At 39.0% G+C, this 72,089-nt stretch overlaps 1 long non-coding RNA gene across 1 annotated transcript; it reads left to right on the plus strand.

Annotated features, from left to right (window-relative positions):
* Positions 1-10,934: 10,934 nt before the first annotated feature.
* LOC140519260 (uncharacterized) lies at positions 10,935-39,283 on the plus strand. Its single transcript, XR_011972148.1, has 4 exons — positions 10,935-11,049; positions 11,153-11,297; positions 17,974-18,126; positions 39,120-39,283. It is a non-coding gene; the product is annotated as an uncharacterized lncRNA (long non-coding RNA).
* The last annotated feature ends 32,806 nt before the right edge of the window (positions 39,284-72,089 follow it).

Genomic DNA, 72,089 nt, shown 5'->3' on the forward strand with positions numbered 1-72,089 from the left:
GTTTTTATATAGAAAGCACAGTACATGCTTTTCACTTCATTCATTCATTCATCTTGATCTTCCCCTAAAGCCTTCTTTCTAGAGGTTTCTATTTCTCTGTTTTGTTCAGTCATTTTTCAATTGTATCCAGCACTTCATGACCCCATTTGAGGTTTTCTTGGCAAAGATATTGGTGTGATTTTGCCATTTCTTTCTCCAGCTCATTTTACAGATGAGGGAATGGAGGCAAATAGGGTTAAGTGACTTGCCCAAGGGTCACACAGCTAGTGAGTGTCTGAGACCAGATTTGAACTCAGAAAGATGAGTCTTCCTGACTCCAGGTATGGCACTTTATCCATTGCACCACCTAGCTCTCTTTCTCTCTATCTAGTCCAATCCTGTAAAAAGCACGTTATCAGTTCAGATTTCAGTTTCTTCAGCCTACAAGAAAATTTGAAGTCCATTAGATAAAACATTCATTTTCACCAATAATTGTTGTTTCCAGAGAATAATTAGGAATGAAATGAATCTAGGAGATTCCTCCTAGGAGTTGTGAGGTTACTATATAGTCTTTGGCAAACCATATGCCACAGTTCCCTCTTCTTGAGGCACACAAACTCCACTGGAAAAAGGCATCCTTCTCTGTGCCATATCTGAAAACTTCAAAAGCAATGTGAAAACCTTCCTTATAGGTGCAGGATGGTCCAGGACTAAATCGGTACCCTTTCCTAAATTGCTGGTAGAGATGCAGACCGTGGAGAACATGGAAGAATATGCCATTTGGGTCCTTCCTAATTCCAGTGACTAGGCTGAAATAATAGTCATAGCTTCTAAAGACCAAGGATCATTAAAAAGAATGTATTATTTACCTATTTCTTTTAGATGTTTTACTAGGATGATCCTGAAAACTGAGGATATGGATTCACCTTGAAACATAGTTTTGCTGTTTGATGAGCATTCCGTAAGACCAATGGAGACTGAGAGAAGATAGTTCCAACCAGATTGGCTCCATGATGGAGTACTCCATTATGATCTCCGTTGAATAGACATTTTCAGGAAGCTCCTTCCCCATATACAAATCACAGAACACTTAAGAGATAGAACAAGCTTCAGAAATAATCTGGTTCTTGTTAGTCATAAAAAGAAAAACATAACAGGCTTAGAGTCTAAGCATCTGAGTTCAGCTCCCAGCTCTATCTATCACTATTGGCATCATTGGTTATTCCATCTCTAAGTCATACAGTCCTAAATCTTAGCTCTATATGTTAAGCAAATTTAGGGTTAGGGTTAAATATAATTGTCAACAATTTTTCTGGCTATAAAGATTCTTCTAGATAAATATCTCCTAATTGGCTTTTTAAAAATGAGAAAGAACAAGGATGGAAGGATATTTTGCTTGCTGTTGTTCATGGGGGATTTTAAACCTGAAAGCAGTGTTAAGCAATAGAGACCTATCTAATACTTTGAGCATCTTTTTGACATTGGACAGCTTATTTAAAAAGCAAGCCTACATGCCAAAATTCCAGGAAAATTTATGGTCTTCTGTCTCCTCAACCATGATCTCATTCTTCTTTCTAGATCACACAAGGAACCATGTCGATTCTAAGTGTAGGTATATGAAAATCTCACTGCAGGTGGGCCCCAAGTTAAATAATAGCTGCATTTCAGTCAAAGGGTAGGAATTGAGTTGTGTTGTTTTTGTGTTTTCCCCCCAAACGAGGTGCCCTTGGTACACTGCAAATCAAGGATCCCTGCAGAGACATTTTCTGTTATGTAAATTCATTTTTGTGTAGTGAGTTTTCTCAGCTGGAATTTCCTGTATGGGGAGGGTCCAGTAATTTTGATTATGGTACAGTAATTACAATAACAATAATGATAATTCAGATTTATTACAGCTGTGAATGTATGTGTGTGCTCATAAGACAGAAAACTCAGTTTAAGGTTTATGAGATTCTATCTTCCCAACCATCCTGTGAGGTAGCTAATAGAATGGGGCACATGATGTAGTAGAAAGAACTCTGGATTCAGAATCAGAGGACCAGGTTCAAATCCTGGTTCTGCCATTTTATTATCTGTGCGACCCCGGGTAAGTCATTTATATTCTCAGGCCTCTAGTTTTCTCATGTCCCTGTTGACTTTTTACCTGACAATTTTATAAACATTATTATCTTCATTTTAGAGATGAGAAAAATGAGGTTCACTGAAAGATTTGAACTCAAAAGACTTGGGTTCAAATCCCAGTTGAAACACTTGTTATTACTTTTGTGAACTGGGGGAATTCACTTAAGTTCTCTGGAGTTCAATTTCTTCATTGACTTGAACTAGATGCTCACATAGGTCCCTTCTATCTCTAAATCTATGATCTGATGATCTTAGGAAATGAAGAGACTTACTGATGTTCATCAGTGTAAGTAAGGGTCAGAGATGGGCCTTGAACCCAATGTTCTTTTTTTTTTTTATTTTTTTTAAATTTTTTTTTTTATTATTTTTTAATGTTTAACAATCACTGCCATACAATTGAGATTTTATCCCCCCCACACCTACCCCCCACGACCCCCCTCCCTCCCCATGACTGCATATAGTTCTATATAGGTTCTACATATACTTTCCTATTGAGTATATTTTCACTATAGTCATGCTATGTAGTCAGACTAAAATAAATGAAAGAAATCATATAACAAATCAAAACATGATACACAAACACATACACATACACAAACATGATCTGCTACATTTTGTGAATGACTTCCATATTTCTCTCTCTGAGTGTGGAAGGCATTTTGCCTTGAGAACCACCATTGGGATTTTTTTTTTTTATAAGAAGTTTTTGCGTTATTACAAAATTCCAAGTCTACCAGAAAAAACTCTCGCACACTGTGGTCGTTGCTGTGCACAAAGTTCTCCTGGTTCTGCTCCTTTCACTCAGCATCAGGTTATATAAGTCCTTCCAGGCCTCTCTGAAGTCTTCTTGTTCATCATTTCTTATGGCACAATAGTACTCCATTACATTCATATACCATAATTTATTCAGCCATTCCCCAATTGATGGACATCCCCTTGACTTCCAGTTTTTGGCAACTACATAGAGTGCTGCTATAAATATTTTTGTACATGTGGGACCCTTTCCCATTTTTATGATCTCTTGGGGATACAGTCCTAGTAGCGATATTGCTGGGTCAAAGGGTATGCACATTTTTGTAGCCCTTTGGGCATAGTTCCAAATTGCTCTCCAGAATGGTTGGATGCGCTCGCAGCTCCACCAACAATGAATTAGTGTTCCAACTCTCCCACATCCTCTCCAGCATTTATCATTTTCTTGTTCTGTCATGTTTGCCAATCTTAGAGGTGTGATGTGGTACCTCAGAGTTGTTTTGATTTGCTTCTCTCTAATCAATAGTGATTTAGAGCATTTTTTCATATGATTATAGATATCTTTAATTTCTTCCTCTGAAAATTGCCTGTTCATATCCTTTGACCATTTATCAATTGGGGAATGACTTGTATGATTATACATATGAGTCAGTTCTCTATATATTCTAGAAATGAGGCCTTTATCCCCGAGCTTAGCTGTAAAAATTCTTTCCCAATTTACTACATCCCTCCGAATTTTGGTTGCATTGGAACCCAATGTTCTTAACTCTAAATTCAGTAGGCAGAGGGGTTTGTGAGACATTCATTTATTTGTCTGTGGGAAATCTCTTCTATAAGTTGGCAGAGGTAATTGAAGCTTCTCAAAGAAAAGAGCCTTACCCTGAAGGCAAGGGTAACTTACAAGGGTAACAATACTTCATGACCCCACTTGGGGTTTTCTTGACAATGATACTGGAGTGGTTTTCCATTTCCATCTCTGGGTCCATTTAGAGATGAGGAAACTGAAGCAAACAGGCTTAAGTGACTTGCCCAAGGTTCCATAGCTAGAAAGTGTCTGAGGTCAGATTTGAACTTAAGTCCACCTGACTCCAGGGCCAGCACTCTATCCACTGTGCCATGATTACTTGGACCAAAACCAGCTAGTGCTTTCCAATTCACTTCAATTCAACAAATATTTTTTGATTGTGGAGTATTTTCTGTGTGCCATGTATTTTCCCCCTCCTGATTTCTTACCTCCACCTTGTTTTCCTGTTGTGGCTTGGGGAAGCTCTCCTCTCTTTCTTTGAAGACTGAGAATGGGAGAAAATTATAGTCATTAAGGCTCACTATTATATGACAGCAAACACTGAGAATAAGAATCCCTGGTGAATTCCAAATGGTATTGGTTAGGAGGAAAACCTGGTCTGGATTTAAGGTCTAAGTCATCATATCAGGAAACCCTAGGAAATATGGAATAGGCTAGAGGGAGAATTTGGGGGATCATTAGTAGAATAGGAAATGTCATCTTTATGAGTGTATATTAAGCAAAGTACTATGAAAAGAGTACTGAGATGAATCAGAAGACTTGAGCCCCAATTTTATCACTCATCTGCCATGAGAAGTTGGCCAAATCACTTATTCTCACTGAGGCTCAGTTTCCCCCTCTGAAAGACCAAATATTCAAGAGGCCAAATGGCATGAGTGGTTGAAAAGCCACCGTTACAGTCCAGAAGAATCCCAAATTATATTCATGGACAAGTTGCATTGTTGGAAGGAGTTTTCATACTGGGAATTGAGTAATGAAATTACAACTCTAGATACTCATACACCCACATACCCACACAAAGATGAGAAGGTTGGAGGAGGTATTTTCTCAAATACCGTACAATTAGACGTTCCATGATTCCATAAGCACTAACTCTACATGTCAACTACAGAATAGGAAAAAGAATATCACAATTAGTCAGTAATGCCCTATAAAGATAGGCAGCAGTTTTAGCAAAAATGTTGAAGCATGCTGAAAATCTTATTTTTCTTTTGTATTCATTTATGTCTCTATGTGATTATGTAAGGTCAATAGCATCACTCTCATTTTACAGATAAGGTCCAGAAGGAGTCAAGGTCATATAACAAAGACATGGCACAGCAAAAAAAAAAAAAAAGGTAAACCATGACAGCATGGAAATCAATCAGTGATTAACCAACAAACATTTATTAAGGCACTGTACAGTTGCTGGATATATAAGTACAAGGAACGAAATAATCCCTATTCATAAGTGGCTTATATTCTAGCAGAGACACAACATGTTATATGTATATATTCATGTACCATGCATATATACGTATGTCCATACATATATGTGTATAGACATGCACATGCACATGCACATGCATGCATATACATACAGGGGTATATTATGTGTATATATATATTGCACACATACAAAACAAATATGAAGAGAATAAATATGAGTTGATTTGAAAGGGAGGCATTAGTGAGTAAAGGTTTCAAAAAAGGATTCATTTTGAAGGTGGAAGGCTGTTGTGGAAAGAACACAGGATTGGGCATCACAAAATCTGCATTTTAGTCTTTTAAGGAAAAAAAGACTCATAATCTTACAATCTGTTTTCTTAGAGCAGATGACTATACTTTGGGATATAATTATAAAATGAAAAGCAAGAGCACTTTCTGGCTTTGTGCTCTGTGTCCAGAGCAAAGCCCTTCTCCTGTCTTGTCAAAACTCTGGCAAGAACTCTCAGGAGTCTTGGATAAATCCTATATGCACGGCCTTCCTGTATCCTCTCAGTCAATCATTCAACCAGTGAACACTTTTTAAGAGCCTACTGAATGTCAGATACTGGGCTAGTCAGTACCTGACATGAAGACAAAAATGAAATAGTCTCTGCCTTCAAAGTGTTTCCATTCTAATGAGGAAGACAACATTTACACATATAAGTACCTACGGAATGCACACCCCATATAGGATACCTTATTGTTATTGTTGTGTTCATCCTTCATTTTTGAAGAAGACCATGACATCATGGTCTTGCACTTGACATGACATGACTTGCACTTGACTTTGTTTTGAGTGAGGGAGGGCATATTGGCTATCAGGTAGTTTTCAGAGGGAGGATCCCTTCAGGGATCAGGAGAAGTTTTACATAGAAGTTGATCTGAGGGGGAAACTAGAAATCCCAAGAATGTAAACAAAAAGGAAGTGGACTTCAGATACCAAGGTATAGAGGCAGGGAATGGAGTGTCCTGTTTGAGAAACGGCAGGGAAGCCAGTATAGCAGGGCCACAGAATCAGTGGAGTGGTGTCATGTGTAAGAATGGAAAGGGAGGAAAGGGCCAGGTTATAAAGAACTTGACAAAGAGACAAGTTTATATTTGATCTTAGAGGTAATAAAGAGCCTGTGGAATATATTGAAGGGGGAGGGCAAAATGGTCAGACTTTAGGGAAAACACTTTGGCAGCTTAGTGGAAGATAAATTGGAGTGGGAAAGACTTGAGACAGGGAAGGAAGTTAGAAGGCTATCTTAACAGTGTAAGAGAGAGGTGATAAGGATTGGAACAAAGGTAGTGTCTGTGTGAGTCGAGAGAAGAGGAAACTTTTAAGGGACATCATGAAGACATGAAAGTAACAAGATTTGGCAACTGATTGGATATTTGGGATGAAGGAGGATGCTGACACCGCAAGTCTGGGTGACTGCGAGGATGGTGGGGCCTTTGAAAATAATAGAACAAGGAGAAATAGATATTGGAAAATACATATGTACATGCATACATATTTTATGTATTTCCAAGTCTATGTCTATGTGTATGTGTGTGTGCATGCATATGTGTATACATATACATGTGTGGGTATATATAACATTAAATATATATACTTACACACATACATAGACACACATATATCTAAGTTCTGTTTTAGATATGGCTGAATTTGATATGGCTTCAGGGAATTTACTGTAAAATGTCTAATGGGCAATTCATGATGTAAGACTAGAATTCAGGTGAGGTACTAGGGTTGGATATACCGATCTGGTAATTATCTGATGCAGATGATAAATAAACCCATGGAAGCTAATGAAATCACCAAACATGAGAGTGTAGAGAGAAAAGAGGGCTGAGGACAGAGTCATGGGGTACACCCATAGTTAGTGAGTGTGATATGAATGAAGGTCTGAGAAAGGAGACTGAGAAAGGGTTGGAAAATAGGAAGGAAGAAAACCAGAAGAGGGCAGTATCACAAAAACCCAGAGAGTACATTTTCCAGGAGGAGAGAGTGATCGACAATGGCAAGTTACAAAAAACGAAAGAAAAGTAAGGAATGAAACAAGGTCACTAGATTTGACAATTAAGAGATCACTGATAACTTTGAGATGAGTTTCAGTTGAGTGATGAATTTAGAAACCATATTACAGAGAGTTCAGATGAAACTCAGGAAAAGTAGAGCCAGGAGGTGTGGACTGCATTTCCAAGTTTGGTTTAGACAAGGAGAGATATATACATATAGGACAACTACTTCCAGGAATAGTTGACTCTTGTGAGGATTAAGAATGAGGGAGATTTGGTCATGCTCATAGGCATCTGGGAAGTACCTAAAAATAGGAGGACAGTAAAGACAATTTGACATATAAGATAGGAGGGGATGGGATCAAGGACACTTGAAGTGTTGTCACTGGGGAAATTAAGAGTCAGCCATCTCTTCATCAGAGGATAGAATTAGGAGATTGTAGGTGATGATGTCAGAGGACTGAAATATGAGAAGAAAGGATTCTGAAATGAAGAGAAGAGGAGAAAGAAGGAAAGGAAGGGAATAAGAATTTATATAGCACCTGCTATGGGCTAGGAACTGTGCTAAGCACTTAATAAATATTATTTCATTTCAGAAGAAAGTGATCACTTCAAGAGGTCTTTGTTTTCTTGTTAAAGTATGTATCAAGTTCCTCAGTTTAAAGAATATGGTTATGGGATATTGTAGAAGGCTGAAAGAAAGAAGTTTAGAGCAGTCATTGGGGTAAATAGTATAGAAAAGCATTTATGGAGGAGTGGAAAGGTGACTTTGCTGCAAGAGAAGGCTGAGGTTGATATTAGATAACGTAAATTGGCAGTGGACTTGGTTAGCATGATATGACTTCTCCACTATCGTTCAGCAGCACAGAAGCAGGAGAAGTGGCAACTGGGGACAACCATGAATGAAGATATGGAGATAGGAGATGGACTATCCTGCCCAAGTAACAGTAATAAAGTCCATTTGGCAGGATCACAGGGAACGTGAAGGAAAATAATGTATAATAACCCAGGAATGCTAGATTGGAGCCAGGTTGCCAAACAGAGGAGTCTGTATTTGATCACACAGAAACTCACTTGGACCTCACATAGCTGATCCAGACCCTGTCCTAAGGCATGATGTGTCTGGGGACGAGGTGTGTGTGTGTGTGTGGGGGGGGGGGATGGGATAGGGAAGAAACCCCCTTCATAGCCTGGGGAGGAACAAACTTTCTGCTCTGAATCTGGAAGGCATAAAGGCAATGTTAAGCCTAATTATCCCCACATGGATAGCTCTCAAACTTTCCAGCTGACAGCCCCCTGTATAATCATAAAGCAATAAACTCTTTTCTTCCCTTTTGGCTCTAGTTGTTGATGGGAGTATTTAGCTCAGGGGCCGTTATACAAGTTTAATCAAAGGCCTTATTGATAATGTGTTGGACCACTGCAGATTCAGTTCTCCTGCTGTGATAAAGAGTTGATCAATGTTCCATTATCCTTTTCTTTATTGGCCATTCTCCTGCTCCTCTCCTGTGCACATCATCTAAAGTACCATAGACTTGGGGCTGGGTGAGCACTTGTCTTTCTACTGTTTGCAAGAGGTTGTTTCATGGGTCTTAACCTTTGATGGTATTGTCTGGAAATGGTATGCCAGATTTCTCCTAGTACCCCAATTCCTCTCCTACAAAGTATTCAGAAGGACAGAGTCCAGTTTAGGGGACTAATTCTTCCAATTTACTAAAGGGGGGGGTTAAATGAAAATGAAGAAACAGTAGCTGTAATATTGGCTTTTGGAGAGAGGAAGGGGTGAGGTCCTCATGGTTCAGGAGAAATTGACTGGAAACTAGAGTTAGAAGGCCTGCACTCAAATCCTAAATCTGTCATTTGTTAGTTTGGTGTTCTTTACCTGTCAAAGCCTCAGTTTCTTGGCCAGTCAAACTGAACTTCCTGTTCCCCATATACAATCTCTACTTCTCACTGGAGAGAACTATCCTAGTTCCAGCCTTCTCCCCTGGGCTATTATCTAATGTTTCCCCTGCCCCATCTTTCCTACGTTAGTCTACTCTCTACTTAGCTGCCGAAATGGTTTCCCTAAAGTAGAGAGCTGATCATTACATCACCCTGTTGAATACATTCTCGTGACTTTTTGTACAAACTCCCCCTTGTGCTTGAAATGTACTTCCTCCTTGCCTCCACCCTCATTTATCAAAATTCAACTCAGGTGCCATCTTAAACATGGAGCCTTTCCTGATGCAGTGAGTTCTTAGTCATATCTCACCCACCTCTACCTACCTTGGATTATTCTGTAGTTATTTTGTGTATAGCTATTAGATATGCATATGTTGCTGCCCTTCCCAACTCCTCTTCCCCCCATATACATACTCTCTAATACTCATACATAAAGAAAATGTAAGCTTTATGAGAATACAGTTGTATCCCTAGTACTTTGTTCAGTCATTTTGGTCATGTCCAACTGTCCATGACCCGATTTGGGGTTTTCTTGGCAAAGATACTGGACTGGAATGGTTTGCCATTTCCTTCTCCATCTCATTTTACAGATGAGGAAACTGAGGCAAAAAAGGTTAAGTAACTTGCCCAAGCTCACACAGTTAGTATGTGTCTGAAGCCAGATTTGAACTCAGGAAGATGAGTCTTCCTGACTCCAGGCCCAGCACTCTATCTAGTTCACCTCATTGCCCTTTCCTCAGTACTTAGCACTTAATAAATGCTTGTTGCTTTGTTGATAAATAATTAAACAGTGATATAGTGTACTAAGGTTTATTAAATATTTTCCTCATTATACACAGTAACAGCCACAATATGTGAGGATTGTTTCTGGTAGACTTAGTCCTTCACAGCAATGCAAGGACTGAAAACATTCCCAAGGACTATTAAGGCAAAATGCCATCTACACCCAAAGAAACAACTATGAAATTAGAATACAGAATGAAGCAGACTTTTTCTCTTGTGTTATGTTTTGGTTTGGTTTGGTCTTTCTCATGGTTTCTCCCATTCATTTTAATTCTTCTATGCAACATGACTAATGTGAAAATGTATTTAATAAGAATGTATGCGTAGAACCCATACAAGATTGTATGCCATCTCAGGGAAGGAGGGGGTGGAAGTAAATGTTGAAAACTGAAAACAAATAAATTAATTAAAAAATAAAATAATTTCCTTATAACTCTGAATAGAATATTATTATATTAATATGTTATAGATTATCAACTACATTCTATAAAAGGGGGAAAAAAATTCAAGCTAGGGTCATTAGAAATGAATGGGTGGGTCAAAGCCCATGCCTGGCAGAGATAGACCAGAAAGAAGTTACTAGATGTACAGAATTGAATGCATAAAAGTCATAAAGTCATAAACCAGACTCTGTGCTGTAATGAAAAGAGTTCTGTTCTTAGAGTTAGCAGTTCTGGATTTGCTTTCTAACTTGAACTACTATTTGTGTGAAACTATTCAAGTAACTTCAACTATCTGTGTATTTCTTCCTCTAGAGAATGGGAATTTATATACACTAACTACCTCACAGGTTGGATCTTAGGAAGGCACTTGGTCAATCAATTAATTAATCAATAAACATTTATTAATCAACTATTATGTGCCAGACACTGTGCTGAGTTCTGGGAACACAAAAAAGAGGTAAAACACAGTCCCGACCATCAAGGAGCTTATAATTTATTGGGGAAGACAACATAGAAACAGCCATTTACAAAGCAAGCTCTATACAAGATAAACAGGAAGTAATTAATAAAAGGAAGATTCTAGAACTAAGAAAGCGTTCCATAGAAGGTAAGATGTGAGTTGAGACTTAAAGGAAGTCAGGGAGGTCAGTAGTCAGAGTGGAGGAGGGAGAGCGTTCCAAGCAAGGGGGACAGTCAGAGAGAATGCCTGGAGCCGGAGATGGAGGAGTGTCTTGTTCATGGAATCAAAGAGTATGTGTCGGGGAGTAAGGTATAAGAAAACTGGAAAGGTAGGAGGGGACTGGTGTGTAAATGTCTTTGAATGCCAAACAGCATTTTGTATTTGATCCTGTAGATGATGGGGAACCAGTAGAGTTTGTTGAGCAGAAGAATGACACTGATGGATCTGCACGTTAGGAAAATGACCATAGAGGCTAAATGGAGGCTGGATTGGAGTGGAGTGACATCTGAGGCAGCAGCAGGCTACTGCAATAATCCAGGTCGTTTTTTTACCGTTTGTTAAAACTGGAAGGAACCTTTGAGATAATTGAGATTATTTTACAGATGAGGACTCTGAGCCTTAAAGTGGTTATAAGCCCTTCTCTGGTGTCCCATAACTACATTGTGGCAAAGCCAGGACTTGAACCCATGTCTCCTGATTTCTGTTCTAGGACTTTTCCCACTACTGCCATGGGGCTTTTGGGCTACATACCAGCATCTTACACTAGGGGCAGCTGAGAAATAGGTTTTAGGGAAGAGCAAAAAAGAAAATACTTAAGGAAGGGAAATGCTGTTTGGGTACCTTATGTCTGAGCATGAGCGGTCCCTGAGTGTTATATATATATACTCATGCATTTACACACATATACATATACATGTGAACATGCATGCAAACATGAACACCAGAGCATATATGCATGTCTTAGAGAGAACAACACAGATAATTCATCTCTGTGCTTTTGCATCTACATCTATACTTCAGCCTATGTAAGCACATCTGTATTTGCATATATTCATGTACATGAATATATGCATATGTCTACGTGTATATAAGCTCATACCCATACTTTTCCAAACAATTTGGAAATTATATCAGGAAAAAAAATAATAACATCCAAGCCTCAGAACAACAGGAACATTGGCTTTCCGTATCCATAATGAAGGCCTAGAGCTTAAATTAGACAAAATAAACCCCACCTTAGACTGTATTAAGGGACTGAAGATTTAATTCACCAATTCAGTGTATTTATTAAATATCCACTATGTATGTCTAGCACTGAACACAGCACTTTGCATTATTTTCCCCAAAAAGTTTAGGAGCAGAGACTAACTTTTTTACTATTTTTATTTTTTTCTCCAATAGTCACCTACCAAGGCTTCAGATTAATCTTTCTAGAGTTGACTGAGCTAAGAGAGTTTTGCAAGCAGAAGTTGAGCTGGCAGTTCTGTTCTCTGCTGAGACAGTTCCCCAAATCACAGGCAACATCATCAGAGCTCCTGCCTGTTTCCCTTACTGTCCCTAGATCAATGAATGAGGTGAAATGAGGACCTGGGGAGATTTCCTCGAGAAAGCAGTGGTGGCCTCAAGACAGTTACTAGTTGTGTGGCTCTGGGCAAGTCACTTAACTCCATTTGCCTCAGCTTCCTCATCTACAAAATGAGCTGGAGAAGGAAATGGCAAACTACTCCAGGATCTTTGCCAAGAAAACCCCAAATGGGGTCATGGAGAGTTGGGCAGGACTGAGCAACAGAGCACAACAATAAAAAGGAGGAACCAAACAATTGAATAGATGCTAGATACATAGGTTTTAGAGATGAAAAAGAACTTAGAGATCACCTTGTATGACCCTTTTACAGATTAAGAAGCTGAGATCCATAGAGGAGCAGTGACTTTCCCAAGGTCATACATCAAGTTAGTAACATAGTTAGAATTCAAATTCAGGTCCTCTGACCTGAAATCCAAACTTCCTTCCTCATACTATGCTCCATCTTTGATCCCATTCACTTCCACAAATTGTGCTTCTACTACATCCAGCAGATGGGTCAAATATTTCATGGTACTTTGGCTAAGGGACTGATGGTGTCTTATTAGCTTCCACCAGCCCACACAGAGCCATTCTTATTGCTAAAAGATGAGCACTCCACTTAAGCTGACTCAAAGCACCACTCAGTTTTTCAGAGTAGAGGACAGTAGAGGAAGTGCTGGAGCCAACAGTATCTCTTAGGAGTCTCATGCTCTAGACCAATGTTTGGCTTTCAGATGACAATGGCATTGTCTATTCCCAGGGTCTTTCTAAGAAACAATGAACCTAGGTGAGGGAGAGGAGGGGGGGATCAGATGGGAATCCAGACTCAGTTAAGCATGTTTATGTATTTTCTGATTGTATGAGAAATGATTTAGCAGAAAGGTCACTGGATCAGCAGGCCTGAGACTGAATATGGTATATAAACCCCTTGAGGGCAGGGACTATTTCTCCCGGGCCTAATATAAATAATGTCTGGCACATAGTAGGTCCTTAATAAATTCTTGTTGAATGCAGGATTCTGCTTGCTAAATTACAACTTGGACAACTCATTGAACCATGTTGAACCTCATTTTATTCCTTTATAAAATGAAGGGATTGGGGTAGGTGACCTCAAAGGTCTCTTCCTGGTTCAACTTTCTCCTAATCCTATGAGAAATGGAATTATGTCCTTCCATTAAGACTCTGGTGAAATAAACTAGAAATAGGCAACTGTTTGGGGGAAGGAGGAAACAGTGACTCCTGGATGGGAGAGGCTACATTTGCTTGTACAGATGTGGGTAAAGCAGATGGCAATATTTGCTGTTCTGGATAATTTGAATGCTGTCCAGGTGCTGGGCTATACTGCAGGGGACTGGGTTTGTCTCCTGGGGACAGATGAGAGGTTAAGCTGATTCTCTCTGCTGGATTATGAACTCAAGGGTTCTCAGAACCGAAATGTTTCAAACCTAACATTTCGTCCACCAGATTTCTCTTCCAGCTACTCTGTAATTTTCCACAGTCAGATATGGAGTTGCAATCATTTTCCCTCCGCCTTCTACCCTCTCACTGGTATTCAATATAGACATTCTAAATCAAAAGCTGAATAGTGTGGTTAGGGATGTGGATAGATAACATAAAAGTCTAAGCTTGTTGCCTGCACCCTTCCTAGAGTTAAGCCCCTTTCTCCATGGATTCATACCAGTCAACTCTTCCCTGAAAGAGAAAGGGGAAAGTGAGGTGCATTAATATTTATAGATACAGTTTGTATTAGGATATAGATTACTGAATTTTAGAGCTGTTAGGAACATTACAGATCATCTTGTCCTAACACCTTATCTCATAGATGGGAAAATTGAGGTCCAGAGAATTCTGTGATATAGTGGAAAGAAACCTGGACTTGTAGTTACAGATTGTGGGTTCAAATCCTAGCTGTCAATTATTATCTAAATGGCATTGAACAAGCAACTTGCCAACCTGGTCCTCAGTTTCCTCATCTGTGAGGAGGATTGGATTATCTAGTCATTATCATCTAATAATATCAAAAAACCTCTTCAAGTTCCAGTTCAATGACCTTCTGGTCCTGACTTGGCTAAGGTCACACAGCTAATTAGAAGGCCCAGAGGTGTTCTTTCCCTGGTTCTTAGTTCAGCATTCATTCCGCTATGCTACAATGAGAGTGCTCAGTTTTCCTGTCTATGAAATAGGTAGTTTAGAGTAGGAAAGGACCCTTGAGTCCATCTAGTGCAGTGGTCTATAATTCTATGACATGGTACCACGGGATCAGATATTCCAAAGGACTTCTTTAATAAAACCTTGCTGAAGAGAGAATAAATGAAAAATCATTGAACAAACACTCATTCTGTGTCAAGCATCACGATATGTATTGGGGATACAAGAAATAAAGTCAAGACAATCACTTCCTTCAAGGAGTTTACATTCAAATGTGGGAGACAGCACCATAGGGGAAGGTAACCAGGGAAAAGTACTTTGGTCCAGAAATGTGACAGGCAGGTGAAGTGACAGCTATGATCAACAGAGTGAATTGGCATACCCCTTCCAGCGACAGCATCAGGGCTGACAGATCATGGTTTGAGAACTCTAATGGAAGGGCAAGGTATCTGGGCAACTACACAGCTACTGGCATGGCTGTTAGGAAAATGGCCAAGGGATGGGTAGTTGGTTGTCCTTTCTTATAGATCTTCCATCATCACCATCATCTCCACCACCTCCTTCCCTCCACAAGTCAACCAGGCTCTAAGGTATCTTTGCTATTCTGAACATCATGAAGAATATATAGCCTTTTCCCTCAAGAGCTCATGGTCTACTCAGAGGAAACAATTTTTCTTTGTTTCTTTTTTGTATGTGTGTATGAGTCCTACATAGTAAAACAATATCAGTAATTATAAGAGTATATGTGGGTTTTTTATGTTTCATTAGCAGTTTTTTTTTTAATACCAGTCATTTCTGGGTTGCTCCTTCATTCCCTCCATTGGCTTCCATCTTTCTTTCTGTCTTTCCTTGAAATTAATAACAGTTAAATAAAATGAAAGTCTGAAAGTAGATACAAATATTCTGCTCCCATAGTCCCTGAAAAGGGAGTATATAATGCATTATCCACTCTCAGAGACCATGATAGGTCTTTGCCTTTAATCTGAGGTCAGCTACCTTTCAGTGTTGTTTTCATTTATATTTTTGTAGTCATGAAAGATAGATAGACAGATAGATAGATAGATGATTGATGGATAGAAGGAAAGGAAAAAAGGGAGATAGTTGGATGGATGGATAAATGGATGGATGGATAGATGAAAAGACAGAAAAAAGAAATAAAGATGAAAGAGAGAAAGAGAGAAAGAGAAAAAGAAAGGAAGAAAGAAAAAAGATAGATAGATAGATGATAGATAGATAGATAGATAGATAGATAGATAGATAGATAGATAGATACATAGATACATAGATAGATAGATAGATAGATAGATAGATAGATAGATAGATGGTTAGATAGATGGATAGATATGTAGATCTCTTTGTAGTGGATCTGCTTACTACAATCTGCATCAACTCATATAATTTTCCCCATGTATCTAAATTTTTTCTCATTCATGGTTCTTTTTAGTATTTTGTATTGTATTCCATTCACATACCAGAATTTGTCTAACTATTCTCAATTTATCGGCACTCATTTGGTTTCCAGATTTTTTGCTCCCACAAAAGTTCTGTGATGAATATTTTGATACTTATAAGGGCTTATGAGTCACTGTAGAATGAGAATCAACCTCAGAGTCAGCAAGAAGTAGGTTAAGCCTCTGACACATACTGACTTTGTGACTCTGGGAAAGTCACTTAACTCTTAACTGCACCAGGCAACTTTCTAAGACTACAATCTGGAGAATACTTCTAGTTCTTAATACAGAGAGTCTCCTTAGCAAGATTTCTCTAAATCAATGAAATTATAGATCTGGACCAAAAAAAAATGTGGGGAGGAGGAAGGGAAGGGAAGGGGATGTGAAGAAAAAAGGAAGAAAAGAAAGAAAAGGGGGGAAAAAAGAAAAAAGGAAAGAAAAGAAAGGGAAAAAGGAAAAAAAGGAAAAAGAAAAAGAAGGCAAAGAAAAGAAGAAAGAGGGAAAAGAAAAGAAAGAAAAAGGAGAAAGGAAGGAAAAGAAAGAAGGGAAAGAAAAGAAAAAAGGGAAGATCTCATATATCTTATATAAGAAAAAAGGAGGTAACCACTGTTGAGCATCAGGGACTTTGCTCTAGGGTACCAACGTTAGAAGATTCTGTGAGCTTCAACCATACTCAGGTAGCATAGAAATAACAAAGCTCAGTACCAAGTTAGTAAGAATAATTAATTAAAATAGGAAACTGAATGATATTGGTCTGGAGAGACCTTTTCCTTTTCCTCCTCTCTTCTGTCACTTAGAATTCTCAGTTTCAAAACTCAATTTAAGCTCCATGTTCCGCATTAGAGTTTCCCCCATTCCACCCTTCCCAATGCTAGTGCCTTCCTCAAAAAATTCTACATGCACACACACACACACACACACACACACACACACACACACACACACATATATATTTACATTTGTAAATATTGACTCCACAGATGGAACATAAGCTTCTTGAGGACAGGAACTCCTTTTGCTTGTATAGCCTCAGTGTCTAGCACAGTGTATGGCATATACATTGTGCTAACAAATATGGTGCTTAATAAATACATAATACTTGATTGACTTGGTGACTCTCCTCATGGCATATTCTCAACAGAGGGCAAATTTGCCTCAGGCTCAGTTCGCTTTACTTGCCTGGGGCACAAAATTCTTGGTTATAACTTTGAAGAAAAATACCAGCTTAAGTGCGAATCACCAAGTAGCCACTTAGAGTGTTTTCAGGAACCAAGGCCCCATGATCATGTTAACAGAAACTTTCAGAAAGGGATTTAGAGAAGGAAGTTTCCTGGACATCTTTGTATAAAATGTTTTCAGAAGTTGCACTAATGGAGAAATTTCTTTTGGGGACTTAAGGTTCTATTTACCTTTTGTGACATAGTTAAAAAGAAAAAAAAATCTCATTATCTTTCCCTCCTACAATCTCCACGGCAAAGAGGAGATAAGGCCAGCTCCAAATGAACTGACTGCTCAGTATGCAGGAATGATATCTAAAGAGTTCCTTAACAAACACAGTCTTTAACATGCAGTAATACTCACAATTTTAGTGTGGGGTGATAAGAATAATTGTATTCATTACACAGTAGAATACTGGGACATATTTCTGAAATAATTTTTCCTTGTCTAGAATTACACAGAATCCCACTGAGTGGAACGTTCAAGTGAATTTTTATTAGATGGGTTACCACGCAATGCTCAGTGGCAGAAAACCCCCACATTTAATTTAATTTTTCAGAACTAGGGTATTGTTAAGAAGACTTCAGATGGGCACTGAATTCTAGTTAACACAAGGAAAGACTTGCTAATCTCAGTCTGCGTTCTTACCCTGGTGAGACCAAAGAGAACTTGTGTGAAAACTCATTTATTCAGGAGTAGGTGGCAAAGTGCTTCAGATTTTGAAGAAGTCAAATGTTTTCTTCCTCCTAGTACCTGCCCTTTGAATCCTGAAGTGGGGGAAATCCTTTATTGAAGTGTGCAAAATAAGACCAAGTTGAAATCTTTGTCCACAGATGCCCCGGGGATGGGAACGAGAGGAGAGGATAAGGAAGCAGCTTATTTTGTGTAACTGGTTGGCACACACAGGGCATTCCCATCCCTGTCCTGCTGCTGGTGAGGATCTGAAGAAGAAAGGTTCCCTACTGTTTGAAAATTCATGGAAATATGTAAGCTCTTTTCATTTTTCTTTTTTTTTTTATTGGTCAGGGCCTGTGATTTTATTGGTGTAGGGAACTCTAGATTTTGGTAACTTCGTCTACCAGTGCAAGTCTGTACTTAGTCTTCAGTTTATGATTTTAGAGAGCTATCTGGGGCACTGTGGGGGTAGTGACTTGTCCAGGGTCACATAGTCACTGTGTCAGAATTTCTGTTAGAATTCAGATGTAAAAATCTATAGTCATATCTACCTCTGATGAAGAGATGATGGTGGTACAGCTAGCCTGAGAGTTTGAAGTCTGAATTACAGAATATTATTATAGACTGAAAGTTAACAGAATTGCTTAAAGCAGAGAGTAATCATAGTCTCCCCTAACCAGTTGCTGTCACATATAGACCTCAGTGAGGCTCCTTTAACTTAGAGGTAGGACATATCTGTAATCAGCAGTTCCACTTTGGCACGTTAGTTATTTGCAAACAATTGAAATAAATAGACTCAACAGTACCGTTGTGCCAGGGATTAGTAAGGAAATAAAAAGTAAAAGATTTGGGGGGTGGGGGTGGGCGTGTAACTTGGGCCCAGGCTGGGTTTAATTAGCATACATTCTACATGAGTAAGGAAGGTCAGAATTGATTATGTTTTATTGTACAGGACTATGTTAGCCCATGTGTTTCTTATGAAATCTACAATTCAGGGGGAATTAACACTTTTCTAAATAAGTCTCTAACTAAACTTTGAACACAAACTATGGAACATGACTCACTCTAATCAACTGAGATGCATTTTTATCAACATGTTTACTTAAATGTTAAAAAAAAGATGATATATTGCATGAATAGAGAAAGAAATCATTTTTCCTACAATCTTTCCATCACCACTAATGCCAAGAGAGCCATTTGGAGCATTAGTCAAACATTTCGTTTCTCAGAAAGAAACTCAGTCCAGGTAAACACTGGATTAGCTTGAATGGGGGAAAAGAAATAACTCTTCACATTGACCTCAAGTTTTCCTAAAACTTTAAATCGCCCAAGAGGGGAATGGGGCCTGAATATAGACAAGGGAAGTTTGTTAGACATTAGGAAATGCCGTTGCATGTATCTTCACGAGAATTTTAAGATAAATAATGAGTGACAATACCACATTTTGAAATAAAACAAATTATTTCCTGTTTTAGGCTGCTTCATTGAATCAAGAAGTCATTTAAATCTCTTGATTTTTAGAACTTTATTAAAACCTACCAGAGGCAAATATCCTTTGACAAATTATTGAGAGAGTTTCAGGACTTCTTCACAAGAAGTAGCCTGGTTTCTCTATTGTAACCCAACATAGAATACCAGATAATGGTATAAACAGGGAAGAATAATTTATAAAATTTATGAACTGAGGTTCTACTTGTGCTTCAACTCTCATAGCTAATGGTCAGTTTGAGTAAGATGTAAGGGTAGACACACTGCCTGAGTTTGGGTCCTTGCTAGGAAACCCTCTCTTATAAACATGGGAATTCATTCACAGTTGCATTAGTGATCAAAGCAGAGCATATTATTTAAAATAAACATCAAAAATATACTTAAAGTTCCAATCCTTATAAAAGAAATGTAACTAGGCCAAAGTGATGAATTTTTCAACCATTCTTCCCTCTTAGATATTAGGTAGAGTTTAATCTTTCTCAATCATTATTATACTCCAGTAATGACCACCTTGAATTTGTATACATAGACGTATCCATCTTTTAACAGGGTATAAGACTTAGAGAACTGCTTATACTGTTTAAATTGGAATCAGCAGCACAAGTTGCTTCTGAATAAATGACGATAAGATTGATGTTGTGGTTGATAGACCACATTAAACTGAGACTTCTCGGGATCAGGGACTGTCTTTTGCTTTGCTTTTCATCCCAGTCATTTAGCATAATACTTAGCATATAGTAGGAACTTAATGAATGCTTATTGACTGCCTGATAGGATGTTTACATACAGATCAGCAGTAACAGCATTGAATCTTAGAACTTCCTGTTTTTTTTATGTGTCCCTGGGTCAGTCACTTATTCTTCCTAAAACTCTCATCTATAGATCCTCATCTATAAAATGAAGGGGTATTTCTGGTTCTAATTCTATGACCCTAATATTGTTTGAAGGATTATCTATCAACTGACTTACATTGTTTCATTTGATCCTCACAACAATCACATGAAGTAGCTACCACTAGATATTATGATGTCCATTTTGAAGACAAGGAAACTGAGACTGAGAGGACAAGTGATTTTTTTCCATGATCATAAAGTTAAGGAGTCTTAGAAAGCAGATTCTACCTCCCAACTCCAAAACCAGTACTTTTAACACACACACACACACACACACACACACTTGTGAATCCCCCAAATACTTTCTTGTGATGGACCACACTGATAACTAAGAACTTCAGCATTGAAAACTAGCTGCAGAAGAAAACTCAACCTCTGAACATCGGTGTCCACAATGAAATGTGCCTGAAGACAGCCATGTTAATCCACTGACAGTGAACTGTCACGAATCTCTTCTAGGATCCTAGCTCTGCAAATAAGTATCTGAAGTTCATTCTAAGAAACCAGTCCTTGGGGTGGACAAGTGCCTTTCTAATAGAAGTGCTTCTCAGGCACCACTGCATATGTAGAACTTAAATCCTTGCCTGGAAGCCCAATGGAACATTTAAAGTTGCCCCCTCCCTCCCCCTACTCTTCTATATATCTCATTTTTCAGGCTCACATGACCAAATATCTGTAATAAAATAAAAAGTGCCAAGCTAGAGGGGCCTTGGAAAGGAGTGCTCTGGGATTGCAAACAGTCAATTCTATTCCTGTAGCTCCTAACCATAATTCTTAGGACTGTTTGTAAACAAAGCAGCCAGGGCAGTAAAACCTAGTTGAATTAATTTAAAGAGACCAGAAAAGAGAATGCTAAATTGTAAGCAGCCTGTGAAAAAAGTATTAAATAAGACGTTCATAACGACTGCTTTCTGAGAGAAAACTGAAAATGGTTTTTTGGAGTTTTTTTGTTTTTCCCCCTCATGTAAATATTGGAGTATCCTGGAGTCAAAGAGTTAGTCAAAACAATGGAGACAAAAAAAGACCAAAAAACCAAAATGAAACAATGAAGACCCCAATCCATAGGAGGCTTGGGTTCCCAGGGAATTTATTTTGAAGTAGGAAACCAGGGGAATCTGTTGGCAATATAAAAGAAATGGAAGAAAGATTCAGAGCTCCTTTCAATTAAGGGATATAAAACACCTTGAAAAAATCAGAATGCACTCCACCTCCCCCCAAAAACAAACAGAAAAACAACCCAACACATTTGTCAAGGCTTTCAATAGAATTAGACAGAAACTTACACATATCCTAGATCTGGGATATGATGGTATATACCACCAAGAGCTGATTAAAAACCTTTACAACTCTTGATCTTTTGTTCTTCCATGAAGTAGACAGGAATTATCATACTCATTTGGCTGTGGAGGAAAGTGAGGCTGTGAGAAGATGTACTCATCCAGTACATCCAGATGTACTTATTCAGTGACCCAGAGTGGTAGCAGCAGAATTGGGACCAGAACCCAGATCTCTTAACTCACAGTCTGGGCATCGGATTAATAGATCACATGGAACAATATGAGTAGTCGCCTATCTATCCTTGTATATAGATGCAAACATGGCATAATGGCTAGAATGCTGTCTTCAGAGCCAGGAAGATCTAGCTTCAAGTTCCTTTTCTGACTCATTGACAGTGTGAACGTAGTCACTTAACCTCTTAGTGTTCTAGGCAACTCAGTAAGATGATAAGTTGGACAGAAGATCCTGACCTGCCTCAATAGAGGGAGTTTCCTCATATCAATGAAATTACGGGTCCAGTTAATTATCCAGCCCCCATCATTCTTCTCCCAGTCCTGCCCTGTTCCTGACTTTCTCTGAACTTCCAAGCCAAACTCCCTCTATTACTGGCTTATCTTGAATTTCTATCCTGGTATCTCCACACCTGGAACAGTCTACTACCACAGTAGTCCATTTACCACTCAATGTTCCTGTAAAAGATCCCACCACCTCGCCCTCCCCATTGTCTTTCTCATTGGTGAGTTGCTCCTAAAGCTTTCCTTTTGTAGAGGGATGTAAACTGACCTCCCTTTATTCCCTTTCTGACCTTGTTCCTGACTTTCTCTGAACTTTAAAAACATGCCTTCATGCTGAGTACCTTCATCCAGTTCCTCCTTCCACTTTTCAGCTCCCTTTTGCACATTGTTTTACTGCTATTGGAAAGTGAGCTCCTTGAGGACAAGACTTTTTCTTGTTTTGCTTGTGTTTTTATTACCAGTGCTTAGCACAGTGCCAAGTACATATTAAGTACTTATGAAATCATTTTCTTCTTTCCTTCCTTTCTCCTTCTTTGCTTCCTCCTTCCTTTCCTTCTCTCTACCACCCTTCTTTTCTACCACCTTTCCTTTCTTTCTACCACCCTCCTTTTATGCCATCTTTCCTTCCTTCCTATTACCCTTATTTTTTACCACCTTTCCTCCACTCCTTTCTTCTTTCCTTTTTCCCTCTCTTTCTTCCTACCACCCTTCTTTTCTACCACATTTCTTTCTTCCTTCCTTCCTTCCTTTCTTTCTTCCTTCTTTCCTGTCTACCTCCCTTCCTTTCTTTCCTTTTTTTCCCTTCCTTCCATCTTCCCTCTCTCCCTCCCTTCCTTCTTAAAACATACACTCCAAAACTGATCACAATAATCCAGATGTGTTCAATGTGACCAATATTATTTTTTGAAAATAAATAGGAAAATTTCTCTGAGGATACCTCAGCATGCCAAACAGCAGTGGCAATGGATCCTGAAACGTGGCTACACATCTTCCCTCCTTCCCAACTTTAGAATACGTCCTTAATCATAGAAATGCTGAAAACCTTATACTATATACAGTCCGACCTGGATTTAAGAAAATCTGTCTCCCAGGCAAAGAACTAATATTTTTGAGAACCACGCCTTTTCAAATTAGTGCCTAATTATTTACTGCTACAGTGTATTATAGTATAATTAGATTTGTAGGAAATCACATCCAGCTACCTCTAATCTGGGTCTTTTGAAGAGTAATACTGAATGGCAATGCTATATTAACTAATTATTCTTAATCTTGTGATTTCTAAAAGTTAGGGAGAAGTAAATGGACCTATTCAGACATATCCTTTCTTTTTTCCCCCCTCTATCTCCCCTTTCGTTTCCCGCCATTACATTCATTGGCTGAATTACAAAGATACATCCTTAGGCCATGTCAGTTCCATGTTTCCAACAATGACAAACATGATGGTGTGACTTTCCATCTATAGGTTTTCTTGGAAATCCTGTCAAATCTGGGCATCAGTTGAATGACTGTCATTGGAAATTACTGTAGAATTAATAGGCTGCCCACCGTTAGTTTTCCAAGTCAAACATTTTTGCAACTGTCTCATAAAATTCAATGCCAAATAAAGCTGTTATAACAAATACACCTTTCTGGAAAGAGATGATTCCTTTCCATTTGCCTTCCATTCCTTTGGCATAGCCTAGGAGCCAACTGCCATCAAAGAAAAAAAGGAGTATTGAAATGCTCTCAGCTCAATCTGATAAATGCCCACTATGTGCAGAGAGTTCATAGACATGAGACTGGGTGGGGGGGTGGGGGGGTGGGATGTATCCTGCCATCATAGAGTATACTTTCTAGTAGGGTAACAGGGGCATATGCATTGGTGCCCTAGTGGGGATAGTTTAGCAGATGTGTAGAAAAGAGGTGGAGATAAGCAGTGAGTAAAAATACTGTGACAGTGAGATGGCAACATATTGTAGAAGGTCTTGAATTCCAGACTACAAAGTATTCTTGAATAACCGGATCTATGGGAAGTCATACCCAACTACCTCTAATTTTGACCTTTTAAAGTTTGAATTTTATTTGGGAGGCAATATGGAGCCTCTTGAGATTTTATACCTCTAGTATATCTTATAATATAACAAATAGGAGAATTACAAAGACAAGTGATATAGATGGTCTGATGGGGTGGTGACAATCAGCCAGGGTGATCAGGCATGGCTTCACAGAGAATGAGCATCTGAGTTGGACCTTAAGGATGGGAGATAATTCAACAAATGAAGAAGGGGAGAGTAGCCCTTCCAAACATAAGTAAAGGCAAGGAGAGATGAGAGAGTACAAGAGTGCTTCAGGGGTAGGAAGTAGATCAGTTTGGCTTGGAGTTTAGAGCAGATAGATAAGTACAGTTGTGAGATAAGTCTGGAAGGCAGGGTGGTATTAGATTGTGGGGATCCTGAAAGCCACGCTAAGCTAAGACCCTGGAGGCAGCAGAGCACTGGGCTCAGAATTAGGAAGACTTGGGTTAAAATCCTATTCAGACACCTAGTGTGTGACCCTAGGCAAGTCATTTTACCATCTCTGAGCCTGGAAAATTAAGATAATATTAGAACCTCTAATGAGATAATATGTATGTAAAAAAGTCTAGCAAACCTTAAAGCACTATACAGATGTTAGGTATTATTACTTTGATTTCTATAACTATGCATCTTCCTTCATATCATCATCATCATTACTCATTACTATTATTAAGTGATTTAAGCAGAGTAGTGACATTATTAGATCTTTGCAAGGAGGAGATTAGTTAGCAGAGGTATGAAGGATGAATTGAAGGGAGGAGCCTAATAGACAGGGAAGCTCTATGGTGGTGCTATTTCAATAGTCTAGGTGGGTGGTAACTGTATGGGGTAGGGAGGTTGAACTAGACTGGCAGAAGCCGTAATAGAGAAAAGGTGGTAGATACAGAGATATTATAGATATAGAATCAATTGGATATGATCACTGATTCACTCTTTTCCATCTTTCATATCCAGAAATGATAGCACTAAAGAATTAAAAATATTGAAGATTGGTTGAATTATGGTGTTAGTGACAAAAGTAGAGAAATCACAAAGAGAGAAATTTTGGCAGAAATATGCTATAGGAAGTTGGAGATGAGAGTCTAGTACATAAGAGAAAAGGCTAGAAAGAGGTAAAACTTTGGAAGACCCCTCCATAGAGATGAAAGTTGGAGGTATGAGAATGAATGAAACAGAGGGGCTGGGGGGAAGGAGAGGAAGGAAGGGAGAGGGGGAAGGGATGGAGAGGGAGAGAGAGAAGAAGAAAGAAGAAAAGTAAATCAGAGATAGAATCTTGGAGAAATGTTCACTCTAAGGGGTCAAAGAAAGGATGAGAAGTAAGTAAAGGAAATAGGAGAAATAGTCGGAAAGGGAGGAGAAGAACCTTGAGAATGTTTTGTTTCTGAAGCTCAGGGAAAAGGAGAATCCAGGTGGTGGGGAACAGTATCAGAAGTTGAAGAGAGGTCTAGGAAGGTGAAACTTAAAAAAAAAAAAGTCATTGATTTGGTGAAAGAATGTCTTTGGGGACCTTTGGGAAAGAAATGTCAGCAGAGTAGTAGAAGTTAGACTGCAAAGGGTTTTAGAGAGATTGAGTGTGAGGAAATAGAAAAGATAGGTTTAAGCACTTTTTTTTTCAGGAACTTTGATAGGGAAAAGAAGGAATTCCTATAACAGATTCATAATCATCTCAGCTTGGTTTTTCTTACTGAATTTCTTTCCTTGAATCAGCGTGAATTCTGGGAACATATTTTAGAATTATCTTGAAAACAATAAATAGCCTGATACTTTTATTACTTAGAACTCAGGTGAAGTATGTGTGTGTGCGTGTGTGCATTTCTTTTAAAATTTGTTAGTACCAGTAGTGATGGAACTTAGGTATTGATAATCACTTCCTCCCTCCTTCCTTCCCTCTTTTATTCCCTCCTTTCTTCCTTTCTTCCTCCCTTCTTATCCTTTCATTCTTCTCTACCCTTCTCCTTCCTCTCTTTCCTTCTTCTTTCCCTCCATCTTCCCTTTCCTTCTTTCCTTCTTACCTTTCTTTCTTCTTCCTTCCCTTTTCCTTCTTTCTCTCACTTTTTCCTTCTTTCTTTCCCTTTTCCTTCCTCTCTTTCCTCCCTCCCTTCTTTCCTTCTCTTTTCTTTTCTTTATTCTTTGTTTTTTTCCTTCCTTTCTTCCTTCCATCCTCCCTGCCCCTCCCTCTTTCCACTTCTCCTTCCCTCCCTCCCTTTCTTCCTTCCTTCCACAATCATTAAAAACTACGCAGGATAGAACATAAGAGAGCCTCATAATGCAGTAAAAAGACTAGATCTCATTCAGAAAACTTGGATTTCCAATCCTGGCTCTATTACTTACATTCTGTATGACCTAAGACAAGTTACTTTCCTTTTTTAGGTCTCAGTTACCTCATCTGTAAAGTGGGGAGGTTTGTACCAGATGATAAGAAGTATGCCCGAGTCAGTTTTACTGACACAAAGGTTAGCTCTCTTCTGCCACCTGCTTCTTCTCCTTACAGATAAGGCTCTTTTTAGAGTTCCTTTGAAGGTCAAAGCAAATGGTCAAATCCATCTAATGCTAGATACCTACGTAAGACCAAACAAATACTATAAGGAAAATTTGAAAGAATTTAGAAGATGCAAGCATAAAGAAAGATCATTCTCCAGTACGTGATTTTGGCAGGGAAGATGAATTGGAGGGGAGAGAGCAGAAGACTTGTTACAAGACTGGAAATTAAGATGTTAGCTCAGGGTGCTAGTAACTCAGTGGATCAATCAAATATTGATGCTCTTTGTTATTGGCTACATTGCTAAGTGGAATTCTATAGCCATCCTTGAATTTTGATAGAGGGAGGCCTGAGAGTCCTCAGCCTGTGGTTACGTCCAAGCAATGGGTCTAGGACAGGACATAGGGGACAGGAAGGTCTGAAAAACAAGAGAATAGACTGATAATAGGACAGGTCAGACACCAGATAGTCAAGGAAAGTCCAATCAAGCATTAGTCCACATTCTACCACCTAACTGCTCCCCAAAATAGAGACACCCCTCAGGTAACATAGAAGAATCATCTCTCCCCCTCTTTGCTCAACTGTACTTTAGACTTTTTCAGAAGATGTCTTATATTGTGCTTTCCTTGTCTTTTTAAGGGCGTTTAGGATTTTAGGCTCCAACTTCCAACATCTTGCCCTCTTGGTTGATGATGGCTTCAGTGTCTCCAAATTTTACTGCAAACAGCCCTTTCCATTCTTGGAGGGAGGTGAAGGGCTAAGTTCCCTGGTTCTAGTGTCCTACAGTTAAGGGATATTTGATTTACAAGTTAAAAAACCAAATATGGTTCCTGTCTTCAGCAACCTTCCAATCTAATAATCCACCCATGCCACACTCCAGGGAAATTTCACAATACATCCTCTTACCATTATGTCTCTGCTTTTACTTCTATCCACTCCTTTCTTCTACCTCGCTGTTTGTTTAATTGTGACCACACTCTTAAAGCCCAACTCAAGCACCTCCTCTGTCAGGAAGCTTTCACACAGTAGGCATTTAATAAATGTTTGTTAACTGAATCCAGGAGGGAGATAAGATGTGCACAGATAGCTATCCTACAGGTTCCAATCTGATTAGTGCTTGGGAGGGAGGGAGCTGAGAGGCTCTTCTGAATGGAATGACATGAGAGATTCAAGGAGAGCTAATCATTTAAGAGTGAGGGAAGGGCAAGAAACAATTACTGTGCCATTTTCTTCCTCTTTTTGGACTCTACCTGTGGTTTCTGTGGTAGGAGGAAGCTCCTGATGAGGAACTTCCTCTCTCAGTCCAAAAGAGCACTTGCTCTGAAGTCTGCCATGTCAGAGAGTGCCTTGGACCCTGGGAGGTTTCAAGACTTGGCCAGGATTCTACAATGAATATGTGTCAAGGTGAGACTAAAATCCAGGTACTCTCAACTCTGAAGGAAGCTCTGTACCCACACCACCATTCATACCATTGTCTCATATGGTTAAAAAACAATGGTCCCATAACTTGTTTATATCTTGTCTCCTTAACTGGAGCCCTGTGAGAGACTGTCTGTCTTTTTTGTTTCACAACACCAGGTCGTGTATGAAGTAGGTGCTCATTGTTTGTTGTTAATTGTCATAGTTACTTAAATCTAAAGAGAACCAGCCATGAAACACTGGAATAAAAATCTGAAATGAAAGACAGCCATATGTCTCTGATCCAGTAACGCCTCTGCCATACAGCTGCAAAAGTTTGGACAAAGTCTGCGACTGAGGGGGAGGCTTAACTCTGGGGAAGAGCCAGCCCAAATATACCAATATCTTCCATGATCCATAATGATAAATTCATTCTTAATGATGAATGGTTTAGATCCAGGAACAAATAGAGACTGTCTGGAGTAATTAAATGTGTTTCACTTGGAGATGATTATGTGTTTCTGAAAAGCTTGTTTATAATAATTCTTGCTTAGGTGGAGAAGGAAAAGCTTTGGAAATCAATGAAACCCAGATTAATGCTATTGATGCAGGTACCTGGAAACTTGGCATCTCCTCTCTTTTAGAGTTTAGTTCAGTGATTAAACCAAGTGAACTCAGCCAAGAAAATTAGAACAGACCTGGAAGAAATCCTGTGTCAGGAAAATCCAAAATGTGCCACACATAGAAAACAGTATTGCCTCCTGTCCTCCTTCCACTTTCTGGCAATAACGTATGGTAGAGGCCATATCCCCCGAGACACTGAATAGACTGGTCAGGGCTATAGTGCAGGAGACCAATCACAATAATTAGTCTTTGCCCTCTATGTTCTCTTAGCTTAAAGATGTTTTTGATCTTCCTTGTACCTACAAATTGGTCAATACAGGAAACTGGTGGTTTCCATTCAATTCATCAGTCTATCACCAAAAGCATTTATCAGATAACTACTATGTGCAATGTGCTGTGCTAGGGGCTGAAGATTTAGCAACAAAAACCAAATAGTCCCTTTCCTCATAGAGCTTAAATTATATGGGATGAGGAATGGAAAATATAGATATACCCCAATTTATGTGATGGCTATGTTTCTCAGAAATTTTGTGGAACTCAAAATCCACTTTGACCACTAATTGACATGGTCATTTTAGAGAGCTCACTGTAGTATTTAGTGAAAGAGTCTTGGTTTGGTAGTCCAGAGTCCAGGGAGCAAACGCCAGTTCTGTTTCTAGGTGCCTGTGTAATCACGAGCAAGTCACTTAACCTATTCTAGCAGGGCTGTAGGACATAAGGTCTTTTCCTCCTCCCACCCCTACTTTTCATCTTCTTTTTTTGTATTATCTTCCCCCATTAGATTGTAAGCTCTCTGAGGACAGGTACTGTCTTTGTTTTCTTATCTGTATCCCCAGCTCTTAAAACTGTGTCTGGTACATTGTACATGCTTAATAAATGTTTATGTACCTGAATTGTAAATGAATATTGAATTGAATTGATGACTAGCTAATGGTAGTGACTCCTAAGAGTTTTAACTTGGAGTTTCTCCACTCCTTTTCCTCTCTAAAATCCAAATCAACTAGGATTATGAAATTTTGAGTTTTCAGATTGTTTAGATCATCCCCTTCATTTTCTAGATAAGGAAATATAAGGCCAAATGCCTTTCCTAAGGTCACCCAGGTAGCAAATATCAGAGCCAGCTCACCCAGGTAGCAAATATCAGAGCCAGCTTTTGAACCCAGGTATTCCAGTCCCAAATCTAGTGCTCTTCTTACTGAACTGGGCTATATGGCTTTCTTGCCTAGCACGTACATGCAGAACTGTGCTCTTATTAAAATCAATCCTTTTGTGATGCAAATAACTCCATCCAAATGATGATTTTCATATATTAATTCTACTTTGAAGTTTAAAGGCTCCAAGTAGACTTCTACTAAATAGATCCTTTGCTGACCTCTTCTTCAAAGCAGGAATGTAGAATTGACGTGAGACCAGACCAAGATCAATGGCAGAAATATCACCTGAAGTTATAGATCTAGTTAACAAAGTCTGATTAGAATTCTCAGCTGAACTCCACAACTGGGGTGAGGGGGTCACTCCTCCCAATGATAATTATTTCTTAGGCCTCAGTTCCTCCATCTTAAAAATTGAGGGGTTGGGACTAGATAGTCTTCTGAGGCCTTTATAATCTGTGTTTCCAAGAGCCTCCAAACCCAAGCCATATTAAAATGTAATTGGAAAATGTCTAACAAAATAAATGAAAATACCATAGAACATAGATATTGCTAATATGTGGTTTTCCAAGTCAATATGAGACCAGCAGGGATATAGGGCTTAGTGGCCCTGGGTTCTATTTGAGATTCATATCAGTGATCTAGATTGTCAAGATTTTGATCACCAAGGAGAGGCAGCTAGGTGTCATGGTGGATAGAGCACTGGATCTCCTGTCCCAAAGACTTGAGTATAATTCGAATCTCAGGTATTTAGTAGCTGTGGGACCCTGGGCAAATCATTTAATTTCTATTTGCCTCATATTGATAAAGTGCTTAGCACATAGTAAGTGCTATATAAAATTAGCTATTATGAAATTTAAGATCCAGAGGTGAGACATTAGAATTCAGGAGTCCCATTATTCTAAGTGAACTATACCACCCTTTTCTGACAGCCTAACAGTTTTAGAATTATTCTTTATACTTTGGTGGATCTGTGGGTAATCTATGTCCTAGCACAGATTAAAACCTGAGCCCTACCCCCTCTCCTGCCCCCTACCTCATGCTCAACCTGGGGGAATCTTGTCCATGGCTTTCCATAAATCTTCCACAGAGGATATACTTTTGGTACAGTAGCTACAGTTCAAGACTTGGAATCAGGAAGACCTGAGTTCAAATATCTCTAACCTCTACAAGTTGTAGGACCATGGACAAGTCATTGAAGCTATCAGCCTCAGTTTTCTTCATCTATAGCATAGGATTGATAATAGAACCTACCCCATAGGGTTATTGTGAGGATTAACTGAAATATATAAATACTAGTTGTAATTATTTTTATTATTGTTGTTGTCTTAGGAATAGCTGTCTTATCTGTTGTCCTTCAGTTTCCCTACATGACCAATTCACCCTTTTTCCTAGTCATTTCCTGGTCATTTATGCCTCAATAATATCTTTTATATTAGGGCTATGTGACAAAAACCAAAAATCCTTAGTGAAGAAGCTTCACATGTTGTCACAAAGCTCCTCCCCTTCTCTCAGCTGGCCTGGGCCTGACCTGAGAACAAACACACAACTGCCACCTCAACAAAAGACACCAGCCTACATCCACTCATGAGACTGGGGTTCTTTCTCTCTTAGCTGCTCTCCTCTGCTCCCGGTTGTTATATTCAGAGAACAATTGAAAATGGAAATAAAGAAGCTTGAGCTACAGGGGTCAGTGTCATTGAACATGGTCTTTTTTAATTATAGGCTTGTGATATGATAGGTCTTTCACTAAAGAGAAGGAAGTGTCTGAATTAATTCAAATTTATCAATTTAATCCACTCAGCAAAATGAATGCATCCCGCATGTATACTCTTTTCACTTTTAAGGGGAAGGAGCATCTCCGCTGATGACTATTGCTATGTTTGGAAGCTCCCAAGGGTGGGAAGGAGCCAGGATACCATAAAGTTTGTTTTCTGAATTATTTAGATGTTATTAATAGCAGTAGTGATAATGAAAAGCAAACAATAATTAGGATGCTGTGTCTCTGCAAGAAAGAGAAGAAATGTCCATTAGAGACCAGGGCCCAGAATCAGATGTCAATTTCAATTCTCTTGGAAGAGGCAGTAAGTTTGATGGAATGAATAGACTGCTACAAGGGGAGTCAGGAGGACCTGGATTTAAATCCCACCTCACTGGGCAAGTCACTTAACCACTCAGCCTCAGTTTCCTCCTCTATAAAATTCAGCATGGTGTTGACCTCAAGGGATTGTTGGGGAAATCAAGTTTGACAATGTATATAAAGCACATCAAAAACCTTAAGACACTATATAAATATCGGATGATGAGGATGATAATGAGGGTGGTGATGGTGGTCCATTTTCTTATTTGGTCTGTGGTCCTAGAGGTGATCATTCAGAAAATGGTAACCACTTGTGCCTGACAAAAAAAAGATAATGTAGCCAGAGAGAGATTGTCTCCCTCACTCAGGAGAGATGTGGTGTCTCTTCCAGAAAAGAATCAATGCTACACTAAATTGGACACCCATTAGCCCAGTCCAGGACTGTGTTTTTGTGTTAGACATTGTAGGGGAGCAGGGCAAAAGAAGTACAAGACAATCTTAGCCCTCTTTGATCTGGTCCTTCACTCTGATAATAGGAGCTAGAAGAGTCAAAGCACTGGCCAAGCCTCCAGATTAGATGCTCATCACCTATTTCTCAAGAAGCTCCCTCTCCGCTATTTTGTGGCTGCTCACTTGTTTCAGTCATGTCTGACTGTAAAGGTTTTTTTTCAAAGAACTGGAGTGGTTTGCCATTTCTGTCTCCAGCTCATTTTACAGAAGAGGAAACTGAGGCAAACAGGGTTAAGTGACTTACGAAGAGTCACACAACTAATGTCTGACACTACATTTGAACTCAGGAAGATGAATCTTCCTAACTTTAGGCCCAGAACTCTATGCACTGTATCACCTCATTGCCCCTCTTTAGCCATTTCCAAACTCTTTCAAATCTTCTCAGGGACATACTCCTTCTCTCAGGGATAAAACCACAATCCAGAGCCACAATGGCTCATAGACTCTGTGTGAAAGAAGTTGCCCCTTCTCTGACCTTTTCCTGCTTCAGATTTGATGCTCAAGTCAGTCCAAATCTTCAGTCTATCTATAGCTTTCAGCCCAAGTAATAGTCTTTCTTCTAGACAGGATGATGTGTAAAGAAAGCAGCAAAGGGTAGTGGAAAATACTAGAGACCACCTTGCTGAGAGGTAGAGGATTGAGTAGCCTTGTTTGCATATTTAACCTTCTTCTGAACCTTTGGCTGGTAGCCATGCAAAGAAATTCTTTTGTCAGTCCTGGGAACTGGTATCCACCAACAGAAGGGGGCTGAGTATGCAGAAAAGGCTCTGTCCCACGAGGCATTTTTCAGGTAAGCAGCCTGTCCTGTTTCACTCATCTCAGGTGGGAGGGACAGAGCAACATGATGAGAGCCCCTCTAAGGCCCTTTTTCTAAAGGGCATCTCTCATATATTTGATAATTCAATAAATATTTACTGAGCACCTACTATGTGTGAGGCTCTATATAGATCCAGGGATGCATAAGACATGATCCCTAAACAGAAGATGTGAACATAGGATAAGAAACTCACAAAGGTCTATTGGATAGAGATCCTTCTGGCCAGATTCTGTTCTGGCCAGAATGCTCAGGATGGGGTAGCATATGAACAGGAATAAAAGATTAGTAGGAATTCAACAAAGAGCAGGCATGGAAGAGTGTTTCAGGGGAGGAAACAGATTGACTAATAGCTTAAAATTGGGAAAACCATGGGGGCCTACTTGGAGAATACTGAATAGTCATAGAATTGAATTGTGGACTCTCAGAGTTGTCCAAGTTCATCTAGTCTAACCAGTGCATGAACTGGAATTTCCTCTACTCCCTCCCTTTCCATTCATCCAGTGATAGGGAAATCTTTCATATCCTAATGGTCTGCCTTAATGGTCTTCCATGAAAGTCTATTCTTTTATTACACAAATATGGTAGGAAGTTTCTACTTTTATTAAGCCAAAGTCTGCCTCGTTGCCATTACAATCCATTTCATCCAAGGTTCTTAGTTTTGTTCTCTGGGGCCAAGGAGAACAAGTCAAACCTCTCATCCATATGACGGCTTTTTCATATCCTTCAAGACCACCAACAATCATAGCCCCGGAAGTCTTATTTTCTGATTGTTTGTAGGCAATCTTCACTCAGTAGGCTTGGTTCATCTCACATTTATAGTTTTTTTTTTTTAACCTAGAGTCTTGTAAGTGGGAGAATGATACAGTCCTGAAAAACCATCAAGCAATTCCTTTCTAAAAGAAAGACTTACCACATCCTAAGAAATAACTTACTATTTGGTGACTTTGAATAGTCTAAGTGTCTAAGGGATAAGAGCTCTAACCTTAGCAACCATACTATTATTTAAATTTTCCTATCAACCACTTAGAGTAGTTAACCTCTTAGTTTATCAGTCAGTGATAGTATCTCTTTTATATGCGCATAAATACTGGAGACACTGGAATACCTGGTCCTGATCTGTTTGTTCCTCTTTCCTTCCTTTGGCTTCCTCTGGAGCCTCTCCTGCTCACCTAATCTCTCCAGAGAGCCAACATTTGAAATGGTTTAGGGCTCCAGGGCCTAGCTTTGAACTCCCAGAGCTTAAATGAAATTCTGAGTGAGAATCCTCTAGGCATTTTCTGATTTTCTCCTCAGGCCTGAATTTGTCCCAGGAACCCAACAGATTGTTGTTTCCCTATCACAAAAAAGCAGATCTATTAGCCTGACATCCGTCATTGTAGGATTGAATTAGAAAATATTTCTTGTGGACAGATGGTATTTGTTATTAAGGTAGCTATGCCACTATTGTGTGTCATTAGATCTTCGATGTAATCGAGTTTTAGGGATTTTTTTTTTCCTCCTGGAAAATGATAAAACCAGGGCAAGAGCTAGAGATATGACTATGGGAGGTCAGGTTCCTGATCTCAGAAAGAAACTTTTAGAGAAGTAGGAGAAAAAAATTCTCCTGAGACATGTATGTTCTGTGCAATTGTTTTAGGATGGAATCTCCAAGCAATGGGGCAGAATCTGTGAACAGTGGAAAGAGGGGGAATGACTGCATTTCTTGTCTGTTCACATTACTTCAGAGTCAGCTCTTCCAGTGGAAACCTGCTTGGATTTTACATTAAATTCACATCTGACCCAAGATCCCAGTTCTTTTTTTCATCAGGAAGTCAGCAGGATTTTAAAGAGGTATATATGTATGTATATATATATGTATGTATACAAACACATATACACACATACATGCAAGCATGTGTATATGTATATGTCCATGCATGTATATGTGCATACAAATACATATATGCACACATATATACGTGTGGGATGTGTGTGTGTGTGTACTTTTTAGACTTAGCATTCAATTCCAGATATAGTGGTCCAAAAGTCAGAGAGTCAAGGGATAAAAGGACTTTCTGATGCCAAGGGGAAAACTCTGGAGAATTTTAGAATCCTGAACTCATAGTAGCTCTGAGCTACAAGGGATGTGAGAGGTCACCTAGTCCAAACTACCCTCCTATCCAGTAATATCAAGTATTAACAAGTAATACTTGCCTGAGCCAGGAGCCTCAGATGGCTTCTGACTTAAGTAATTCAGTCTCTGCTTAAATGTCTCCAGTGAGAGTAGCCCCTTTTTTTACAAGGTCATGACCAGTGTGCTCCCCAGGTGGGCAAGATCATAGGGACTTCAGGGTGCTCAAGATTAAGAATGTTGCCATTTCTTTTTCATTCAGTAAGTCTTTGAGTGGAGGTAAGGATTTAGAAATTCTTAAGATAACCCAATGCTTTAGGGTAACCTGGTTTGGTTTCATTTCTATACAGGAGAATGGTAGCCTGATAGATTCTCTGCCAGATGGATCCTCTTATTTGCTATTCAGTGTTAGGGATGAATTCCACAGGTGTCTAATTTATTCTTCTAACCCTGAGAACAAAGAGGAAAAAACAACCACTCTCCTGAATGTCAAATGCCTATGTTGGTGGATCTGAGGGATGGAAGAGAAAGTACCCAGTATATCACCATGTCTATACCTGCTTTCTGGCTTTCATTCTTCTCTTACCATCAACAAATCATACAAAAGTAGATAGGCAAGGGAAATCACATCTCAATTACAAAAGGGACTGCTGAGGTCTCTTTAGCGTACATTATAGAAGCTCCATAATGATAAGAGCAGGGATCCTTTGGGCTATTGGTCAGTAGTACTCATGAGTACCAAACTGTTCTGCCCGACTGTCTACTCACAGGGTTGCAGTGATGCATACCTTGATAGGTTTCACCATGACCATCTGATATCACCATCATCATTATGATTATTCATCCTCAGTGCTACTGAACATTCTCAAGCATATCCTGGAGGAAGTAAGCCACTTAGCTTTGCAACCCTCATCCTGGGGCCATGCAGTCCTGACTGACAAGAGGCCATTATATCTAGTCTAAACCTAACCGTTCCTCATCCCAGCCATCTTCTAGCTATACTTCCTATCACCTTTCATATACTAGTCCACATCTTTCTACCTCTTTCCCTGAGAATAGCAACCAAATCAACTCTATAATTCTTTCTGGAAAGGGCATGTCATGTGACTATCCTATGGTTTCACTCACTATGTCTGTTTCTGTCTAGACCAAGACACTCATCCATACCCTTCCATAGCTACCACTACTATATATGTATTGACTCCTCCTATTATAATGTAAGCTCCTTGAGGTCAGAGATTATTTTTGCTTTCTCATTCATTCATCCATTTATTTATCATCAGTCACATTGATAAAGTGCTTTAAGATCTGCTATGTGCTTTGTTTACAAAAATACTGTAAAGTAGGTCATGTAAGTATAGTTCTCTATATTTGACAGATGAGGAAACTGAGACTCAGAAAGTTTGTTTGTGGCTTTCCTAGGATTCCACAACTAAACTCCGAGACACAATTCAAACTGTAGTTTCTCTTAACTTCAAGCCAATGACTAGAGAATTTAAAAAGTTGTCATTGTCCAGAAATACCACCTTTTGTAGTACCTTGTTTCCACTATCAGGTTTTTGCCCTAAGACATTAAAAGGCTTGAAAAATACACAGTACATGAATATATTATCATTAACTATATAGAAAAGCACAGATCATTTGCTTAGAACAACTTCCACCATTTGGTAAGGAAGTCCTGAAGAGAGGAAATGAGGGACATGGCCAGTGAGTTCTGATGGAAAGATATGAGGGTGATGGTGAATAGAGGAAGGGAAGAAAGATAGGAATACAATACTATGCCTAACCTAGAAGGCAACCACTGTAGGAATCAGATCAGTCCAAGGGAATTGGATACTAGTAATGAGACGAGCAGGGACAGAGGGTGGCAAATGGACAGACATCACAGATAGGCTTCCACTATTTCATAATTTTTCCTTAGATTCATCATCTTGGTCTTTTTCAAGTAGTTACAGCATTCCCACTGCAATTAATGGAATACACACATGTGTGTGCATGTGAAGGCATGACCTAAAATTCAACTCAATTCAATGAAATTTAGTAAACATATATTAAGCAATGCCTATGTATAAGTTGGGGCATTAGCAACTGTTTTAAGTTGTACTATTATGGTTGTATGATACTATCCAATTACAGGGAACTCACAAACCATAAAATAGAACAACACATGTCAGTGCTAATGGGGACCTCAGAGAATATCTAGTCAGGCCTCCACTATGCTTTTTGTATTTGGAGAAACTGAGGTTTACCAGGAAATATCTGGAAGAACCAGGACTTAATACTGGGTCACTTCACTTCCAGACTGGGACTCATTTTATTACAATATGATAGATACTAGGTACAGTAGCCATCTTCCAAGCTGATAGCTCTAGTGTAGCTAGGGCATATATTGGATAGAGGGCTGGGCCTAGAGTCAGGAAGACCTGAGTTCAAATCTATCCTTGGACACTTACTAGTTGTGTGACCCTGGGCAAATCACTTAATCTCTGCTTGCCTCAGTTTCCTCATCTGTAAAATGAGTTGGAGAAGGAAATGACAAACCACTCCAGTATCTTTGCCAAGGAAACCTCAAATAAAGTCATGAAAAGTCAGACATGACTGAACAATGTTAATAGCAGAGGCTGATAGTGCCAATGCCAGCCATGGTGAGTATTGTTCACCCATTGATTGTATTGCAGAAGGGGAAGAAGTTGCTGCGTCTGGTCTTGAGGAGGACTTGATGAACAAGGGCATGGATCCATCCCCAATTATTACACTTCCTTAAATTATTTAGTTGTCAGATGCTACAAATATGCTGTTCACTGAGGCAATTTTAAATCAACTTTATTGTCTCTGTTGGGGGGAAAGGGAAACCAAAAAAATTCAATCACTGCTTATTTTTATTTTAGAAGAAAGCGTGTCGAGAATTTCATTTTGTGTATTGAGCAAGATAAGATTTATTGGTGTGTGTCCTGCATCTGATGGTCCTAACAGGACAATCAAGGGGAAGAGCAATTATTTTGCTGTTGAGGCCTCAATACAAGTGGCAGATTCAGAGAGGCACAAAGCTTACAAAGCAGGCTGCAGAACTCCAAGTAAGTAGTGACAAGGAATAGATCAGTGAGAGCTTAGCCTGAACATTCATAGGGAAACAGTGTGCTATAGGGGGAAAAAGCACTGACTTTGAGGCCACAAGGTCTGGGTTCAAATTCTCTCTCTGATGTTCACCACTTGGACCTTTGGCAAATCACTTATACTTCACCTGAGATTTTGTTTCCTCATCTGTAAACTGAAGATGCTGGATTGGACTGTATGCCTCTGTATTCCTTCTAGCTATTGATCTGTGATTCTGTGGTGACCTAAGGTCTCTTCCACCTCAAAATTCAATCTCTGACTGCAGAGAGGTCTAAGTCTGAATTTCCAAGTTTGACTTCCAAAGCAATATTTGTTGTTAGGTTCCTGGTTCTGGGATGCAGTGTAATAATCTTAATCTGTCTTCAAAAGGATAGCCATTCAAACACTTGAATACAACCACAGTATTATGGCCTTGTCCCCAAATTTTCTTCTCTTCTCTTTATTTTAAACATCCTTTCCTTATATGCCATCATCCTAGTTGCCCTCTGCCAAACATATTACTGAGATTCTTGATGCCTTTCCTGAACTGTAGCCCCCAGAACTGAAGGCCATCCTCCATATGTGTTCTGGCAAGGGCAGATTACACAGCAGGGTTGTCTCTTCCTTATTCCTGGATACTTTGCTTCTTTTAATGCAGTTTAAGAGCTTATTAGCTCAGCAGAAGAAAAAAAATAAACAGGTGAAAACATTAGGTAGGAACTAGGATATTAACCTGTCAAAAAAGATCCTGATTAAACTTAGAATAATGTACCTGTCACTCAGTCACCTCTCTCCTCCTGATCTTACTTCACAGGATAGAAGCACTTCAGCACTGAAGCAAAGAGAACTATTTCAAAGGCCTGTCATCAGAGACTGTCAGCACTTTTTACCCTGCAGAAGATTGTTAGTTTTGGGGACTGCCAAATTCAGAGGCACACATTATCAAAAAATATATTAAAGTTGGAAAACCTATGTAAATAATGCCCCTGATGCGTGTCATCATGTTTCTTCTCCCCAACCCCCTCCCCCTTTTTAAAACTACCTTGAGCCTGGAACACAGTAAGTAATTCAATTCTTTCAAGCTGCGTTGTTTAGATAGGATGACTGGATCAGATATATTTTCCCCCTTCTTTTAACAACCATTGGGATTGCATGAGCTGAGGAGCATAGCTGAGTTGCCTGTTAAACAAGTGTCTAATGGCACCACAATGGACGTGTGTGTATACACATATGTATGTGAGGGACAGATCTTCAATCTTTCAGCTTAACAGAGAATCTGATTCTAAAAATCTCCTTCCTGGACAATCTTCTTACCAGGAAAGCTAAGAAAAGATGTATATAGCCTCTGAGGTTAGTCCAAGAAGATGAATATTTCCACTGTACAGATACCATCAAATTAATTATCCAGTTTGCTACAGAATCCAATCTAATTTAGTTCAACTAAATAGGCCTGGGGTCAAGGAGACTCTTCTTCCTGAGTTCGAATCTGGTTTCAGACACTTATTAGCTGTGTGACCCTGGGAAAATCACTTAACCCTGTTTGCCTCAGTTTCCTCATCTGTAAAATGAACTAGAAAAGGAAATGTCAAACTACTTCAACATCTTTGCTGAGAAAACCCAAAATGGGATCAGGAAAAGTCAATCAGATAGGATTGAAAGAATGACTCAGCAATGACAAAACAGTCACTTCTTGAGCTCCTACTATGTATAATACAACTATGTTCTGGGAGATAGGGAGACAAAAACAAAAGGAAAAACTGCTTTCAAGGCATTTTTCTGAAGGAACCATGATGATAGGAACAGGAACTGAATCTGTGATGTCAGTGCTTTTTAGGTGAGGAAACTCCCTCTAACCATGCAGAATGGCACCTTCTCAACAACTTAGAGTCAGGATGTTTCAGAGGTCCAAGTTAGGAACTGAGCCTAGCAAGGTAGGGAACCTGCAGCCTTGAGGTCACATGTGGCCTTCTAGCTGCTTGGGTACAGCCTTTTGACTAAATCCAAGTTTTACAGAACAAGTCCTTTTGTTAAGGGGGTTTGCTCTGTGAAGTTTGAATTCTGTTAAAGAGATCCAGTTGAGGATCTAGAGGGTCACATGTGGCCTCAAGGCTGCAGGTTTCCCACCCTTGGTAGCCACTCCTGTAGTCTCAATGGCAAACATGTATACAACACCGAGTTTTACAAAATGCTTAAGTATGTTCTCTTATTTGAACAGATAAATAAATACAATATAATTTAAGGAAGAAGTGATTAATTAACAAGTAGAAAGATCAAGGTATAGCAGACAGCACAGTAATTGAGTTTGGCAAGAAGATAAGTATCCTAAGAGGCATAGGTGTGGAAGGAGTTCATTCTGGGCATGGAGAAACAACCTGTGACCAGAAAAAAGAGGGTTTTAAATACATCCTGAGAAGACTGTATATTATACTAGAGACAATGGGGAACCACTAAATATTCTGAAGTAGGACAATATGGTTAGACATGCTTTAGGAAGGTTATGATAGCAGCAAAGTGGAAGATGGATTGGCAAGGAGAGGCTGGGGAGTGAGGAGAATAGAAGACTAAGAGGAGGATCTTTCAATAGTACAAGATGGGAAAGGAAGAGGACTTGACTTAGGGTGGGTTCTATATGAGTGTCTAGAAGAGAACAGAAGTGACAGATGTAGACATAGAATTAATAATACTTTGCCACTGATTAGATAATTCAGATAAGGAAGATTGGATAATTGACATGGATTCTGAGTTTGTAAACCAGATGATTGGAGACACGACTGAAGCAGAAGTTTGGAGGAGGTAGTAGATCTGAGGGTTGTTGGTGTTTGTTGTGGTTGCTTTGGGGTGGGGGATGTTGGTAGAACTAATGAGTTCTATTTTGTACCTATTGAGTTAGAGATTCCTGTGGAATATCCAGGTAGAGCTGTCTGGTAGGCCAACGGTAACCTGGTACACAAGATCAGGAAAAAAAAAGATCAACAGTAGGGATGCAGATTAGAGAACCAAAAACATATAGAATAATTGATCCTATGGGAAATAACAAAATCCTGAAAGTGAATTTGGGAAGAGAAGGGTAGGAAGCCTAGGACACAGTTTTGGGGGACACATATGGTCATAACTGGAGTGAATTATGACCCAGCAAAGGAGATCATAAAATTCTCATTATAGAGACTAATTTCCCCAGCATACATTTTTCTCTAACACAGTGGGAAAGGTGAGATGAGTTCCAACTGTCATGACACATTTCATCTAAATTACTAATTTAAAAAGACCAAACATTTCCTAAGCACTATTATGTGTAAGGTAGTATGTGAGGAGCTAAAGATAAAGACGAAAAGGATACTCTTGTGTGTCCTTCAAGGGGTTTATAATCTTCCTACCTTTTTAGAATGAATCAGTTATTATTAACCCGGGCAACTCTTTGGGAAATTTGGCTCTGGATTTGAGGTTCATACTAATGGCCTTGATTTCATTTAGTGCTTATCTTTCCATAAGCACAATGTGGTACTTTTAAGAACCAAACATAGCAAATGATCAAAGAATAACATGCTGGAAATATATTTTTTTTCAAATGGGTTTTTAAATCCTTGAGATCACAGGCTATATTTTTGACCTTTTGTCTCTTTAACACATGGCTATACACAAAGGAAGTACTGAAACATTTGCAGATTTACAGTTAAATGCCTGTTGACAGAGTGCTTGCCTGGTGCTACATGTCCTCTGGAAAGAAACTATGGATGCAATGAAATAAAATTAAATTTTGTACAAGGGACTACATTAGGTAAATGCTGATTTGAGTGTTTCATTGTTCTGTACTCTAGAGAAGAGGTTCCTAAACTTAATTGACCTACTGATCCCTTTAAAAAATTCCTCAGTGTCCCCCTGGAAATCTACTTTCTTTAATCCTTTAATGGTTTGTTTTTTAAAATTTGCATCATTTCAAAAAACATTGAATATATATTTTTAAAATGACACATCCTAAATTTAGTGATTTATTATAAATGTATAGTATTTTTCCTGCATTGAAATTTTGATGATACAATATTGTGTCATGTAACTGTATTGTAAGCAAGTCTTTACATGTATATATTCCTGCTGATGCACGCTGGACTTCCTGACAAAGTGCTATGTGCTCACCTGCCAACACTTGCTTGTTAAGATCTATTGGCAGACTTGACCGCTGATTCATCATAACTTACATTTTGTGTGTTTATTTGGAAAATAATGTAATCACTACAACTTTAACTCTGTTACCCAATAGAAGGAACAGGTATGAATGGTTTTTTAAAATTTTCTTATCTTTTCTTCTTTCCTTATGTTTCCACAGCTCCCTTATTTTTATTTAATGATCCTCAATTACACCCCAGGCTACTCCCCCCACATCATTCCAACACCCTCCAGCGGGCAGTATCATCCACTTTGGGAACCTAGGCTAGAGAAGGATGAGGTCTGTTGTGTTAGGCAACTCGTTAACGAAGCATATAAAGGGCTAGACTTGGAATGGGGAAGATTAGAGTTCTTTCCTACCTCAGCTTCCTAATAACTGCGTGACCCTGACCAAATCATTTAGCCTCCCTCAGCCTCCGTTTCCTCATCTGTAAAATGGAGATTATAACAACATGTACCTCACAGCGTTGTTGTGTGAACCAAAAGGAATAACTTTGCAACTAAACGCTTTGCAAACGTTAAGTATAACACAAATTCTAGCTACTATTAAATAGTAGCAGTAGCAACAGCAGCCATAGTAGCAACAGTAGTAGTGGTGTTAATAGTAGTAGTAGCAGCAGCAGCAACGGCAATAGTAGAAAGAACCTGTTACAGAGGCTTGAGATGGAAGTTAAGCTGGAATTGGATCTTGGAGCATGGCCATTAATGGAAAACAACAACAAAAAAATAAACCATCAGTAAACTAGCAGATATTAGGGCATGGTCTATCCTTACCACATCTTCTTTATGAAGAAAGTCAAGACCTGATAGAGACAACTCTAAAGATTTTCCCCCAAATTTATTAATTTATTTGTTTTCAGTTTTCAACAATCACTTCCATAAGTTTTACATTTTCTCCCCCTCTCTCTCGCCTCCCTATCTAAGACTGCATGCAATCTTATGTGGGTTCTACACATATATTGCTATAAAACACATTTTCACATTAGTCATGTTGCATGGAAGATTTCAAATGAATGGGAGAAACCATGAGAAAAACAAAACATAACAAAAGAGAAAATAGTCTGCTTCATTCTGCATTCTGACTATAGTTCTTTCTCTGAATGTGGATTGTATTTTGCATCACGAGTCCTTTGGAAGTGTTTTAGTTCCTTACATTGCTGTGAAGGACTAAGTCCTCGCACACTGTGGCTGTTACTTTGTATGATGTTTTCTTGGTTCTTCTCACTTCACTCAGTATCAGTTCATATAAGTTTTTCCTGGTTTTTCTGAGGTCTACCTATTCATCATTTCTTATAGCACAATAGTGTTCCATTATATTCATATACCATAACTTGCTTAGCCATTCCCCAATTAATGAGTATCCCTTCGATTTCCAGTTCTTGGATACCACAAAAAGAGATGCTATAAATATTTTTGTACTTGTGGGTCCTTTTCATATTTTTATGATTTCTTTGGAATACAGCCCTAGAAGCAGTATTGCTGGGTCAAAGAGTGCGCACATTTTTATGTCCCTTTGGGCATAGTTCCAAAGAGCTCTCCAAAATGGTTGAATCAACTCACAGCTCTACCAACAATGAATTAATGTTCCAACTCTCCTATATCTTCTCCAACATTTATCATTTTCCTGTTTTGTTATGTTAGCCAATCTAATAGGTGTGGTGTGGCACCTCAGAGTTGTTTTGACTTGCATCTCTCTAATCAATAGTGATTTAGAATATTTTTTTTCAAATGACTATAGATAGCTTTTATTTCTTTCTCTGAAAACTGTTTAGTTATATCCTTTGACCATTTATCACTTGGGGAATGACTTGCATTCTTTTTTTGACTCTGTTCTCTCTATATTTTAGAAATGAGACCTTTATCACAGATACTTGTTGTAAATATTCTTTTCTAGTTTTCTGCATCTCTGCTAATCTTGGTTGCATAATTATAAAGATTTTATATCAAACTTTCATTAATTAAACCTTGGTGAATAGTCACATCCATACTTAATGTCCTGGTGATTTGAATGGTATCTCAAAAATCAGAATAAACAATATTATTAGGAAGAAGAAGGAAAGTGAGGTTGAACTGGGATTCCAAATATTTGGAGTTCACTGCCAATCTCTACCAGTCAGCTGTTATACCAAACACTTCATGGCATCATATTGGTTTCCACATTTAGAACACAGGCAATAATGAATCCCTTCCCACTTTCTTCCCCCATCTCCCTTCCACTTTTATACTTTAAATCATGTAAACTCTGTGCTAGGGGCTGCGAAGGAAACAAGAGGATAAGATAAGGTCACTCTCTTCCTTTCCTCCCAAGGAACTTGTGACTAAGTTGGGACGACGATAAGACTGAAAACTACATAACTAAAGAATGATAATGAACAATGTACATATTCTATTAATTCTACATATTCTAGGTGTTATACATATTCCAACAATTGAGCACAGGAAGGCATCAGTGTGACTAGAGTGAGAATATACAAAGCTGTAAAAGTCATTTACTTTCCCCTTGAATGCTCCAGAGGAGATCTCTGGAGGGAGTCACAGAGTTTTGTTAACCTTATGCTGAGGGAAAGCCAAGACACCACCATCTCGTAGAGTGTCAAGGGGGAAATGACAAAATCATTTAAGCAACAAGGAGAGGCCAAACACAGTTGTGTCCTATTTCCCTTCTGCATGGAGGTTAAAAATAACCCAATTTTCTGAGAGAGGAGAAGAACAGGTATCTACTATCTCAGACAATCTCCATACCAGAAAAGTGGATTTTTTTCCCCCTTAAATCTGTCTGGCTCCTAGTGAGTAGGGAGAGCCAGGCTCAATGCACCAAATGAGTAAGTCTACAATCCATAATTTGATAAGTATAACATCGAGCTACTGAGTTTCCAGAATGCATTTCTCAGTTTTAGATTACTAAATGAAATTATGCTTCCTCCTACTGCAATACTTGATAACCTGACAAAGCAGTTCAGATTCTACAAATCGCCTCCTTTACCTCATATGCACATACACTAGTAGCTTTACTTGGTGATTTATACACACATAAAGGAGACCTACAATTCTTACTGCATCTACTGCCCCTGTACCAGCCACTAATAGGTCAAATTGGAGAAAATGGCCATAACACTTAGAACGTATTGAAATGGTCTGAGTGAATCTAAGAAAGCAGTCAAAATGTCCCTTGCATTTGGATTAAATAAACTCAGCAGACCACAGCATCATAGACTAAATAAACCAAAGGTTCCAATATCTCCATAGCAGCCTAACATGTATGGTGCCTTCAAGAAAATTTCTGGAAAATTATCCACAAATAATTCTTGATAGATTCATGGAATTATATCATGAAAGAACTAAAAAGAGCTGCTATTAAAATATTCTCATTTTACATTTAATGAAACAGAGAAGAAAGTAATTTCTCATAAACAATATCTGAGACCACTCTTGAAAATAACAATGAATTCTATAGCTTTTTCAGCTTTGATAGTTAAAGAAATTCAGGTTCAAAGAGTTATAGAGATAATATGCTCAAGAATCATAAGACTAATAATGGTCAAAGCTAGGATTTGAACTTATCTCCTGTCCCTAAGTCAAGTGTTCATGCTTACCTTTGTAATTGTCCTTTACTGTTCCGACTAATCTCATCTAAATTGCTCTATTTATGGAACAAACTAGGACTTCTGAAAGACACCTATAGGACAACAGTGGGGAAAGCTCAGAATTGCAGGCTAATAACAGATGATCTCTGACATGGAATAGTACTGGGAATATCCCAGACCACCCCCTTCTTTTAAACCCAAGGTAAATTGTAATAATTGTAAAGCAGGTCTACAACTTTTCATATTAAGTCATTGACGTATTGTTGCTCCATTGCCAGGATGGTAATCAATCACTCAATCAATTAATAAACATTTATTAAGTACCAAATATGTGCCAGGCACCATGCTAAGCACTGGGGATGCAAAAAGAGGCAAAAAACAATGGAACTTACAATATAATGGTACCATGGTTCATCTAGCGGGGCATCATTACTAAGTAATAAATTCACATTAGCATAGAGAACATTTCTGATATTGTGAAATGATGTTCTGTATGGGCAGATGCACGTGAGCACACACATGAAGTTAATGATAATTGCTAGCATTTATATACTATTCTAAGGTTTGCAAAGAGCTTTTATGTAAATCTCCTTTAATCCTTACAACAACCCTGTTAGATGCCACTATTATTTCCCATTTTACAGACAAGCCTGAGAGAGATTAAGAGACTTGTCCAAGGTTGTATAACTAGTAGTGTCTGAGGTAGGATTCGAACTCAGGTCTTCCTGAATCCAAATCCAGAGCTCTGTCTCCTGCACCACCTAGTTCATATTATAGTAGGGAGAATGAATACAATGGAAATTTATATAGCACCTTCCTTTCCACTTAACTCTAAGAGTCTGAACAAATTTCTAGATAATGTTTACTATCTCCCTCTAGCAGCTTTCTGAATTATGGGGAAGAGGGAGTTAGAACTCTCTCTACCGCTAATACTGCTCAGCTGGAAGTGTTCAATCTCCACCCACTCTTTGGGTAACAACTGAGTCTTTGCTGAGAGTCAGCTTTGTATCTCGCCCTGTTCTGGGCACCCAATGGATGTGAATCTAGAAGTAGACTCACTCCTTGACCTTAAAAAGTTGATAGTCTGGTTGGGGAGGAAAAAAAGAATAAATCAATAGACAAGACAGTATATAATAAAATGCTAAACTGTGTAGTAATCCTCTTTCAGGACAAAGCACATGTGAAATTGTTTCACCAATAAGTCTTTGTACCAGGTCATTTCTTCATACACCAGGAGCTTCGCATAATATAACAGGGCTAAAAAAAATTGTAGAATTGTAGAACTCCCAGGATTCCTGTCATCATTAACACTGCCCTGCAGGGAGCTACAGACATCATTAACATTAAATAGCTACTGTCTTCTGATTGACACTTCCAGTGGAAGGGAACGCTCCCTGGTTTGGTATTGAGATATCTCTGAAATCCTTTTCTCTTATCAAAAGACAATCCCCAGAATCTAAGTCACCCTTCAACAAAACAAGGGAAATATGTTAATTATGTATTTCTGCATAGGTCAATCTCCAATGTCCTCCAGCAACTCTGCCTCTTAATTTGATGGAAGCTTCTTCCACTGGGGCAATCACATCACCTCTTGTATCTCTTTAAAGCTGTGACACTGCTTGGAGACTGGATTATTGTTCAACTGCACCCACTTTTCAGGTACCAGTTCGAGGCTGTCATGTGGGTGGTTTTGCCTAGCAGAGGTAAACCCAGAAACCTGGCAAGGATATTTGGAATTTTCTTTTTAAATGGAAAATTTCCCCATCCGTCTATGAACAGAAGAACACAATTCATATATTTTAGTTTGTTTTTATAGAAAGGTTCAGTTAATGCCAGCTGCTCCAGTGTAATGGAAATCATTTTCAACTCCGGTCTTTTCCCTAAATGCAAGCAGTGTGTTAAGTAATTTCAGGAACAGTGGGCCACTCTACTTCAGTATATTAAATGTTTTTCAATCTCCCACTCTGTTCATTATGGAAAAGCAAATTTACTTAGCCGCTAAATACCAAATGTTCTTTCAGGAAACATTAAGGTATGTGATCAAGAGATTTTCTTTCTTGAGAAATAATTGCCTCAAAGCTGTATAAACCTCCTTTCAGCTAAAACACAAAGTTCACCTTTTCCAGGGGAATCCTGAGATGATTGCTAGGAACCTCAGCAGTTGGCAGATTTATACATTTATTAAGAATTATTTCCATTAACTTTCTTCTTCCACCTTCTCACTCTTCATAAAAACACCATCTGCTTTTCCAGTACAATGCTGGTCAGTGTGTGCGAAGAGCTAGAATTAAAATTGGGACTTTTGGCTTACATTGCAGAATGTGGGTTTGATATTAATTTGTTTTATAGGAATTCTGGTAAGTGACTCTGAAGTATTTCCATGCAGATTGGGTCAGCCAGTCAATAAGCATGTATTAATCACCTATTATGTGCTAGACACAAGCTGGTTTCCTCAGATTCAAAGGTTGATCCTGACAGCACAGGATGAATTGTTACTCAGAAGTCATGTGTCCCTACTTAGAGCCCTTTCTTTTTCTCACTCTGTCTACAGAATTACAAATACAGTTATCCCTTCCAAATCATGACTTTGCCTATCACCGTTCTGATATATCACAGGTCAGCATAAGAAATTAAATGGGAAATTCTGGGGAGTTTTGCAGAACTTGCAGATGACATGCAAAGGCCAGGAAATGACACAGAAAAAGTTTAGAAACTCAGAAATACATAAAATATATGCAAAGTATTGTATAAGGTCAACATATTTTAACTTTTAACACCATAATAATTCAGGGCCAAAAAATTTTACACAGATTTTCGAGATTGTGGAGGTGCCTTGCCTCTAACCCCTCCATGATATGGAAGGGATAACTGGTACTTCGATGACTGACCGAATTCTTCACTGTTTTAGAGTCTCAGGCTCAGGCTCCTAGGAGGCTACATGGAGGCTTCAATAAAAAGAAATTCAACATTTATTGAGTGTTTTATAAGGTGCATAATATTGTTTGGTGCTGAGGACAAAAAAATTGAAAAAACTCCTCAAATTCTAGTTATGAGGGAGTTTATAGTCCAATAGAGGATATGTCACATATACAAATGACTAAAATTCAGGACAGATGTCATAGATCACGGAGACCAAGTCAAGGAACTAGAGGAATTTTGAGGAAAGTTTTGCTGAAGATATAGCAACTGTGTTCGGTCTTGAAAAAATAAAATAAAAAGAGGAGGAAGAACCCAGAATTAGGGGGTGGGGAATGGGGAGAGTATATTCCAAACCCAAGATCATATATCTGGAGATGGAAGAGATCTTTGACTTGACTCTTTTCACATTTGAGCAAATTGTGGTCCAAAGAGTTACTTATTCAAGGTTACATAAATAGTAAGTAGCAGAACCAGGATTTTAACCCAAGTACTTTGAATACAAATCCATCCCTCTTTTCCCTCTACCATGTTGCCAACAGAGAGGAAGGCACAAACGAAGGTACCAATGAAGCCTTTATAGAATCTCTGCCATGTACTCAGCTATGTGCTAAGGTTAGGGTGAAAGGAATATGATATAGAAAACTTTTTGCAGGCATTTAGCTGAGAAAGGAAGAGGAGATGTAGGATAATAGCTAGTGTAGATGGTGGGAACAAATGATTTGTTTTTTTTTTTTTTTTTAGCATAAGAGTTTTTTTTTTTATTTTTTTATTTTTTTAATGTTTAACAATCACTGCCATACAATTGCGATTTTATCCCTCCCCACCCACCCCCCACTACCTCCCTCCCTCCCCACGACTGCATACAATTCTGTATAGATTCTACATATACTTTCCTATTGAGTATATTTTCACTATAGTCATGCTGTGTAGTCAGACTAAGATAAATGAAAGAATCCGTATAACAAATCAGAACATGATACACAAACAGATACACATACACAAACATGATCTGCTACATTATGTGAGTGACTTCCATATTTCTCTCTCTGAGTATGGAAGGTATTTTGCCTTGAGGTCCACCATTGGGATTTTTTTTTTTTTTCAGAAGTTCTTGTGTTATTACAAAAATCTAAGTCTACCAGAAAAAACTCTCACACACTGTGGTTGTTGCTGTGCATAAAGTTCCCCTGGTTCTGCTCCTTTCACTCAGCATCAGGTCATATAAGTCCTTCCAGGCCTCTCTGAAGTCTTCTTGTTCATCATTTCTTATGGCACAATAGTACTCCATTACATTCATACACCATAATTTATTCAGCCATTCCCCAATTGATGGACATCCCCCTGACTTCCAGTTTTTGGCAACTACATAGAGTGCTGCTATAAATATTTTTGTACATGTGGGACCCTTTCCCATTTTTATGATCTCTTGGGGATATAGTCCTAGTAGCGATATTGCTGGGTCAAAGGGTATGCACATTTTTGTAGCCCTTTGGGCATAGTTCCAAATTGCTCTCCAGAATGGTTGGATGCGCTCACAGCTCCACCAACAATGAATTAGTGTTCCAACTCTCCCACATCCTCTCCAGCATTTATCATTTTCTTGTTCTGTCATGTTTGCCAATCTTATAGGTGTGATGTGGTACCTCAGAGTTGTTTTGATTTGCATCTCTCTAACCAATAGTGATTTAGAGCATTTTTTCATATGATTATAGATAGCTTTAATTTCTTCCTCTGAAAATTGCCTGTTCATATCCTTTGACCATTTATCAATTGGGGAATGACTTGTATGATTATACATTTGGGTCAGTTCTCTATATATTCTAGAAATGAGGCCTTTATCTCCGAGCTTAGCTGTAAAAATTTTTTCCCAATTTACTACATCCCTCCGGATTTTGGTTGCATTGGGTTTGGTTGTGCAAAAACTTCTCAGTTTAATGTAATCAAAGTTATCCATTTTGCATTTCATAATGCATTCTATCTCTCCTTTAGTAAAGAATTCTTCCCTTCTCCATACATCTGATAAATACACTATTCCTTGCTTCTCCAGTTTATTCATGGTATCAATCTTTATACCTAAATCATGTACCCATTTGGACTTTATTCTTGTGTACGGTGTCAGGTATGGGTCTATGCCTAATTTCCGCCACACTGTTATCCAGTTTTCCCAGAAATTTTTATCAAACAATGAGTTCTTATCCCAGAAGCTGGGGTCCTTGGGTTTATCAAACAGAAGGTTGCTATATTCCTTGCCTACTGCATCTTGAGTGCCAAGTCTATTCCACTTGTCTACCTCTCTGTTTCTTAGCCAATACCAAGTGGTTTTGATAATTGCTGCTTTATAGTACAGTTTAAGGTCTGGTAGCACTAGGCCACCTTCCCAGGCATTTCTTTTCATTAGTCCCTTTGATATTCTGGACCTTTTGTTTTTCCAAATGAATTTTGATATTATTTTATCCAGCTCTAGAAAGTAATTGTCTGATAGTTTAATTGGTATGGCACTAAATAAGTATATTAATTTGGGTAGAATTGTCATTTTTATTATATTAGCACGGCCTACCCATGAGCAACTAATGTTTTTCCACTTACTTAAATCTGACTTTATTTGTGCAAAAAGTGTCTTGTAATTGTGTTCATATAGTCCCTGGGTTTGTTTTGGCAGGTAGACTCCTAAGTATTTTATACTGTCTACCCTAACTTTAAATGGGATTTCTCTTTCTATCTCTTGCTGTTGAACTTTGTTGCTAATATATAGGAATGAAGAAGATTTGTGTGGGTTTATTTTGTACCCTGCAACTTTGCCAAAGTTGTTTATTAATTCAAGTAATTTTTTACTTGAGTCTCTGGGATTCTCTAGGTAAATCATCATATCATCTGCAAAGAGTGATAACTTAGTTTCTTCTTTGGCTATTCTAATTCCTTGAATATCTTTATCTTGTCTAATTGCTACAGCTAACATTTCTAGTACCATATTGAATAATAGTGGTGATAATGGACAACCTTGTTTCACCCCTGATCTTATTGGGAATGCATCTAGCTTATCCCCATTGCATATAATGCTTGCTGAAGGTTTTAGATAGATACTGCTTATTATTTTATGGAAAGTTCCCTTTATTCCTACGTTCTCAAATGATTTGTTTTTTAAGATGGGAAAGACATGGGTACATTGGTAGGCATCAGGGAAAGCGTGAGTAGTTAGGAAGAGATGTAAAATAAGAGAAGTGGGGATGATAGTGGGGCAATCAGCTGGAGAAGATGGGAGAAATTTTGGATCAAGGCTGCATGTATTGAATCCTGGTGAGTCTCCCACTGAAGAGTGAATCCAGGTAGACTATCATTTGTTAGAAAGGGTTCCTTTAAGGGAGGAACAGGGAAGTTGTCTGGGTCAATAGTTAGAAGACAGGTGTGTGTGTGTGTGTGTGTGTGTGTGTGTGTGTGTGTGTGTATGTGTGTGTGTGTGTGTGTGTGTGTGTGTGTTTGTCTTTCGGTGCCAAAGAAGATCATGTCATCAGAGAAATGACATGACTTGCACTTGACTTTGTTTTGAGTGAGGGAGGACTGTGCAGATCATCAGCCTCACTTTTCCTTCAGAACCATCTGAATTCAGTGACTTCATCAGGATGACTGAAGATGACCCAGGATGAAGCAATTGGGGTTAAGTGACTTTCCCAATGTCACACAGCTAGTGAGTGTCAAGTGTCTGAGGTGAGATCTGAACTCAGGTCCTCCTGACTCCTGCACTGGTGCTCTATCCACTGCACTACCTAGCTGCCCCTAACAGTTAGAAAAGGCCCTTGAGGAGGGGCAAGCCACCTAGGCTGGGCTCAATAGGGTGAGTATGGAGAGAGTTAGTGAGGAAAGGGGATTCAACACCTAAGTAGCCAGTGGTTCAGCACAGACATTAGGGGAGCAAGAGATTAGAATTTTCTAGGGACGAGGGAAAGACTTGTAGCTTAGAAGAGATAATTGGAGTGGAGCATGAAAGAATCAGTGGAAGTGGTGACTGGGAGAGCCACATGGTAGAAGTCAACATTAATGGAAGATGCTTTAAGCCCCAGCAACCCATAAGGGTCTTTCTCTCTCTCCCACAGGGGAGATCCCTACCTTTAAGGTCATGTGGGCAGGAAAGGCAAAGAGAGCAGATTTTATGGTAATTAATGTCAACCACAGGCTTTTGATCCCAGTATACCTTCTCTTTTGCTATTGGTACTGGTTGTCCCTGGTATCTTTCTTCTGCTTGGCTTATAAAGAGCTTTCACCCCTTTCTAGTCTTCTTACATTTTATTCTCTTCCAGGTACTCTGTGATCAGGGAGACTAGACTCTTTATTGTTCCTGGAATGAGACATTCCATTTCTTGAATATGTGCATTTTCACTGGCTGTTTTCCCATGCCTGGAGCACTCTCCCTCTTTATCTTTACCTCCTGACTTCCTATGAGTCTCAGTTAAAGACCCACCTTCTGCCAGACTTTCCCAATTATGCTTAATCTTAGTGTCTTCCCTCCATGGATTATCCTCTCTCCCTTTCTATCTCTTTTTGTTTCTGTTTGTCTGTTTATTTGTATGTCTGTCCCTGTATATACATATATATGTGTGTGTGTGTATGTATGTATATATGTGTGTATGTACATACACAGTGTATGTTGCCTAGAGAAGCAGAGGTGGTATAAAGACTATATACCAAGAGTGGACCTCAGAGTCAGCAATCTTGAACTCAAGTTCAGCCTATGTCACCTATTAACCACAAGACTTGGGACAAATCCCTAAATGTTCAAGGAAAGTTTCTAAAATTATAAGTTTCAGGGTTTGCATTTATGGAAGAAATTTTTCACTACGTTATTGCTCCCTCCACTAATAAAATATTACATTATATATAATTATATTGTAAGCAACTATGTGCAAACAAGATTACATATATATATAATCTTGTGTGTATGTATAAATCTTATATATGTATATAATATGCATACATACACATGCTTATATGTATGTATATAAAATTTTCTTTGTACATAGTAAATTTCACATTGTCTCCCCCATTAAACTGTGAGCTTCTAGAGAGCAGAGACCATCTTTCTGCCTTTCTCTGTCTCTCTGTCTCAGTCTGTCTCTGTCTGTCCATATATATATGTATGTATATGTATATGCATATATGTGTATATGTGTGTATACATGTATATATTTGCATATATATAATGATGTGTATGCCTGTATATCACTAAACACTGAGCCTGGCACACAGCAGTTGCTTAATAAATGCTTGATGACATGATTAATATGGAAATATGTTCTACGTGATTACACATATATAACCTATATCAAATTGCTTAACTGTTTTAGGATTGGTGGAAGGAAGAGAAGGAGGGAGGGAGAAAAATCTGAAACTCAAAATTTAAAAATAGAATGTTAAAAATTGTCTTTACATATAATTAGAAAAAATAAAATACTATTTAAAAATAAATAAATGCTTGTTGACTGGCTGACTCATTGTGATCTTTCCTCTCGCACTCCACCTCCTTTTCTAGTTATACTTATGCTTGATGCTGTTTTTGGCATTTCTTCTTATACATGCCATGATTGGTAATGCACATTAGCCTCCTAATCTGCACCATGTGCGTTTCTATTGCCCTCTAGGTCAATGGAAATTGTTAGCATAGGAGTGTTCAGAGTATAGTTTGGTTGTGCCTAGGTATATCAGCACACTCTGGGGTAGGCGCTTGTATTTTCCCTTCCCTTTCTCTCAGGGAATCTCTGTTCAAATGATTGTCCCTCAAGATAAAGATCGGGAGCTTGTAGGATTATAGCAACCAGACGGGAAACATCGTTAGGAGGGTCCAACTCCTTCATGTTGAACTGAGGAACTTAAGGTTAGTGGTTATGTGATTTGCCCTGAGTCCCGGGTCTTTAAACATAGGCCTTTCTGACTCTGTATCTTATCTTCTATCCACACCAGACCTATGTAATCAATTAATAAGGGGGAGGGAATAATCATTTATGTAATGCCTACTGTGTGTTAGACATTGTGCCAAGTGCTTTACAGATGTCTCATTTAATCTCCCAACAACCCTGTGAGATAGGTGCTGTTATTATCCCCATCTTACAGTTGAGGAAACTAAGACAAGAAGAGGTTGTGATTTCTTCAGGGTCACAGAGATAGGGTCACAGGTCAGATTTGAACCAGGCCACTGTGACTCTAGACCTAGTACTCTATCCATGGCACTATCTAGTTGCCCCAAAGACAGCTTTATGAATCAGTTAGCCAGGTAAATAAACTGCATCATTTTATAGGTGAGGAAATTTTATAGGTGAAGGAAATGATTTGCTAAAAGATGAGAACCAGGACTTAAACTGGGGTCCTCTGATTCCAGATCCAGTAGTTTTTCCACTATGCTCAGTCTTGGAATCTTTCCCTTAATTAAAATGGGATATATTGTATTCTTATTTGGGAAGAGTGGTGTGGACACCAAACCTCTGGTTATTTTAGTGGAGGGAATACTACCTCCTAGAGAAATTTCTTTCACAAATGCAGATCTGTGTTTTCTCTGAAATATGTAATTTTACAAAGTTATCTTGAGTATTGAGAAACTGGTTCCAGGTCTTATGGCCAGTGAGCAGCTAGGAGGTGGTTCAGTGAACAGAGTACCAGACCCGGATTCAGGAAGACTCATATTCCTGAGTTCAAATCACTACCTGTGCAAACCTGAGCAAGTCACTCAACCCTCTTTGCCTCAGTTTTCTCATCCACAAAGTGAGCTGGAGAAGGAAATGAGAAACCTTTTTCTAAGTATCTTTTGCCAAGAAAACCCCACATGGGGTCACAAAGAGTCAGACGTCACTGAAAAACTACCAATTGGACAAATGGATGCTCAGTATATGACATGTACTAGATTTGAGCTCAGGATTCCTGACTCTGAGGTTCATTTTTGGCATAGTAACTAAACCACCCTTGCTTCTCTGGGCAATAAACACTGAAAATATTTATACCTACCTTTGGAAAAGATCCAGTTCCTGCATTATTGAGGTGGATGTAGTTCCCAGCTTTTAAAGGGTTTTGTTGCTGTTGGTGTTTCTGTAGCATTACTATCATAACCTGTTGGGAGCCAGGGTGGATTTATTCTTCAGGTCACCTCAAGGATGAACCCTCCTCCTACTGGCAGCATAGTAAATGACGCTCTACTTCACCTGGTGCCTTCATTTAATATGGTGGACAGTTTAGAGAATTCAGGCCCAGCTCCATAAACATTCTGGTGACAGTCAGTTGAGCTCCAGGGATGGAAATGATTTGTCAGTCCACTCCATTAGCTTGGGCTGCACATGACTGCAGGCAGCCTTCAATAAAAACAGAAGAGCCAAAGCCCAGAGATCAGCCAAATGCTCCTGTATGGATGTCCTTTGCTGGAATGCACCTCATTGTAATGAACAGATCTCTATAAAAGCCGTGGCCTCTGCCCCTTGGGCCCTTCACCTATGGATGAGCCAATATGCATCCCTGACAGCTTATGAACAGCGGCAGATCAGAGCCTGCAGAAACACAATGTCCATGAGATCTGGTAATAGGTGGCTGAGACGCCTTTTTTTCCCCCAAGGGAAAAGAAATGCTGAAACTCTATAGGAGGTTAAGGAACATGACATATCTTTCCATTTAAATAGGACAGCTTCCTAATCATATAGAAACTAATGATGAATAAGTTATAAACCAAGGGCATGGATGGTATAATTTAACTGTGCTCTACTAATACACAAGAGGTCACATGGCTTGGGTAAAAGTATCAAATGCTAGAACACTTCTGAGTTCTGGTGGTACCAGATTAAAATGTAATTGGGAAATGTTTAACAAAATTAAAAAAAAAACAATAAAGATACAATACAATAAAACATAAGTAATATTAATTTGTAGTTTGTTAAGTCAATACAAGGCCCATAGGGATCATCATATAATTCCCGTTTCTTCCCTTTCTATTTGAGTTTGACCCTAGTGGCCTAGGAGATAGCCTCCTTGGAGTCAGGAAAGCCTTGCTTGGTTCATGGACCACTTCTGATACATACTGACTAGGTTAACTGGATCATTAAAGTCACTAAATCTCTCAGGTCTCAAGGTAATTCTTGGAGAATGAAGGCAACAGACATTTAATAAATGTAGGGATTCAAAAGCTAAAACAATCCCTCCCCTGAAAGGAGTTCACAGTCTAAGAGAGACAATATGCAAACAACTATGTACAAACAGGAAATACAGAAGATAAATTGAGAGTAATCTCAGAGGAAAGGCACTAAGGTTAAGAGGGCTGGGAAAACCTTCTTGAAAAAATGCTGAAATTTAGCTGAAACTTGAAAAAAGCCATGAGACAGAGACAGGGAATTTCAGGCATAGGAGGGAACAGTGAGCAGCCAACAACCCTCAGTGGGAGTTCCTTCACTAATGAAATCAGAGATTCAGAACAACACACACACACACACACACACACACACACACACACACACACACACGCACAAACACACTCACCTAATATACTTGATTTTTAGTATATTCAAGGAAGAATCTGGTATAATCATTCCCTGTCATTGTGATATTTTAATCTAAGTTCCATTAACATTTGACTTTACAATGTAAAATGGTGAATGCCAGGAAACTAAGATATTCAAATTAGGTAGTATGACCCCATGAATGAAATTGTCATTGAGTCAGAAAATCCAATTTTAAAGACTTAACACATTTAATGATTAAAAGCAAGTGAGAGAGAGGAAAAATCTTCCCTTTTCTCCTATTCTCCCTGCCCTCCCCCAGACCCTAACTAAGCCTTGCCTCCAGTATTATGTGGCTACTGTCAACTCTGAAACCCATTCCTTGTATTTAAACACCTGTCCTAGCTTATGACCTTTCCTGGAAACTGATATTGATTAACTCACAATCCTTAAAAGTGCAAGTTCAAATTGTGTTTGAACGTTCATTACTTTTCTTCTCACCAGTTAAGGTCAATTTCTCAAGATATATAGACTTCCTTTGGTATCCACAGAGCTCCTGGGAAGGAGGAGACTCATTGAGTGTAATGATGCCCCAAAGTCAAATGTCACAGCAGTCAGGAGAAAGTGCTACAAGGGTTTTGGTCACTCAGGCTGATGGGGGAAAACAATCTTTACCTCTTGCCTTTGGAAATGTTGAGGACTTCTATACCAATCAGCTCATTTGCCATTCAGCTCATGCATCCACCAACACCAAGATAAATGGGAAGATATTTATATGAAATCCTTCATTAAGAAATGCTCTTCATCTGGCACTGTGAGATGATTTCAACTAAGGGAAGTTGATAATAGTAAATGATTTATATTGGGGGGAGCTGAAATATTTCTCCAAAGTTCCCAGTTGTAGGCATTACTTTAATATAGATGGGCTTCCCACACATAAACACAGGCTTGAAAAATCTTCTTATTATGTGTGTCCCTAAGTGAAATAATTGGAAACTGAATTTGTTATTCATAAGTGGTCTCCATGCTTTGTCCTTGGAATCTTCTCATTCCTTATTTATTTCTTAGACTATAGGGGCAGTGTGGCTTAGTGGGTAGAGAGCTGTTGTAAAAGTCAGGAAGACCTGCCTCCAACACATGATGAGTGTGTGACTCTGGGAAAGTCAACTTAACTCCAGGGCTTTGGGCATCTCTCTGAAGCTTGAAGTTCTAGAGAAGGGCTGACCTGCTCTAGTAGAGGGAGTTTCTTGAAGCAATGAAATCGTTGTGCTACTACCCTATTCCTTTAGGGCTGTATCAACCCTGAAGGGGAAGGAGTCATTCTTCTACTCTGCCTGGATAAGCAATATCAGAATTTCTCAACCAGAGGAAGATACCTAAGAAAAGTGGGCCCAGGAATAGATCTGGTCATAGGTTGCCTCAGTTTTCAGGTAATCAGAGTAAATTGCAGAGGATAATACAGTCCAAGTTATCTTAATACCTAAAATCATTTTGATGAACAAGACGGCAGGATGCTAATGCTGTTAATGTTTCTGGTCTGGTGATTTTACATGAAAGTTAAATGGGATAGCCCAGATTGTAAGCCCTTAGAGGGCAGGGCCTGGACATAAGGGCATCTCAGTGCTTGTGACTCTGCCCCACATGGTCAGGTTGTTAATTCTTTAAAGATAGTGATTCAAGATTTCACAAGACTTAATAGTTGCAGTTTCATGTGCAATCATCTTTTTTTAAAAACTGTATTATGAAAATGCTTGTTTTATTCCATAAATTAAAAATAAGTTTGAAGGTAAAATATTAAAACATAAAGATCCTTACACAGAAACTTTGCACATAGTAGGTAAATAATAAGTGTTGAATTGAATCCAAGTGACAGTTGTGTTCATCCTTTGTTTCAAAGAAGACCATGCCATCAGAGAAATGATGACATGACTTGCACTTGACTTTGTTTTGAGTGAGGGAGGGCTGTGCAGGTCACCAGCCTCACTTCTCCTCCAGAGCCATCTGAATCAAGTGACCAGATATTCATCAGGATGACTAGAGATGGCCCAGGATGCACTGAGAGACCTTGGCCTTTTTAGGTAATGAGAAGTCAAAGCTTATAAGGTACAACAATCTCAAACTGGAACCAGGAATATTACAACAGGTTTATTTTTGTCTGTTCTTCCTGAGATTTGGGACAAAAGCTTGCTCCTACACCTGACAGTTACACAAATAAAGAAATAAAGGTGTATAGTACTATTTCTCTCTTGAACCTATAATTATAAACAATCAAGGCAAAATGTGCCTCTATCTGTCACTGAATCAATTGAGGAAGAAATCACTGGACTAATAGTAATAATGATGGTTTTATTAGATGGTAAAGTTTCATCTCATTTGATTATTTAATTATGTTCTAGAGCTTAAACATTTTTGGGGGGTCAGAAATCTACATAATCTTCTTGTTATGGTCTTTATGAACTAGAAGGCAGATATCTGGTGATAGAGAATGAGAACTCTTCATTGTTATGATCATCTCTTGTGTTAAGTGTTTCTTATGGTTCAGCTGGGGTAGCTTGATATAATGAACAGAACACAAGACCTGGAGTTAAGAACATCTGAGTTCAAATCCCACTATGGACAAATAAGTCATTTAACATCCCTGGGCTTTACTCAGCTGGAAGATGGAGGATCCACACTAACTTTATGTTTACTTAACCTTTAAGTGGCCCAGGTAACTCTAAGATTTGAAGTTACAGATAACTTGTCAATATGCATTGATGAAATCATAGATCTGGGCTACTACCCATTTACCCACTCAAATAAAATGGGGAATAATCATAACACAAACTCCTCAGGGGTTTGTTCTGAGCCATGAATTAAGATAATGCTCATACTATTGTCACCCAGTTTGACAACCAGAGTCATTCTCAACTCTTCCTTAACAGTCTCTTTATTGAATCAACTGCCAAGTTTTGTTGACTCTAAATCTACATCTTCCAGAGCTCCCCTCTTCTCTACACTTATACTACAATAGCCCTAATTTAATGCCTTATGACTGCTCATGCAGACTATTGCAATAGCCTCTTCATTGATCTTTGGGCTTTCAGATTTCGTTCTTCAATTACCACACTCCATGTGGCTGCCAAACAGATATCCCCAAAGCACAGCTCTCCCCATCTTACTCTCTGGTTCAAGAAGCTCCAGTGTGTCTTCATTGCCTCTAATATAAAATACATATTGAATTTCAATGAAGTGTGTGTAGCAGCAAGCACCCTAGCACACCCAGGATGGCCTGCTAGCACAGATTCTTTTGATCTGCTTTATAAAGGGAAGACAGCTTCAAAGGGGTTAATAATACTACTTTAATTACAGAGATAGAAGTGAATATAGAAAATACAAACAGAGAAATTAGCACAAAGACCAACATACAGGGCTCCAACTGTCTGAACATAGCAGCATTGCTATATACTTTACATACATCACTGGATCAAAGGAGCACAGACATCTAAGTAGTCAAGGGGTTCTGAACATACAGCTACTCAGAGTCTCTAGTAGGAAATCAATAGTTCCTTCTCATGAGTGAACCTCCAAAGCAAAATGCCAACTCAGAGTAAGTATATACTTCTCAGAGCCAGAAGGTATCACAACCCTCATGACTCAGTGCCGAATCAATTTAGTACCAAAAGGTGTAGAAGCCTTCCTACAAGCAAGTCTTCCCCTAAGCAAACTCCTTCTTAGGCAAATCCTTTCCCCAGTGGGCTCCACTTGAGGCCTCCTAAGGGCATAAAAGATCTTATAATTCTATTAACATTACAGTATGAAATGGGACATTTCAAGTTCTTCATAATTTGGTGACAATCTCTATTTCAAAATTGATGAATCACTGCTAAATCATGAGATTTGTGTTCATATACTAAATTTGTTTATCTTACTACTTATGTGACTTAGGGCAATCCCATTTCCATCTCTGGGCCTTAGTTTACTTGCCTGTAAAATGACAAACCTTTCACAATCAGGCACTAATATATCTTTCCATATTGATTTCCTCCTACACGTGCTTCATACCAGTCATACTGGTCCACTTATTACCCACAAAAGATGTGGCCTCTTCTCTCTGTGTTTTTGTATAATCTGTCCCTTAGGAGGAAGTGCCAAATATCAAGCCCTCCAGTAGCCTACAATACCCTCAAGTGGAATGCAAAGCAGATTAAAATGTAATTGGAAAATATTTAGCAAAAGAAGAAAAATTACAATAGAACACAAATAGTGTTAATAGGGGTTGTTCTAAGTCTATCTATTGTCCCCAGGGATCCTTATGTACACTTTAGTGGCTCCCAATTTTATTTTAGTTTGTCATCATCTCCTGGTAGTAGTCGCCCTCTTTACCTCTGTCTCCTGGAACTTTTAACTCCCTTCAGGGCTCAGTTCAAGTACTTCCTCCTTTATGAAAGTTTTTCGGGGTGGGGAGGCCATGGAGTTAAGATGGTGGAGTAGAAAGTCCAACCAGCTCTAGCTCTCCCCCCATAGCCCATAAAATACCTGTAAAAAATGACTCTAAACAAATTCTAGAGCAGCAGAAACCACAAAAGTGGCTTTCATAAAAGTAAAAGAAATTTCCAGTCCAAGACAGCCCAGAAAGCCAACAGAAAAGGTCTAGCATGGCACAGACAGAACTGGAGCAGGCTTTAGGGCATGGAATCACTGGTAGCAGCTGTGGTTCCCACATTTCTCAACCCACAAATGCCAGAGACACTTCAAAGGTCAATGAGAAAGCTCTTTCACTTGAGTGAGAGGGGAACATGGTCTGGCCCCAGGGCTGCAGCAGCCACTGCAGCATCAGTATCCACTTTTGGAGCCCTTGGCCTAAAGACCCTGGGGCAATCAAGCAACTGATCTGGGTCTCAGTCCAGAGAGACATTTCTGGGGTAAGGAAGAGTACTGGCATGGTAGAGCTGGAGGAGGCTCTGGAGAGGGAATCCTATTCTCAGTTCCAGGGCAGAATCAAGAGAAACATGGAGAGGTAATCAGGAAAGAGAAACCTTAAAGAACTCATTAAAGTTGAACTGTTTACTTTCCTACATGGAAAGATGTTATTTGTAACTCCTGAGACCTTTTTCAGTATTAGGGGAGTTAGAAGGAATACACACACACAGACACACAGACACACACACACACACACACACACACATACGTAGGTGCATATAGGTATGTATGTATCTGTACATTATATATGTGTAGGTATGTATATGTACATATGTGTATGTGTATATGTATGCATACATATATACATACATAGAGGGCACAGGGTAAGCTGAATATGAAGGGAAAATACCTAAAAAAATAAAATTTATTGTTGAATAGAATGTACTAGGAGTAAGAGAAAGGGCGAGGTAGAATATAGCAAATCATCTCACATATAAGAGGGAAGAAAGAACTTCTACAATGGAGGAGAAGAAGGAGGGAGATGAAAGGAAATAATTGAGCCTCACTTTCATGGGATTTGGCTTAAGGAGAGAACAGCACACACTCAATTGAATATGGAAATCTATTTTACCCTGTAGGAAGGCAAGGGGAAAGGGGATAGGAGAGGGAAGATAATAGAGGGGACAGCAAATTGGGGAAAGGGATAATCAGAAGCAAACACTATTGTGAGAGGACAGGTCAAGGGAGAGAAAGGAATAAATGAAGGGCAGGATAGGACGGAGGGAAATGTGGTTAGTCTTCTACAACATAAATGTTATGGAGGTGCTTTGCATTGTTACACATGTATGACCTATATTGAATTGTTTGTTTTCCCAGTGAGGGTGGGTGAGGAAGGAGGGAGAGAATATGGGACTTGAAGCTTTAAGAATGAATGTTAAAAATTGTTTTAGCATGCATCTGGAAACTAAGGTATACAGGCAATGGAGTATAGAAATCTATTTTGACCTATAGGAAAATAGAGTAGAAGGGGGATGGAAGAAGGGTGGATAATAGAAAGGAGGACAGACTGGAGGAAAGGGTGGATGGGGTGCATGCTTTCCTGGGGTGGGGGTAGGGAGAGATGGGGAGAAACTTTTGAATTCAAATTCTTGTGAAAGTGAATGTTAAGAACTAAAAAATAAATAAATTGTACATTAGAAATAAATAAATAATGTTAAAAACCTAAAAAAAAGAAAGCTTTTCCTGTCTTCCTCCAATCGTTATTGCTCACTTAACCAATGGACAAACATTGATTAAAGCTCTTGCTATGCTCCAGACACTCTCCCAAGCACTAGGAAAACAAAGACAAAACGGAAACATTCTCTGCTCAAAGACTTTACTTTTTAACAGAGGAGATGGCATATACACATATAAACATGAGATAACTTCTTTTCTTTACATCAAGGTCTATATTGCTTCCCTCCAGGAGCATATAACCACTTTGAAGGATGAGACTTTTCATTTCTACTCCAGAGCCTAGGACGGTGTCTGGCACATGGTTGGGGCTTAATAAATGTTTATTGAATTGAATTGAAAATAAGACTATTTTGGAACCATTAAAACAAGACCAACCCCTCTACATTTCAGAAAAGGCCAGGCCATCTGCCCCTTAAGAACTGGCCTCCTTCATTCAGGCTGGGCCTGTTCTCAGGCCATCGGGCAATGTTTCTGAGGATTCCGGTTCTGTTGTATCTCTTCCCACACCCCCATCAGTAGTAAGTACTGCAACTGTGAGCTCTCTTATCAGTTTACTGTATGGTTTAGTTCAGTCCTGTCAAACTCAAACAGGAACTGGACCATGAAGCCACATATAAGGATCCCTGCAGGCAATATACTGACTCAGAAAACCAAAAATTGACATTATCTTTTATTGCAATTTTATTTATTTTGTTCAATATTTCCCAATTATATTTTACTCATACTTGGGCTACAGCATTTGTCATCTCTGGTATAGTGGATAGCATGTTACATTTGGAGCTAAGTATACCTGTATCAAATTCCATCTTTGACACTTACTGACCCTGAATAAATTATTTAATCTTTCTAGGTCTTAATTTCTTCATCAAGAAAGTAAAACATATATTCTTGGTCACTGCTAGGCTCAACAGATAGAAAGCACTTGTAGACCGTAGCATGTTGTATAAATAGTAGGTACTTGATAAACGCTTGTTGAACTGATTGATCAGTTGATCTAAAGCACCCTTTTTCCTGAATTATTAATATATTGGGTCATCACACCCTGATGCCATGAATTCATGGTCTTCTCTAAGTCTCTTGTCCACCAACTATAGGGTGCCGAGCTCTCCACAGAAGAATGTGAGTTATATGTTCAGACACCAACCTCATCTGAGCATGCAGAACTATTTCTCTTCACAACTGTCAGTCTAATCTGAGCAAATCAGCTCTAGTCTGTCTTTCTGGATGGAGACCTTAGATGCCAGGTTCCTGCCTAGAGCACTTTTTTTTTTAACTTTCAGATTATAAACCATTGAAACACTGACTTTATTAATAGAAAGGCTGACAGATTCTCAGCCACAGAGTACTTAAGAAGTTGCCACCAGAATGCTGCCAGAAATATTTATTACAATTTGCTCAAATGGTCCCTATTTAATACCTGCCACATCTGTGTATTATTTGTAACTATCCTAAGCCCTACAATCTTGGTTGCAAGTCTCCGGATTTCCCTTTGCTAGCCTAAAATGAGAATGTGGAGAGTTGGAATCAGAATGGATCTGGCAGTGACAGCTGAGGCAGAGTCCCTTTTGCTGAAAGGGAAAAGTGCATTATTAGATTTTTAATACCAACTGCCTTTGGAGAAAATTTGCTCTGGGACTAGAGCAGTGCCCAGATAAGCACAGTTGTGGCTAACCAAAGTAGAACTTTCCAATACTATAGTGTCCTGGAGGGGAAGGATTGTGACCAAATGATTAATTCTACAAAGTATGAAAAACAAACAATCCCCCAATAACGCTCTTCTTTTGTTCATTAGCTACTTAGTGTTATTTGTTTGTGACAATAGTGCTGCTGCTGCTGCAGCTAATAATTAAAAATAATAAAGGAGATGGAAAAAACATGACTCCAGAGATGTGTTATGGCCAGTACTTTAAATTCCTCTCATGTGAAGAAGCCTCCAAAATCAAATTTCTAAACATATAAATCCTAATCCCTCCTAAACTTTCTTTGCCTTCGGGCTTCCAAAGGTGACTATTTTTGCTTTCTTTGTATGAATTTATTTTATGACTACCTGATGTCTGAGTGAGTGCTGGAGTATTATGTGTGACAGGAAAGCAGACCAAAAGTTAGATCATCAAAGTTATTGCTTAGTAGTCTTTGTCATATCCAAGTTTTTGTGACCGTATTTATGATTTTCTTGTCAAAGCTACTAGAATAGCTTGCCATTTGCTCCTCTAGTTTATGTTACAGATCAGGAAACTAAGGCGAATAGGGTTGAGTGACTTGCTCAAGGTCACACAGTTAGTGTTTGAGGCCAGATTTAAGCTTAGGAAGTTGCATTTTCCTTACTCCAGGCCCTGCACTCTAACCCTGTGCCACCTTGCTACCCTGATTATCAAAGAGTCGGAGGTCAATAAACATGTTGAATTGAATTACTTGAAATGTTTCTAAGTAAAATTTTGTTCTAGTCACCATGCCCAGTGTTGAGGGGCATAGAGAAGCATCTATTAAACACCTTAAAATGTTTCTGTGTTAAGTTATGTGCAAGGCACTGTGCTCAGTATTAGGGATATAGAAAAGCATTTATTAAACAACTTGTATGTGCCCATGGCTATAGTACTATGAATGCAAAGACAAAAATGAAAGTATCTGCCCTGACGTAGCTTACATATGATGGCAATAATGAAAATCCTGAGTATGGTCCAGGTAATCCTAGCTAAATTCAGAGAGGCACATCAAAGGAATGGATGCAGGGTGCTAATTTTGTTCAGTCAGGACAACCGAGGAAGGGTGTGAGCTGAGGAACAGAGAGGTAGCAAGCAGTGGTGATGGAGTAGGGTGGAGGGCTGAAGAAATATCAACACTGATGACTTCATGGATTCATTAAAATGTTAGTAACAGGATGTCATGTTAGAGGAGTGTTTTAAGGTCTGGTAAAATGAAAGCCCACCTGGTACCTGCCCTCAAGAAACTTTTATTAGTAATGAAAGAATCAATTAAGTTCAGCAAACATTTATTAGCTACCTACACTTTGCAAGGCACTGTACTTCCTTAACCTTGGGATTCACCAAAATAAAACACTTGATTCCCTGAGGAACTTAAATTTTACTGGGAGGTGTGTGTGTGTGTGTGTGTGTGTGTGTGTGTGTGTGTGTGTGTGTGTGTGTGTGTGTGTGCTGGAGGAAGATAAAACTCACATAGAGAGATCAATAAATACAGGTAACTGGAAGAGAGGGAGGGGGAAGGGGGGAAGTAGAAAAAAAGAGAGGAGAGGAGAAAATGAATAGGAATAATATGAAATCAGTCTGTAAAGGTGGATTGGAGTTAGATTTGTTGAAAGTATTAAGCACCAGTCTGATAAGGTTATATTTTATCTTAGAGGAAGCCATGAAAGATTTTTGAGCAGGAGAGTGATGTGCTCAGAACTGAGCCTTAAAACAATTTTTTTAATGACATGGAGAATGGAGAGACTGGACATATATTTTAGAATCCCAAGCTTACTTTGAGGCTGAACTCTGTATTGCCTTTACTGATGCTGTCCCAGTGGCTAGTGATCTCTCTTCTGATCCACTTCCCTGAAATGACTTTCTATATATTTTCATTTCTTATTAGTATACATGCTGTTTACCTCCTTTTAAATGTAGATTCCTTGAGGACAGGGTTTTTTTGTGTTTGTGTTTGCAGAGCTTAATATAATAATGCAGTGTTTGGCACAGAGTAGGTGCTCAGAATGTACTTACTATGCTCAAGATGCCTGTTTTGACTTTAATTAAAGCAGGTAGACCAGTTAGAGAACTAGTACATGAGTCCAGGTGTGTGAGTGGTAAAAAGGATCCTAAGTAACCTAGAGGAAAAGGAGCAGACACAAGGTGAAGTGACAGAACCTGATTGAATTTGGAGGGTGAGGTGGGTAAGAGAGAGAGAGAGAGAAGAGTCAGAGATGACTCCAAGTTTATGAACTTAAGTGACTGTGAGTAGGCAGGAAACGAGGTAGTGTAATACAAAGAACATTGAATTAGAGGGAGAAGATCTTGGGGTCAAACTCCAGTTGTGTTACTATCTAAGTGACCTTGGTCAAGGCACAACTTCTTTGGACCTCAGTTTTTCTCACCAGTAAAAGGCTAGGCTTGGTCTAGCCTAGGCAATCTCCAATCAATCAAACAATCAATAAACATTAACATTTAGTAAGTACCTGCTTAGAGGTGGTGCCTGATGGAGTGCTGGGCCTGGAGTCACTGAGTTCAAATTCAACCTCAGATACTTACTACCTGTGTCACCTTGAGCAAGCTAACCAGGTGGCACAGTGGATGGAGCACTGGACTTGGAATCAGGAAGATTCATCCTCAAAGAGTTGAAAACCAACCTCAGGCACTTTGCTATGTGACCCTGGCAAGTCACTTAACCCTGTTTGCCTCAGTTCCTTTTCTCTGAAATGGGCTGAAGAAGGAAATGGCAAACCACTTCTCTATCTTTTTCCAAGAAAACCCCAAATGAGGTCACGAAGAGTCAGATATGACTGAAACAACTTAACAATATCAACAAAAACCTTGGCAAATCTATTTGCTTGTTTCCTCAACTGCAAAATAGAGATAATAACAGCACCCACCTCCCACAGCTGTTGAGAAGATGAAATAAGATAACCGTTGTAAAGCATTTAGTGCAGTACCTGGCACACAGTAGGTGTCCTATAAATGCTAGCTATTTTTAAGGTTATTATCATTACTATATCTTTCCCTCCCCCCAAAGCCCCCTGATCCTATAGAGATAGTGATTCCTTTAATAGAAATAGAGAAGTTTGGAGAAGAAACAAATTTAATAGTCATATCTGACTCTTCCTGACTAGAATGGTTCATCATTTCCTTCTCGAGCTCATTTGACAGATGAGGAAACTGAGGCAAACAGGGTTAAGTGATTTGCCCAGGGTCACACAGCTAGTAAGGATCTGAGGATGGATTTGAACTCAGGTCTTCCTGACTCCACACCCAGTGCTCTATCCACTGTGCCACCCAGAAAACTGAAATCTACAGCGAATCCATAGTCAGTACTGTTGTATGGTTTCCTTTGGAGGCAGTCAGCAGCACTTGAATAGGTTGCAATTTGCCAAGGTGTAAATTGTGACTGAACAGAGGAGTGAGGGATTCCAGGGCAGGCGATACTGATGATCCACTACAAGGTCTAGCTTGTGAAGGTAGGGAAGGTAGGCCATAGCAGAGGTGGTGGGCAGAGAAGATGAGTTGGAGTAGAAGGTTGCAACGAATTGAATCAGGAGGACAGAGGCACAAGGAGATGTGGCTTTTATCAAAAGGAAGAATTTCAGAATGAGGGCTCACGGAATGGAATGAAAGGCCTAAATACTTACTACGTGTCAAGTACTGAGCTAATTGCCAGAGATACAAATAAAAAAGGATGATGATCCTTTTTTATCAAAGAGCTTACATGCTAATTAGTGAAGCAAACCCAGAGAGGAGGCTTTAGCTTCAGCTCAGAAAGGCCCGGTGATCCTGAACATGCAGTGGTGGACTTCTAGGAAGGGACAGCCCTTTGCTAGCTGCTGACAACAAGCGGCAGTAATCTCAGAGAGGAGCCCCTTCTGCATGAGATAGTAGAGAGAGGCAGATGCTCTGAGGAAAGAACCAAACACTTCAAAGATGGAGCCTCTTGTCAGTCTGGTCATTCCCTAGAGACATTTGCCATGCTCTCTCTACATCAGAGCTTGAAGCCCTGCTCCCCAGTGTGTGTGTGTATGTTTTTTGAAATTACTTTTTTCTGTTTTTGAATTTAAATTTTTTGCTCTATGCTATAGTCCTAATTAAATGCATTTTCGTTGTCTGGCTTATTCGCTTGGTATAAACTGAGTTTAGATAATCTTAGATGTTTCAAATAAAACTGGGATGGAGACTTGGACCTAATGAGACCTGTTTATCATCGAAATGATCCACATGGAGCCTAATAATCTAAGTGAATCCAGAGCTGAGCAGCATGTGGGACCTACATAGCTATTAATAATAGCTAGCATTCACATAACGCTTTAATCTTCACAAAGTGCTATACATGTTATCTCATTTGAACCTTCCAAAAGTACTGTGAAGTGTTTTGGATTTGTTGGAGTCATTTTTCAGTCATGTCTGTCTTTTTGTGACCCCACATGGGGTTTTGTTGGCAAAGATACTGAAGTGGTTTGCCATTTCCTTCTCTAGCACATTTTACAAGGGAGGAAACTGAGGCAAACAAGGTACAGTGACTTGTTCGGGGTCATATAGCTAAGAAGTGTCTGAGGCCAAATTTGAACTTAGATCATCCTGACTCCAGGTCAGGCACTCTATCCACTGTGCCACCTACTTGCCACCTACCTGCCCTACTATGAGGTATGGGTAGATTCCCATTTTAGAGATGAGGAAATGAGGCTAAAAGAGGTTAAGAGATCTACCCAGAGCTGAACAGCTAGTAAGTGTTTGAGGCAGGATTTGAACTTGGGCCATCCTCACTCCACTCTTGCACATTGTGTCGCCTGACTGCTTCAGTTGACTGCCTCAGCGGATGGAATTCAAACTTAAGTTCAAATACCACTTCAGACACTTACGAACAGTGAGGCTAACTGTGAGTTAGCTTCAGTTTCCTCATCTGCAAAATGGGGATAATAATAGCACCTATTTCACAGTGCTATTGTGAGGATCAAATTAAAGAATATTTGTAAAAGGCTTTGCAAACCTAAATGCATTATATACATGCTTTTTAAATTTATTATGACAGCTTATATTTGCACAGTAACGTTAATGATATTGGGAACTAGGATAGAGAAGGATAAGTTCATTTCTCAACTTCTGTTGGATGCTAAGCCTGCTGCATCCTCAAATTTATTAGGGGTCTAGGCATTCTGGAATCCCTTACCCTCTTAGACCCTTTTGGAAGTCTGATAAAGTCTATGAGCCTTGAATAAAAATAATTTTTAAATGTATAGATTCAATATACATATATAATTACAGAGGAAACAAATTATATCAAAATATAGTTACCATTTTTCCCCAAAACACAAATTCATAGGTCTCAGATTAAGAATCCCTTTCCAAGTGAGAGTAGTATTTAACAAGAACTATCGGAATATAGACTATGACGGAATTCTTGACTCAATAATGAAAATATAAATTCAGTAGAAATTGAACTAACAAGTAAAAGGACTATCAAAGGAATTATTATTAGCTTAACAACATACAACTATTAGTAATGACATTCCTATAATTTAGATTATTTAACAACAATTCTAAACATATATATCACACAAGAAGATGATACTACATAACCTCTCTTAGGTCCATTTGAGCATCTGTCTCCTGGAATCATGCAGCCTCCTTTTCAGAGAGGCTACAAATCTATGCCTCTCTACCCTCCAGGGGCCACAGCAAGGGAACGGGCCCTAAACCCAGCCAAGAGGCTGAAAAATCTCAATGGTCAGTCAATGAACATTTTTTAAGTGCGTACCATGTTTTTAGCACTGTGCTAAACACTGGGGATAAAAAGAAAGGTAAAAGGTGGTCCCTGCCCTCAAAGAGCTCATACTCTAATGGAAGACCATACAGACATCTAGGTACATGATAAATGAGCAGAAATCCACAGAGAGAAGGCACTAGAATGAAGAGGGATAGTTTCTAAAGAGAAGAGGCAGAAGGCTACTGCTTTCCTGTGTGGGAGACAGAAGGAGAGAGAGAGAGACAAAGAAAGAGAGACAGAGATACAGACACACAGAGACACATACAAATGCAGAAAGAGGGAGGGCCATCCCTTCAATCCCATGACCCACTGGGGACTATCTCCGCTAGGAAGTAGGGTTTGGGGGTTTGGGAACAGACCCCTCTAGTGCCATCTTTCTGCTTCAAGGAATCAGACAGTCTCAGCTGTTAACTGACATCTCTAAGGATAATGGAGCTAGGCATAACTATCAAGAGAATGTTAAGTTTCACAACAGTTACCTATATACATTTAATTTAACGCTTCAATTATTTAGTCCTCACCTTAGAAGGCTGGTAATGCAAGTAATTACCTCCATTTTTTACAGATGAGAAAATAAGGCTTAGTTGAAATTATCTAAGTCACAAAGCTAGTTAGCTACAGATGAGGATTCAAACCCAGGTCTCTTTACTCCTCTCCACTACTCCACAAGCCTAATTGGACCAATAGAATTAAGTCATATGGGGGAAGAGGCTATGTGGGAAATGAACCTGGCACTAAATTTGTAAGGGGAGGCTGCTACATTGGGATCTGGGTTTTGGATACTTCTCATAAGGCCTGTCACAAATGAACCAGATGACTCAAAGGTCAGCCTTTCCCATGACTGGTATAGATCAGTTATACTAAAAAATAAATAAATAAATAAGTTTTAAAAAGCAAAGCAAAATCCATTAAAATAGATTTTAACTGCATTGGCTTTCTACTGAAGGCTTGACAAAAGACCTGCGTTCTCCCTGGCCATACCTCATTTTTCCTATGTTCAGGCCAAGATTGTTCTAGTTGTCTCTGCAAGTAGGCATCCCCAAGGTCTGTCACTGGGACAGCTGG

This window comes from Notamacropus eugenii, chromosome 1, assembly GCF_028372415.1.
Source record: "Notamacropus eugenii isolate mMacEug1 chromosome 1, mMacEug1.pri_v2, whole genome shotgun sequence".
Classification (NCBI taxonomy): domain Eukaryota; kingdom Metazoa; phylum Chordata; class Mammalia; order Diprotodontia; family Macropodidae; genus Notamacropus; species Notamacropus eugenii.